At 33.1% G+C, this 71,447-nt stretch overlaps 7 protein-coding genes across 12 annotated transcripts in view; 2 read left to right on the top strand and 5 right to left on the bottom strand.

Annotated features, from left to right (window-relative positions):
- Positions 1-9,369: 9,369 nt before the first annotated feature.
- LOC102613462 (cell number regulator 8) lies at positions 9,370-12,008 on the bottom strand. Its single transcript, XM_006480580.3, has 3 exons — positions 11,570-12,008; positions 10,545-10,747; positions 9,370-9,854 (listed from the first exon to the last, which is right to left on the bottom strand). The coding sequence occupies exons 1-3, from the start codon at positions 11,886-11,888 to the stop codon at positions 9,615-9,617; spliced, it is 762 nt and encodes a 253-aa protein (XP_006480643.1). The 5' UTR covers positions 11,889-12,008; the 3' UTR covers positions 9,370-9,614.
- A 4,123-nt stretch (positions 12,009-16,131) lies between these two features.
- On the bottom strand, positions 16,132-17,190 carry LOC102613757 (uncharacterized). The gene is made up of 3 exons (XM_006480581.4): positions 16,874-17,190; positions 16,591-16,757; positions 16,132-16,447 (listed from the first exon to the last, which is right to left on the bottom strand). The coding sequence occupies exons 1-3, from the start codon at positions 16,944-16,946 to the stop codon at positions 16,427-16,429; spliced, it is 261 nt and encodes an 86-aa protein (XP_006480644.1). The 5' UTR covers positions 16,947-17,190; the 3' UTR covers positions 16,132-16,426.
- Positions 17,191-21,497: 4,307 nt separating this feature from the next.
- Positions 21,498-22,881, bottom strand: LOC107177366 (uncharacterized). Its single transcript, XM_015531077.3, has one exon. The coding sequence runs from the start codon at positions 22,605-22,607 to the stop codon at positions 21,609-21,611; it is 999 nt and encodes a 332-aa protein (XP_015386563.2). The 5' UTR covers positions 22,608-22,881; the 3' UTR covers positions 21,498-21,608.
- Positions 22,882-28,006: 5,125 nt separating this feature from the next.
- On the bottom strand, positions 28,007-33,428 carry LOC102614061 (protein POLAR-like 1). Of its 2 annotated transcripts, none has more exons than XM_006480582.4 (4): positions 32,883-33,428; positions 29,484-29,944; positions 28,432-28,687; positions 28,007-28,275 (listed from the first exon to the last, which is right to left on the bottom strand). In XM_006480582.4, exons 1-4 carry the CDS (start codon positions 33,283-33,285, stop codon positions 28,136-28,138), a joined length of 1,260 nt encoding a protein of 419 aa, XP_006480645.1. In that variant the 5' UTR covers positions 33,286-33,428; the 3' UTR covers positions 28,007-28,135. The 2 variants fall into 2 exon arrangements, with proteins under 2 accessions (XP_006480645.1, XP_006480646.1); XM_006480583.4 differs by having other exon boundaries at positions 28,432-28,681; positions 32,883-33,426.
- A 2,298-nt stretch (positions 33,429-35,726) lies between these two features.
- LOC102614555 (lipid phosphate phosphatase gamma) lies at positions 35,727-40,070 on the bottom strand. 2 transcript variants are annotated; one of them, XM_006480584.4, is made up of 2 exons: positions 39,239-40,070; positions 35,727-36,204 (listed from the first exon to the last, which is right to left on the bottom strand). In XM_006480584.4, exon 1 carries the CDS (start codon positions 39,930-39,932, stop codon positions 39,258-39,260), a length of 675 nt encoding a protein of 224 aa, XP_006480647.1. In that variant the 5' UTR covers positions 39,933-40,070; the 3' UTR covers positions 35,727-36,204; positions 39,239-39,257. The 2 variants fall into 2 exon arrangements, with proteins under 2 accessions (XP_006480647.1, XP_006480648.1); XM_006480585.4 differs by having other exon boundaries at positions 39,235-40,070.
- Positions 40,071-43,041: 2,971 nt separating this feature from the next.
- On the top strand, positions 43,042-53,488 carry LOC102615046 (importin subunit alpha-9). 2 transcript variants are annotated; one of them, XM_025100142.2, is made up of 11 exons: positions 43,042-43,274; positions 43,485-43,798; positions 44,689-44,842; positions 46,143-46,245; positions 46,542-46,726; positions 46,959-47,038; positions 48,733-48,883; positions 52,049-52,130; positions 52,222-52,280; positions 52,359-52,664; positions 53,024-53,488. In XM_025100142.2, exons 2-11 carry the CDS (start codon positions 43,491-43,493, stop codon positions 53,186-53,188), a joined length of 1,593 nt encoding a protein of 530 aa, XP_024955910.1. In that variant the 5' UTR covers positions 43,042-43,274; positions 43,485-43,490; the 3' UTR covers positions 53,189-53,488. The 2 variants fall into 2 exon arrangements, with proteins under 2 accessions (XP_024955910.1, XP_006480649.1); XM_006480586.4 differs by having other exon boundaries at positions 43,045-43,274; positions 43,579-43,798.
- Positions 53,489-67,271: 13,783 nt separating this feature from the next.
- The window catches only part of LOC102615333 (DEAD-box ATP-dependent RNA helicase 57), a 5,831-nt gene continuing 1,655 nt past the window's right edge, over positions 67,272-71,447 (top strand). The window contains exons 1-10 of one of the 3 annotated variants that reach the window (XM_006480587.4): positions 67,272-67,430; positions 67,641-67,727; positions 67,828-67,948; positions 68,121-68,245; positions 68,356-68,447; positions 69,083-69,179; positions 69,420-69,500; positions 69,580-69,812; positions 70,425-70,622; positions 70,700-70,790. In XM_006480587.4, the coding sequence (XP_006480650.1) occupies positions 67,647-67,727; positions 67,828-67,948; positions 68,121-68,245; positions 68,356-68,447; positions 69,083-69,179; positions 69,420-69,500; positions 69,580-69,812; positions 70,425-70,622; positions 70,700-70,790 (1,119 nt within the window). In that variant the 5' untranslated portion in view covers positions 67,272-67,430; positions 67,641-67,646. The remainder of the gene's footprint in view (positions 67,431-67,640; positions 67,728-67,827; positions 67,949-68,120; positions 68,246-68,355; positions 68,448-69,082; positions 69,180-69,419; positions 69,501-69,579; positions 69,813-70,424; positions 70,623-70,699; positions 70,791-71,447) is intronic. The other 2 variants (XM_006480588.4, XM_006480590.4) reach the window with 2 other exon arrangements.

Raw genomic sequence — 71,447 nt, forward strand, 5'->3', positions numbered from 1 at the left:
GCACTGGTGGAGTTTTTTTTTTTCAAAAAGGAGCTTCACTTGAGTTTCGAGGTACTCCATTTTTTTCAGGAACTCGCGGGGTACCCCAGGTGCACCTGAGGATGCTGCAATTGTTTGGGAAGCTCTTTTGGCGTTCAACTTGTGCCGCAGATCTTCATGGGCTTTTTGTTTACGTTTGGTACCCTGGCTACTACGAGAATAACAAGAAGCAGTGAAGCATTCTTCCCGAGAGCCTCCGGTTTGAAACTTTGAACAGGTGCCCGATGGCCCATGCTTTGGTCTACTTCCCTCTGGTATTTCAGATCTTGGTATGATCTGCTTCTCTCTGCCTCGAGGCATAACATCTTGAGTTACCGGGGAAGTGGCTGCTTCGGGTACCCGAGATCCTACTGCTCTAAGAATTGCGTGAGCTAAATCTTCAAAGTGTTTATGAGTAACGGGCTCCTCGTCGGGTTGAATACCAGTTGATTCCTTAACAAATTTGCCTTTCTCTAGGTCGGATGCCCTTCTTATCGAGTCACCCCTCTCATCACTGTCGTGGTCCTCCGCTCCATCATGACCTAGCATTAGGTTATCAGCGGGTACGTCGAGTGCCATGGTGGCGCAAGCACACGTACTGATAAGCTTAGCACCGTGTGGAGACTTTTTGCGCGTTCCCCACAGATGGCGCCAATTGTTTGCGGCTGATTTTAGGTCAATGAAAGAAAACCACAAAACCAAACCAAGACCAATAAATTTATTTTTGTCGGGGAGCGGGGTGCCTCACTTGTTCGGCGCGTACGAGCTATTTAAGCTTTTTGTGGAGTGTTGGAGGATTGAGATGGCGATGGATATGGCAGGGGTCTGACTTCAGGTACGGAGGGCTGGCAAAAATCATCTTAAACTTGTGAAACAACCAAAAAAGAGGTCAGAGGTGGAGCCAGGGGTGGCCGGTGACCACACTTCGACGCTGAAGTCAGAGTTGGGTTATTGAGGTTAGAGAGCTTGCAAGCTCTCGATAATTGAGGTCTTGAGGTTGAAGAAACCTTAGTTTTTCCTGGAGTGTGTATTAACTTACTTGATAAAAATTAAACCTAAGTATTTATATGGTATACTCCAGTCGCCGTGCCACCTGGCGTTATACTATTGGCGTTCCATGCTGTCATGTCAGGAATATTCTTATTTTCATGCGTATGGCGACTTAAGCGTTTTAAAAATATTCATTGAGAGCAAGTTTGAGGCATATTCACGTGCTAGGCATAGTGCAGTGGTCCCGCGTACCTCTGCAATTCCGTTGTAATTTTGCAGGTGTGGCAAGAAAAACTGGTGGTCCCAACTGTCATAATATCAAACTTTTGGCTGATTCACTGGCGTGACAGGTGGCTGTCTCATCTTTTGTAGCACGAGATTTTCTCACCGATTCCTTATTTTTTGACACGTATTCAACCAATCTTTTTGAGATTCAGGGCCCACCTATCCCTTGACATTTTTATAAAGACTTTTTATACCCTTACATGGTGTACCCGAGGTACCCCTGGAATACCTAGGGTAGCCAGGGTACCCAAGGTTCTCAATGTAAGCCAATTTCTTAAATATCAACACATGGCGCTTCATCATTGGCCTCATGTTTCCTTCCTAAACAGTATTATTTCATGATCTCTCTCTGACTCACGCACTCGAACATTGGAAAGTGAATACTAAACTAATATTTGCTCCTTAAATATTGGCCGCAAATCAACCTCCCTAAATATTTGCTTTGCCTAAATTTTAAGATCCTAAAACACGATGAAAAGTGAATAGTAATTAGTGAACAGCTCTAATTGTCTGAAGCCAAAGAGTGAAGAATTATCTTTACTTACTATTTGTGTTTTCTATCATGTAATTGCTTGTTTTTTTAGGCCTTGGCTAGGATTCTAGATTGATTTTCTGGGTTTGAGAGGTTTGTTGGGTCTAAAGTTTCTGAGAGCTTTTACATGATGAATCCTGATTGCATTGGAGGTCCTGAACTTAGTGTGTATCTGCTTAGGGTTCAGCTTTCAAAGTTCGAGTTATAATGAAGAGAAAATGAAAAAAACAAAGAAATGGATAACGGGTTAGTTGAGATCTTATCCCCATGTATTTTGCAGCTTTAGGTTTTGGGTAATGGAAACGCAAAAGCATGATAAGATTATAGGATAAATATGGGCAATGAGTATATGAATGTATATGTATTAATTCTCTTTTTCGAAGTGGTAACAAGAGCAAATGTGTTTCTATTTAAGAAACTTTTCTGATCTCTCTGTCATTTTTCTTTTCTTGTGGTTGCTATTATTCATATAAACTCGCTGGTTAAATTGGTTTTATGGCTTCACATTATTCGTGACGTGAGCTTATGTATTGTATTCAATATGATAGCACATAAACAGTCATTGGTACATTTGCTTAAATGTATGTAATGGAGCTTGTCGAGGAAGGTAACTTGTTAGATGGCACATTAATTTTTCTATAAAAGGAGTGATTAGGCAACTATATGATATATGGTGACTGTTTTACCTGGAATCCTTTAAATTTTTTTTTTTTGGTTTTGACCACAAGGTATCCTGGGGAGGGCTTCAACTGTGGGAGGCACCTTTAAGCCCGTACCACAACCCAGACTAGAAGTCCCCCTCGAACTGAGAGGCACAGGTTCTCCTGACAAAGGCGACTTCCCTGCGACTCGAACTGGGGAGCAAACCCAGTCAAGCCACTTAAGGGGACTCCATTGCCAGTGGAGTCAACACTTTATTGGTGGAATCCTTGTAATTTAAATTGTAGAATTCAAACTATTAGGCAAATGCACATGAATTTACCGCAACTCTTTATTAAAGAGCATCTGGAAAAAAAATTTACTGTATTAACTGGGAAAAATACTGATCAATTTGGAGATATAGTAACCTTTAATACTTTTGCTTTAACTTTGCCATGATGCCATTACAAGAAACAGCTTTTAATAAATTGAGAAAACCAGTAGATGCTAAAGCACTAGGATTGTTTGAATGCATTCATTTGCAATTACATCAGGAATATTAGATTTCATTACACTAAGATAATGATTTTTATAGGGATTATATTTATTTTATTCATTTGATTTTGCATCTGTCCTTGAAAAGATGCTTGGAACAGTGCATATCTATGTGGTCCTTAGTCTAAAATATTCTCTATGGGCAGCAAGAAGAACACGTAGAAAGTAGAAACCTCTCCGTTTCAATGTAGATATCCATTGGCAAATAAATTATTTCATTTTTTTGCCGTCAGCCTTTCTATAGGATTTTTTTTCTGGATTTTGATTAAAAAATAAAGTGAAAATTGTTTTGTTTGAGTTGTTTCAGAGTGCTTTGTGTTCTGATGTTTTTTTTTTTTTTTATAGTTTAAGTAGTCTATTAATGACAATATCATCTAGCACAAATAAAAATGAAAACTCATTGTAAATATATAACAAATGTAGTGATCAAATGAAGTTGTTAATGTCACATACAATAAAGAATCCAAATCACAAATTTTAAAAAGGTAGAGGATGTAAGAACTTTCAATGGGCAAATGACTCTAAACCAGCAAAGAAAAAATTTACTTGTTAGTGGAGGAAGTTAGGAAGTTGGCATTGGAAATTGAGTGTTTGTCTGTTAAATTTCAATTGTTTCATAAAGAATTTGAGCATATGCAAGAATATGAAGTGCATATGTGATTGTTTGACGATAAATTTCGAAGGAGGCAAACACCATGATTTGATTTTATTAGAATACTTATGATTGTTGTACTGTACTTTATATTTAAGTGTTATTTCTAAGTTGTTTCAATTTATACTATGTATTGAAAAAAGACTTGTAAACATATATGATAACATTTTCCTTCGAAATATAAGTTTGTGAGTTGTTTCACTTTATTAAGTTTTGAAATTAGATTCATATTCTTGTTTTAATACTAGAAGAACTCAGGGATGACAAAAGGCGGGCTTGGAAAAAGCCCAAGCCCACTTTAAGGGCCTGACTTGGGCCGGGCTCGAACTTTATTTATTTTTTAATTTTTTTTATTATTATAAATTTAAAATAAATTAATTATCAACAAGTTTTTATAATCATAAATAAATTAAAGAAAATGAACATTTCAAAGTAAAATAATAAATAAAGTAAATAAAAACTTATAAATTTAATTTTCTTTAATACTAGATTCTTTAATTCAAACACCCTCTTAATTTATTAACGCATGAGAGAGAGTTTAGTATCATAATTTTAACTTTTTTGAATTATCATTGATTTATAATTTAAGAATTTAAGTTTTCTTTTTTCATTTTTAAGTTACTTTTCAATTTTAATTATTTAAATTCTAATTTATAAATTTATTTTTTAAAAAAAAAAAGTGGGTTTGGGCCTGGCCAGACTTATTTTCTTGAATACTTGTCCAGGCCCTCATTTGTGAGGGTTAGGCCGAAGCCCGCGAGCCTAGGCCGAGCCAGCCCGAGCATTTTTCCCACCCTAAAAGAACTAAAACAATCTTTGTTTTAAATCTTTGTCGGATGTCGAAATAGCATACAACGAGTACAAGCAAATTCAAATTGCAATGATTTATGTCATAAAAATTTATCAAAAAACCACTAGACTAATAAAAGTTACTAGAGAAAACAACAAGCAGTTATTGATGTCAACAGAAACATAATATTCATAGATCAATAATTCATCAGTACAATTCATCTTTTTAAGCCAAATCTAACCGAAATGATAAAGGAAAAAAAATCTGAATAAAATACAAGTCAAACATCAATCATGGTGATCATTATCTTCATTATATTGTTGATGTAGTAATTATTGAAAATTTCCATTTCTAGATCCTTCATAGGTTATCGAAGGAGAAAAATAATGTGACTACAAAGCATACGATGGGACTGATTGTTATTATACAAAAAAAAAATCATATTACGTTTTAGAAATTTGAAAATATAAGTATACATTAAGAAATTGTGATTTTAAGATGACGACTTATTGTGTGCTAATTATAAAAAAATAATTGATAAATATTATTTCCACCAACTTAGGATGGGTAAATAGGTACCTAAGCAAATAAAAAAATATATGTAAAAATCATATTAAAAGTTTTAAAATAAAATTTCCTCATGAATTTAATCCTTACATTATAGTAGCATGAAGCTCCATATTGGTTGACATTTGCATTAAAAGTATTTCCTTCTTGTGATGTCTACATATACTCAACAATATACTTGGTTAAATATTTTCAAAATACAAGAAAATTTTAAAATAAAAATTCATAAACTTACTATGGCCATATTGCTCTGCTGTGTTGAGATCTCATAAGGCGATGTAACATTTTCTTGTAAATCCGGTGAAATTTGGCGAATAATTAAACGAAGACCAACTAAAATTAGAAAACATATATATGTATTTGAACAGACCTTTTTTTTGTGCAGTCTTGTTCTTTTGTACAAGTTTCTTATGAATTAAAGATTATTGATTACATATTCAACATTGTTGTTGTCACAACTTACTTCACCAATAACAGTTTTTTCCATACTTCCACAATAAATTTGGTTAGAGAGATCTTTCATTACTTTGTCGATCTAATCCAATATAAATTTGTAACTATTTTCATCATCAGCAGCTATGTCTACAACCTCAGTGAAAACAGTACACATTTTTTCATATCTCTCCCACTTAATGGATGAATTCTGCATATCATAATTGACTTCTACCATACTATAGCATCTCCTCATTCAACATTGTTACGTATCAACACTGCAAGGACATATCTACAAAGAATCCCCTAAACTGAAACTTTGAACATATACAACTAACTTCACACTCAACTTCTTCAAAAACAGCCCGAAAGCTTCGTTTCTTACCTTGCCCATATGATTCCATAGAATTCAATATATCATAAAACATCAGCACAATTAATTCTTGTGAGAATTCTTTAAACTTAAAAATAGTATACACCTCTTCAACTTACTTCTCCATCACATATCTTGTCACACATTGAGTCTTTTTGCTGAAACACTTGGCATCTGCTTGCCATTGGTACGTACATGCACACGTTAACTAATCATTCTTTTTTTTTTCCAAAAATAGCACCTTTTTTTTTCAATATAAATTAGCCGGCCACTACAATGTACCAATTCATCTTTTCTTCTCAATGTATTTTCATATTGCTTCACAAACTACTCTAAATTTATTTTTGAGGGAACAAACCCATCAAAAAATGCATTCATACTTTTATTTTATTGAGTTGTTGACATTCCTACCCAAAACTTATCTTTCAAATAGCATGGAATCTCACGATGCCTCTCATCAAATAAATCATTTAACTAATCATTGTCCCATAAATCATATATTGTAATCATGTCATGCCAAGCTCCTTCGAACATAGCAAGGCTCATTGAATCATTAACAACAAAAAGCAAAAAAGAAATAATATCTTCACATTCTTTAAAAGCCTCTAACTTCTAAGGCACATTCTTCATTATATGCCATAAACACCATCGATGCCTAGTCGTAGGAAAAACATTCTCAGTTGCCTTTTGCATTACTTTGTCTTGGTCCATTATGACACCAATAAGAGGAGAACCAGACATGCATGATAGCCACACCTCAAATAACCTCATAAATGTCTTCGTATCATCGTGTGAAATCAATCTGCATCTTAATCAAATAGACTGACTACGATGATTAATTTCAACAAAAGGAGCAAATGGAATATCATACTTGTTGGTAAAATATGTGGTGTCAAATGTGATGATGTCTTTAAAATATTTGTAAGCTGCATACTCCTCAAATTTGCACAAAATGGATTCTTTTATCGATTATGCTCATTCAAATTAATGCTAAAAAAAAAATTGCATTCCGCTTGCTTTTCTAAAAGTACTTTAAAATTGACATAGCATTTCCTTTTCCAAGTTATAATCGTCTTACTTTGTCAACATGATTTCCACAATTTTTTTCTAAACACGAGACAATTTCATGCCTGCCAGTTTCAACAACGATACAATTAAAATTCTAAGCAATGTTAATTCTCATACAATCATTCATTTCAATATTTTCTTGCACTTGCACTAATTCTACGATTACAAGGGAAGTACCTAGCTCAATTCATGATTGTGTTGAAGGTTTAAAATTTGAAGAACCCATTTTCCATCTTCATTTAAACAACCTCCAATTTTAGTATCACAACCAACACAATATGTTTAGCTTCGACAGATCAATAGATTTACTTTTCGACTTGTCACTACGGCCAATTGCAAATATCGCGTATTTTAAAATCTCATCACTCCTTTTCTTACTAGTTAGCTTTCTCATAGGAAATGCTTCTTATTTATCATAGGCTTTGTAAAACGCAAACATTTCCTCATACTATCAAATACCTAAGAGTTAGCTCATATTTGTCCGATTGCACATCTTCAATTGCGCGTTCAATTTCTAAATTTTTTATTTCTACAAAATAGTTAACATTTGTATTAAGAATAAGTTATTATAAATTTCTACAAAATTTTTGTCCAACAAAAATTTAGTCCATTAAGTTTCTAGCAATTTAAATTTTAAAAAAAATTCTAAATCAGGTGAAACATAAATCAACCAAAATCAAAGTATTACTCACTAAAAAGGCAACCTCAGGTGCAGAAATAATATGCTGGAAGAATCATATTATTGTTTCAGCATATAATATTAATTTTTCCAAATTAAGTTATCACACAAAGACTTATCATAAATCACAAAATTTAAAATTTTGTACAGAATTATCATTAACATTTATAATAAAAAAAAAGACCCTTACAGAATTCAAATAAAAAAAATTTATATTATTTTGCAAATTTTGATTATGTATCTATGGGTTTTCCCAGAAAATTAATCCAGAATTCCAGCAAAGAATCGAGCCGAAGGTTATTAGTTTAGTAGTCACTCAGCACAAATGGAAAAAATCAAGGCGGAAGCAAGAGTTGTAGAAGGCCAAAGAATTTCTGGAGACTTTCAAATCTTGAAAAACAAGCAATTCCATGATGGAAAATACAAATAGTAAGTAATGATAATTCTTCGCTCTTTGGCTTTAGACAATTAGAGCTCTTCACTAATTGCTATTCACTTTTCATCATGCTTTAGGATCTTAAAATTTAGGCAGAGCAAATATTTAAGGAGTAAATATTAGTTTATTGTTCATTTTCCTATGTACAAGTGCGTGAGCGAGAGAGAGAGATACCGTGAAATAATACCTATGGTCGTCACCGACGGTCGTGTTGTCGTCGACAACTGTCCTGTACGAGAGAGCCGTTCGAGAGAGGGAAAATGTTTGCGAAGATGGAGTGAAGATAAGTTGATAAGGGATTCTCCTTCGTTTTCCTCTTAATTCATTATTTTTTATTAAGTTTTTAATTTTTTAAATTATAAAAAGGGCGAGAGAAATGACAGCACGTAGAGGTGGCAAAAATACCCGTCCGGTCCGGACCCGGACCGTACCTGGGTGTTGCGGATCGGGTAATACCCGGCCCGGGTATGAAGCCGGGTCGGTCTTGGGCATCACTTGATAAACCCAGAACCCGGATTTTATTTAAAAAAATTATAAAATATATATTATTTTAAATATTTTATATTTATTTGACTTATTTATTATACATATATAAAGTTTTAAACACTTAAAGTTTATATTTTCATGTCAAATTTTATTGAAATAAATTTAAAACTTATAAAATTACCAAAAAATAAAAAATATATACACATAAAATATTAAAAAATATAAAATCCGGGTACTCGGATTAAAACCCGGCCCGGACCCGGACCCGGACCCGGACCGGTTGCATCCGGGCAGGGTCCGGTCATGGCAATACCCGAACCCGACTCGGGGTTTTGCCATCTCAGCATGTACTGTCGTATCTCTTTTCTTTCTCTCGTCATTCTAAATTTTTGTATTTAAAATATTCCATTGAAGAAAGAAATGAATTCATCCTTTTGCTTTTGTTTTTGTTTTTTTCAAATACATCCTTTTGTTTTGCAAGGAAAGATAGAATAACTAATTTCAGCTCACCTTTTCTTCCTCAGGACGAGTCAGATTGTTAAAGGTCGTTTTATTTTATCAACTTTATGTTATCCTTAAAATAGCTACAATTTATTTTTAAAAATTTTAAAAAAATAAACATATATAATTTGGGGAAAAAATTTAATAAAAAAAGTGTAAAAGATGGCTCACAGTCCGAAATCTGTCCGAAATATTGTTGCAGAGCAGAGGCTTACTGCTACATTGAAAGAAAACCTTAAAAGAATAGACTAGAAAATTTATGTTCAAACCACATTGAAATAAGATCATCAAGCATCTAGAAACCATCTAATTGATGAGATCTGTAATTATAATGCATCATTTGTATTAGCACTACGCCTTTATAAATTCTAGTTGACGAGTATATCCGTGTATATATCGCATTAACGAACACAAAAACAACAAAGTCTACATATCCATTACATTTTATTTATACTTGGTTGGGTAAACCAAGTCGATATAATAGGTATTGCAATTTCGAGAATGAAAATAAGGTGTAACATGATCCCACAGTATTTCATCCAACAAACAAAATATACACAAGATAAAATCTCTCTTCAGGTTCAGGCATAATTCCAAGGAAGCATATGGCCTTAGGCTCCACGGCCCATTGTCTGCTCACCAGGAGGGAGCATGACCAAGACAGGTTGAGCATTGAACCCAGGGTGGGGCATCCTTCTTCGGAGCTCACGACCTTCTTGGCAAAGAGCACAAAGGTGGCAGAACACATGGGTGGCAAAATCGCATGACGACTCACACTGCTCACGTTGCAACTCATCTTCCACGCAACTTCCACAACATCCACATGACCTATTAAGTGCCTCAAAGCTTCCCTGTTTGGAACAGAAAATTGGAAACAATCAACACTTCCTTCCACCTGTTTCTTTGGTTACACACACCCTTATAATTTTCCATCATAAGAAACAACACATTGAAGGGAGGAAGTCCCTATTACACCAATATGCAAAATAAAGACATTTCAGAACAAAAAGCGATTTTGGAATTTCAAAATCAACCAAACTGCAAAAATGATCTAGAATACAGTTATAGCTTACTGATGGAAAAACAGTATCATAAGCTTAAGTTTTCCCAAAAACAAGCCCTATAACGAGCTAGAAATACAGAATGCTTCAGCATACCATGTTCATAAAACAAGAGCAAGTTAAAAAATCATCTATAAGAGTCCAAAAAATTGGTGTATTGATGGAAGATAACCTTAGCAAAGCTCTACCACAATAATTAAGGCCAAATCTTTTAATGAACATAAAATGATCCCATTACCATCAATTAGCAAGTTTAGAAGAAAGATACAGTCTGAAGACCTCCGAAGACAAGAAAAATGATCCTTAATCAGAGATAAGGTACCAAAAGAAAATTAAATATTAGCATAGTTATTATTAATGCAGATATTTGGACAAGTATTGTAGACAAAACGACAATGAAAATATTAGACAAACTCAGGAATACATTTGAGTTGATAAAAACTTAAGATGACAGGGAAGCAAAGTGCAAGAATAACTTGCCTCCAGATTAAACTTTCGGCGGATAGCAGTACGGCTAGGATATGAAAACCATGGTGCAAGGCAATTCCAACCAAAAAAGGCATTACCAATCAGGTACAGACCAGAGTAAGGCAGGCAGTGATTTGCAAAGGTTCCTGGAGCAGATGCAAGCCTCTCAACATTGCTTCCATACAGAACACATGGTGCCATGCCTCCAAGAAGACCTAACCAGTTGGCATGATTAATGGTTAGTATAAAAAGAAAAGGATAAGGACAAGGAATTCGAATTTGAAAAACTAAAAGAAGAAAGTATAAATTCTACTCTAAACATCATATAGCAAACACAAACCAAAAGACAACATGCAATAAGATTTCATCAAAACAGAAAAAGAAGAAAGTGTAAATTCTACTCTTATTGATTCACCAGAAACAAACATTGCATAATGCACAAAGAAACAAAGCCATCTTGAGACTAAAGCTACAAAAGTTATAGCTAAAACTTATTTAAGTGAGATGCAAATATATTGGGATCACAATTCATCACCATTTTAATATATACCTTGACAGCTGCAAAAGAATGCAAAAACCCAATAACGACCTATTGGAATCAACAAAAATGAAATTAAAAAATGCCAGTTTTTTCCCTTACACCTGTATGATCAACAAGCTACATACATTTTAAAGCTACAAAAGAATACAAAAACTCAGAAACGTCCAATTGGAATAAACAAAAATCAATTTACATAGAACAATGACCAATTTTCGGCTTAGCCCCTGTATGATCAACAAGCTATATACATTTTAAAGCTATTTATTGTTCTTTAATTTTCCCTTTTACGAGAAATGATAATCTTTAAATTCCTATTGATGATAATTGAATCTACAAAAACAACAATAATTAGATCTAAATCTACGCATAATTTTTCCCTAAAATGATAAATCAAAACCCTAAGATCTCACATTTCAAAATAAAAAGAAAAAATTCAAATTCTCAATATCATAAAATGGATCTAGATGAAATTAAAAATTAATAATAAAAGACTCACAAACTTCAAGATCGCTGCTGCAAAACTCATCATTGCGACCGAGGCAAGCGAAGAGACTCGAGTCCCACAGGCTCCGTCCCATCGGCTCGCCCATCACACTCCCGTGACCCAACGGCAGCCCATTCGCCGTCCAATCGTACCCAGCCGACGCCGGCGCCTCGGATTTCCCACCTGGCGGAACCTTAACGCCGTTGGTCTTGCCGTCAATATTTGACTTCTTCTCGTCCTCGGCATCTGCTGCCACGTGGTGATTGGTCAACAGAGGGCTCGATTCAGAATCGTTGCCGCTGCCGGTATCATTGTTGTGATTGTTCGCCATTTTTGGGTTTGTTGGATTGATTTTTGAAGAATCAATTCTTTTTTCTTTTTTCTTTTTTCTTTTTTTCAGAATCCGAAGATATGCAAAATTGGTGAGAGGAAAATTATAATATAAGATTCAAGCCGTGTTCACCGCGTTTTGTTTGTTAAGCGTTCTGCTGCGTAGACACCTGGTCTTCGGTCAAGGGGGATTTATACGCTGTGAATGTGAGTATGTTACCACAGGTCCTGATGGAATGATTTCCTCAATTGTGGACACGTGGAAGTTTCAACTCTGATGTCTGATATCATTGTATGTGGTTCTTTTTTTTATTGAAATTACTCAAATTAACTTTGTAATTTCCATAAGAATCAATATCTATTTGGAAGGTGAGATGGACTTTTCACTCGTACTATATGCCGTGCCGAAAAGATTTTTGTCGGCACTAACGAGCTCCTCGTGATTTCAGTATGGGTATATATTTGGGGTAATTTTTAAATCGAGTCCTTATCATTTGTAGAAAAAAATTTAAAGACCAGATTTTTATAAAATAAATCAATTAAATCCTTTTAAAATTTAAAATTCAAATACAAATTTATGTCACTCAAATTCTTAACCTAATTCTTCCATTAAAAAGGTTAGTGAAAATGTTAATTTAAAAAATTAAAAGACAACTATACCCCTTTATATTATATTAGTGATTTAAAGTATAATTTTGCCCCTGGGAATTAATTTTTTTTTTATTTGACTACCTATTTACCATTTTAAATAAAAGGAAACAAAAACTCTGCACCAAATTAAACAAAAACTTTAGTCAATTTTTATAAATTAATTCAAATATAAAGAGCACCACTTAAAAAAAGAAAAAAAAACTATCATAACTCTTGGAACTAGAAATGAAATTTGCTATCCATATAATTCCATCACATCTATAAAAATATGGTGATTGTTAAACTAAATAATATATGTGTTGAATATAATATTAGAAAAACCACACTAACATTAGGTCTAATAATAAAATTAAAAGTATGAAAGTCAATTAAATTCAAACTAACGAACACCTTTACAATATTGAGGTAAACTAAAATTCAAACACAAGAAATGGCTAATTGTCAACATTCTATAATGGAGAATTAAATGCTGGCCTAAGGTGAAGTTATATTATTCTACTCCTTGTTGACAATGATAGACTCTTCATTTTAAGGTTAAGGTATAGTCCACAAAACTTGTGTATGCAGTCCCACTGGTCGAGCGACATTGATTAAAGCATGATTGGCTTGTTCAGAACTATTGCCAATTGTTTGTTCATTGACATCTATATTTTGCGATTGTAGGCTAGTTCCATGCTATCCAAAAAAGAAAAAAAAGACCTTAATTTCATTTAAATGAAAAAAAAATGAATCAATCTATCTTATATAATTTCATAATCAGATCAAACATATACAATTAGTGATATCCTATTGGTTGGCCACACACCACCAAGACATTAATCCATTTGATAACATAACAAAAAAAAAGATAAATAAAAAGAAATCTATTTTCATCAGTAACAATATCAGACCTCTCACATGGAGAATGCTATAGTTTTTGTAACATTAACTTAGTTTTTTTTTTTTAAAGAACATTAACTTAGGTTACTTGAGTTTACTTTAAACTGTAGTCACCTATCAAAAATAAAGAATAAGGAGGTGCTCAATTGATTTTTACTAAAATGTCCTCAATACTGTTAACAATTTTAAGGATGGCAAAATCCGGATCCGGATTCAGATGTAGGTGCATTCGGATCTAGATCTGCATTTATATTTTTATATCCGGATCCACATTTGGATCCGTAAAAAAAATGTGGATCTAGACGCGGTTAATATCCTTAATGGATGCGGGTGGATATTCCGAATATCAATAAAAATCAATTGGAATCAACAAAAATCAATGTTGTTAACTTAACATTTTTAATGGAGGAATTAAGTTAAGGACTTGAATGACATAAATTTGTACTTGAAAGTATTTAATTGATTCATTTTATAAACTTATGGTCTAAAATTTTTTTAACAAATAATAAGGACTCAATTAAATATTATCCGCATTTTTATTGAAGGGTGAATTTCTTTGGACTCCTTGACTTTTATTGAAATATCAGACATGTAATGAAAATTAAAAACAATTTAATTGCCTTCTTTTACCATTCTCAATTGTTACAAAAACTCATGCTTTAATTATTTTGAAGGTAAAATAGTTACACTTTTTTTTAAAATTATTTTTATATTATTAAATTAATATAAATTAACCCATATAAATTGCAATAGATATTAGTTGCAATAAGCAAAGGATTTTACACATTTACAAACTTATGTTTTAACTTAATATATTTATTTCACATTTGTAACTTGTAAGTGACTTCTAATAATTATAAAATAATTTTCAATTATAGAAATTTTACATATATTACTAGTAACACCAAATGCAAATAGGTACACCCAAAAAGAGATTAGGTATGAGTACTGCTACCCTGATAATCTCTCACCGGCTAAATACTTTATTAAATATTGCTTTAATTTTCTTGACTCAATACTAATAACTTTAGAGAGTGATTCACAATTGAAATAATTCCATTATTAATTATTTATTTTTTTAAGAAATATTTTTGAGATACAATATTATGAACTTTTCTCCAATATAAATCTGTCGGAGAAACCATATTTATATCATGTTAAAAAATTTTACTTTTGTTATTAACAAATCTACAACCATACTTATCATAATCAAATTTAAACCGAACAAAAAATGTAACAAATTTCATGTTTAACAAAATATATGATTATTCATATAGTGCTGGTTAACGTTATTAATAAAATTTCTCAAAGTAATTCAAAAGATTAGAGGTTTGAAACTCGTAGCATAATCAATTTTAAACCTTACCCAGTTTTTATCTTCTTTTTTTTTTACAAATTTTATATTTAACAAAATATACAATTATTGATGGTGGTAACAACTTTAGAGACTCAAACTAAACTCACAGTTTCACTTTTAATGTAGAAGCCACAAGCATTTGCCTTGTTCGATTAGTTCATTCCTAATTGGAAAAAAATTGATTGGATGGACAATTCATCTTAAGATTGTAAATGAGAATCTCACGAAAAATTTTGCCAAGCTATTTTCTCTGGCAACCACACAAATCTTTTTCATTTTTCTAATTTTGTGACAAATTCAGAGGCAGATATCTGTAAGGACGAGGACCATCCCGGTCGGGGCAAGGCCTTTGGATCTCGGGTTGTAGTTTCTCTTTGAAAAATATATATTCAATTTTAGTTTGGATACATGTTACTTTCGTGCATAAATTTGACCAAACCCTAATGCCACATTACATGTGAGACATCACATGCACAGGACCATGCCTGAAATCCTTATTGATGTCAGAAAGATACAAAATACAAAATAAATAACGTATATGTTCTAATACAAATTAGATGTGTACACTATCTCGTGTTGTGTCGATTCAATAAAAAAAAATTAAGTTTAGGGTGCATTTGAGATTGAGGTTGGACAGCTGTAGGTTAAAAGATACAGCACTAAAGTATTTGGTAAACACTAACTGTTGTAGTTTGGAAACTATATTAATATGATTTTTTACTTGTATGATGAAAAATATATTATATCTTTAATAATTTTATTAAAATTTTTATTTATTACATATTATTAATTTTTATTTCATAATTACAATTTTTTTTCCATAGCAGTTGTAACTTAAAATTTACAGCACCTCAATTCCAAATACACTCTTAATCATATTTCGTTTCAGAATCGTATTATATTCTCTTAAGAAGTGGATCTAACATGAGATTGTCAACTTAATATTAAAGTACCTCTCTTTTTATTAAGTGAAAAAAAAAACAAGAGTACCATAACAGCATAGCATTTTTATAAGATCCATTAACCAACAACATTAAATTGAGCATTGTATTTAAAACATTAAGACAGCTCAAAATAAACAGTCCTTAATTCTAAATTAGATGCAGGTGATAAACATCCAACTCTTACCATAATTTGAATTTGTTATATTGAGATCGGATGAGCAAGCTCTCATTCATTCTGCAATTGATTTGAGCTTCAGGTAGTGTTTCCAATGGAAACCATTTATACAAAGCACAAATTATTATCAAGTTTCATTCAAAGGATCAGCCCCTACAACTACAATTTTTGCTCTCTTGTACAAATTAAAATGTTAGCTAGAATTCCCATTTCAGATAAATGTTAATGTTGCAATTAATTAAAAATAAGCACAACTTCTAATTAAAAACTCCATTGTTATCACAGAAGAGCTATATCACCACGGTTCACAAGAGACCAGCACTAAAGGCTTAAGCTATTTAATCATACGATCACACAACTCACATTTACATATCCATATTTTTGTAGATAAAAGTGAAAAAAGTGACTCAAGACTGACAAATTTTCTACACGTATTCTTAATATACCTATTGCAAAAAGGAACTTTACTACTATATAATAATAACTTGAATCAAAATTAAGTACTTCAAATTGGCTTCCAAATTAAAACTTCTCTATCCATGAACTTTCTTTCCCTGCAAAACAAGAATCACCCACATAGAAAAGTTTAAACACAAAAAACACTACAAAACAAAGTAACACTAGCAAGCAATCATCAAAGATTAAGTGAATATCAGTACCCCCCCAAAAAAAAAAAAAAAGCATAATGGAGGCTTACATTTTTTCTTCCGGTGGCCTTTGATTCTGGAGGCAACACGGCACTTTCATGGCGGATCACAGGCTTCCCACGGCCATGAGAATGATCCGGCGGAGGAATTGAAGAGTGTGTCTCCGGACCTCTGTAATCAATCTCGTAAACCTCTGAATCCAGCTCCGGCAACCCACCTTCATCATAAGACAAGGCAATCGATTAAGGCCTTTAATATTAGATTACTTGTCACACAAGGTAAACAATTTTTTAATCTTTTATTTTTCAAGAATCTTGAAAAGGAGCAACGTACCTAATGAACAAAATGGTGTGGCGAAGAGAAGGAACAGAAGAAAGAAAGTGGTGATGCTGGACTTGAGCTCCATGAGCTTGCTGCTGAGGCCAAAAGCCAAAAGCCAAAAGCCGTAATCCAGAAGTAGTTGAGTGTGAGAATCAAAGCTTAAAGCTTGAGAATGTGGTGCTGGTGGATTTATAATGAAAAGGTGGAAGTGCACACGGGAGAAGCACGGTAGAAGAAAAGCAGTTGGTTGAGCTTATTGGGGCAATTGAATTTTTTGAAACCGTCACCATCGACACAGCAATAAGTTGCGAGGAAACGATGTAGATGTGTTGCGTTGGAAACATTTATGAAGCGTGACCATGCCCTGCACCTAAAACCCTTCAAGTTATGTTTAATTTCATTCAATATGATAACGTTTAATTATTTATTTTTCTTTTTATTATATTGTTTTTTGGTGACAAGTCCATGTGTGTATTATTGAGGTGTGCTATTGAGGGACACCCCATTTAGCTCTTCTGTCACGTACTCTCTTTTCTATATTCTATGTTTCGTTTTCTATTATTAAACACAAAATGCCCAGAATCATTAATTGAAATCTTTTAATTTTTGGATGAAATTATAGAAACTTAGAGAAACTGATGGAGATGTGAACCATATATATATATAACACAAACTAGGTTGATGAAACTTGAAAAAGAGGCAATGTGATTGCAGAATTTTTAGGAATAAGATTTAAGTCCTGAATCTTATAAATCTTAAAACAGCCTCACATTTGAGTTTTGGTCTTGAGAGTATCATAAGAGTGTGTTACATTATTTATTCAATCATTCAATAAAATTTTGTTACGTACACATATTTTGGTATTTGACTAATTATGACAGTAAACACGATGAATTTTGAAAAAGAAAATTAAGGACATAACATGGTTTTATTAGCACCGGATCTGCATCCATATTTAATTAAAGTCTTGTACTGGTAAGCAGCTGAATTACACAAATAATAACTTTATTAATTATTTTTTTTTTTGGAATTAATAGGCAACAATATTACTAAATAAACTAGATTTATCTTGTGTAACGTTGAATAAGTCAATTTCAAAGGAATTATTGGTGGGCCTAACATGTTGATATGTTTATTGAATGGATATCCTCAAAGGATACAGTTCTTAAGCATGCAAGGAAAGTATATGTGTCTCACCATTGGTGAAGTTGTGTGGTGCCTTCAGAATCGTTAATTTTTTGTGGCCATCTTAATCCTAGCTTGACCAAACTCCAAAGCAACACAGTTCTTTCTCACTCACGATGCTCAACTCAATTGTTAAAGATAATTATAAGATTATTCATTCCCCAAAATTATATATTTCAAAATTTGGATTTAGACTAGATGACAACAACTAAGAGTGTGATAATTAGCTATAAGTAATTATCATGGTCCGGTCAGCTCAAATTTACATCTTAAAATGTATGGATTTTTGCGTGAATTTTCATTTATTATAACCCGAAAAGTAGATTCTAAATAATCATAATCTAGTATGATTGTCAATTTTGTGGTGGCAAATTCCTCAATTTGAAACAATTCAATAAGAAAGAGCTCAAAAATGCATGGGTTTTGCCTAATCATTGAGAAAGTGTAATAGCACACCAAGACAAATACTAAATGATCATTGAGGTCTATTTTAAACATGATTTTATTTGATTGATTGTATACCCCATTTGTTGACTAAAGAGTGTAAGGTATAGATGTAAAATTCCTATTGGAAAAATGGAATCAAATAAAAATCTAAAACCCGAACTGCCATTGTACTCATTATTTATGTCATATTTACGTCTTGGATTCGGATTCTGGAGTGGGGCGTCCTTGAAATCAATTGTTTATTTTCTTTTAAAGTGGATAAAGTGGGAGTCTCACACCGTGTTTTCCACTCATTTTTATAGTGGGGAGTGGGCTCTAGGCTCCCATTCTCTTTAATTTTGAAAATACCGTTAACAAATTTAAAAATTACAATTTTATCATATATAAAATGGGACAAAAATATTTAGTCTAGATTATAAAAATAAAATTTATAAATTTTTTTAATTTACATCATTAAAAATATTATTAATTATTATTTTATATAATTAAAATTAAAAATAAATAGGTTATTGTACAAATATATTTTCTTATTCATTTTATAATTAAACGTACGTATTCTTTACATAAGAGTAAAACCATAATTTTTAATAATTCACTTTCAATTCAAGATAAAATAAACACAATTGATATTCTCATTAGTAATCCACACTCTCATTCTATTGTAAGTAAACACGTCACTTCTATTCCCACTCACAATCCTAAGACTCTCACTTCAATCCGAGAAGTAAACACAATATTAGTGCATAGAAGAAGAAGCATAATTTCATATACTTCAAGTTTTATGGATTTGAAGCTATAATATGAAGAGTTGTTGGGGACCCAACTTGTGATAGTTGAGCTTATGAATGTTAAATGCCCATATTGTGCTTTGAATTTGTGTCAAGTTAGGTCCAACATCAGTAGCCTGGATCAAGGCTGGATCGGAATGGGTATTTTGCCTGGCGCATTTTCATTAGCTGTTTCCTGTTTGCTTAAAAGCTGTTGACTCGTGTCAAAATTGGTGAAACAAACTTTCAACTTCTCATCTCAATTCGGTCGCAGGAAGTATACTGAGTGCCAATTAATGAGACAACTTATCTTCGAATTTGAGTACCAACTTACAAGAAAAATTATCTATAACTGCCGAATTAGAATGCGACAGTTAATTAGAAGATAAATTGCCACGTTTTATTGCGACTCAAATATCGTCTCTAGTATAACATAATAAATTAAAGCTAGTTTTTCTTCCAAATCCAGGGAATTTTCAAAGTAAAATAGTAATGCACAGCTATCTGAAAGATCAGTAAGTGGCCTTGATATGCAACTATGATTCCAGTTTTCTATACTCTAATTATCTTATTATTGCTTTATGACCATTATCTGTCATGGCGGGCCACTGGTTTACTGTTGGTTGCGTGTCACTCTGAATGACAACATAGGATTGCAGCAGAACGAAGCTTCATCTTTTTTGTGAGCCCTGCAAAAAGCTGTTCAGTGATTATTTTAAAAAAAAAAAATTCCCCCTATTCGGTGGCCCTTGTGCCTGTTTATTTTGATGCCTCAATAGCCAAGCCAAACCAAAATCAAACATTCAAATCTAAATGGTTGCATTTTTCTGATTCTGAGAACTCTGCTCTGCAGAGACGTGTAATCAATCACTCAGCTTTGAGCTTTTCCAATTTAGTGGCAGACAACAGGTACACCATTAGTCAATTACCAAAAGCAATCTCTGCTCAGGATATAGCTACAGAATTGGTAACTGGATTATTACCTCTGTGTGTTGTGTAAGACTGCAGCTGCTCTCCTTTCTCTTCCGAGAAATAAGAACATAAATAATTGCAAAGGGAAAAACGAATAAGACAAACTTCAATAATTTATTTTCCTACCCATCACAGATATTTATTCTTTTCACTATGATCTAATAGTTCCTTCATATGAACTCTTCATAACTACAGAATGAAAGCGCAAGTGCATAACCACAAAGTATCAGAAGGCATAGGTCCCAAAGGGTGATGACCATAATTGATACCCCACAATCCCCATTTAAAAAACTTTTATCACATCTAAAAGACAATTATTCAACTAAACAGGAGCCGAAAATCATGGCCTGAGCTCAATGAAGGGGGGCTAGTGATACAGCCAACAATAGTAGAAATCTATTACGTAATAGATGTATAAATGGTGAACACATTTCAATTTTTGAAGATTCCGTTACTGTACTAGAAATAGGTCCAAACTCAATAAGATATCTTAAACCAGTACCTTTTTAAATAAAAACAACCAATATTGTCCAAAACTAAAATCTTGGTCATCCCATGTTCCTTATCCAGAATGAATGAAATGCGTATGACAGATTATGTTTCTTAATTGATATGAATCCTTTTTTTTCTTTTTTCTTTTTTTCCAAAGTTTAGCTACATTAAAATACATGATATGCACATGATTGTAGATCCCTTTGACTCTCTTTAACAATAGATCTTGATAGCTTAACTAATGTAAGGTAAGCTACCAATTGCAACTAAAAACAAAGTTCAGTGTCTAGTAGTATTATTTATTCTGTTACTTCAAAATGTGGGTCACCTGAAGAAGATTTGTATAAACTTTCTACCTTAGTATAAAAGTTAGTCAGAGTATCCAAAGATGCATAAATAAGTAAAAAGTTTCTTAGCCCCCAAAAGCCCCACAAAGCCCAAAAAAAAGAGGGGTATGAAACAATGAAAATGATAAAGAAAATGAAAATAAAAGCAGAAATTTATATATCTGTAATAATAAATACAAGTGCCCATGAGCTGCTGTTGACTGTCGAGCAGTGGCGCTGGCAGCAGCAGAGAAGCTTAACATCAACAACATTACAACAACAACAAAACACAAATACACAATTTTCCCTGTTGTTTATATTTCAGTGTACGAATCAACTTTACTTTACTTTATAGCCCTTCTTTAATCTTTAGATTATAGCATAGAGAGCCATAGAGATTCTCTCGTACAGCTCCACATGTGAAAATAAAAATAATACAAAGAGAAATTCAAAATAAAAACAAAGATTATATTCAGTTAAGTTGCCAAAAGAAACCCAAAAAAGAACAAACTAAAAAATATATATCTATAATTGATTTAATTAATTAAATTGATTAATTCATGTGAAACCCAACCTTCTCTGCTTCCAGAAACTCAACTGAGGATCAAGCTTCTCTCCAGTTCTCGCCGGTTCAGATTTACACCTAGTGAGTATCAAAGGCCGCATAGTTGTTACCAACTCCTCCTCCTCCTCCCCCTCTGATTCAATATTTGCAGATTTCACAAATTTTTCTCTAATTTTATCAATTGGGCCCTCAAATTCTTTGAAAAAACTCAATTTTTCCTCAGTTTCTGGATCCATTCTCGGTTGTTGATCCGAATCTCTGCAAATGGACTCTCTTCCCGATGTGGGATTCTCTTCTCCTCCGCTTTCTGGCTCTGTCTTTGCCTCTGCTTGCTCTTTTTCTTCTTCTTCTTCTTCACCCCAAAACCTACTTGCTAATGAAGATGATCTGTATGGTGCAGATCTACACCTTGTTAATAAAAAAGCATTTTTTGGTGGTGTTGATGCAGGAGAAACAAAAACTTTAGCAGCTTCCTCTCCTTTTTCTTCGTCTTCGTTTTCAGTTTCTCGAACAAAAGATTCACTTTTGTCGCCAAATTTTGAATCTTTCTCTAAAGAATCTCCTCTAATTTTGCTTTTTCTTCGAAAGCTACCACGAAAGAACAACACCCATTTGCACCAAACGGGTTTTAAAGACCTAGGCTTGAGTCCTTTCCCCTTAAAACGGCGGCAAAAGCAGCCGTTTTTATCATTTTCACCCATCCACTTGCACCGCCGTTTATTCGGGGCTCCGGTTCTTTTTCCGGGTTGTTGTTGTTGTTGTTTCGACGACCGTTTGACCCGTACTTGGCCCATGCATGTGACTTTCGGCGAAGTGGGTTCCTGTGTTTCAATGGCGGCACTCTTCTTTCTTAGCACAAACATTGGACTTGAACGTGACCTGCCTCTGCTTCTGCTCCCAACATTGCTCCTCAAGAACCGCATCAGTGGCGGCGGATACTTCTCCGCCCGACCCGGACTCGACATGGGCTTAGTAGTAACCTTCATCTTCATCGGAGAAGATTTGCTTTATTGATTTATTTTTTCTTTTATTGTGAGAAGTGAAGACTGAAGAAGAAGAAGCAGAAGATATGATATGGTGGTGACTACAGTTGTAGTTCGTTGGTTCTTGCTTTATGTGTTTTTGTTTTTGTGTTGCCTTTTGATTTTTATTTTATCTTCGCACGGATGGGTGAATAGATTGTATAGATTTTTCTATCTGGGAGATTGTAAGGTTCTGTTTGGCTTCGCTTGGACGGTTCTCCTAGAACAGGTTTCTTTTTCTTTTTTCTTTTTTTAATATAAATTAAAGTAAAGTCTAACAAATAATAATTGATAGGATTTCTGTAGATGTAGTATATGTTTTTATAGTATTATTTGATAAGGGGCTACTGTAGACCCTTAGATTTAAGTAACTTCATTATCTTTTTAATCTTTAAAAAAAATTATTCCTTTAATTATGTTTATTTTTTTTTAAGTTCATTGAAAAAAATATATTAGTATGGTGAATATAACTTTATAAGTTGAAAAATAATATGGTTTTGACTTAATTTTTTTTTCAAATTTTACTTGTATGTTTATTTTTAAACGTCAACTATATGAACATAATAGATTTTATTTATAGATATTGTAATGTAAAAACTAAATACCAAATTAATCATGAGTGATGTATCAAGGAATTTAAAATAATCTTTTAATATATTTAGAACAAAATTATGAATGAATTGACATATGCGAATGAATTTATGGCTCTAATTTCTACTGCAACTATAATATTGCAACATTTTTTTTAATTCTATTATACACAGATTGTCACCGTCATACGTTGACACACTAAAGTACTTGTCCAGATACTTTAAATCCTCTCTAATGAGATTACAATTAATATTTATAATTATATTATACAATTGGGACCACCGCCATACATTGACATACTAAAGCACTTGTCCAGATATTTTAAACCCTCTCTAATGAGATTAGAATTAATATTTACAATTATATTATATAATTGGGACCACCGCTATACATTGACACAATAAAGCACATACCCATATACTTTAAATCTTCTCTAATATTCGAAAATCCTTGCACTCACCATTGTAAATGTAAGACTTCTCCTATTAGATCAAAGACTCATTGGTCAATATTGCAGAATTTTATTATAACTTATTTCGTTTATATTTGAATGTTTATATTTGAATAGAGAAAATTAAAGGAGCTGTGGTTTGTTAGAATACCATCACATAAATAAAAAAAAAATGGGCTCTCTAGCTTATTTAATAAGTAAAATATCTCAATTTAATCTTCATTAACTGGTGAAATTATTTATGTCCAATAAATTTTGATATTTTACTTAATTTTAATTAATTATTATGAACCGTTGGATATTATCCAATGACTTTTTTTTATCTTATTATTGATACTGAAGTTTCAATCTAATACCATGGCATTATAGAGGGACCCTAATTGATATTTGTTTTGATGTATTAAAATTGAAGTATAATTAGTACCTATCGAAATCTATCTTGACATATTAAAACTTAAATGTAACAAAATTAAAATCTAGTCAGTACCCACCAAAATTTTTCTTAATGAATCAAAAATAAAAGTGTAATGATATAACCACAAACTCTTATATAAATTTATTTTGTACAAAATAATGTGACATTAATTTATTAATTGATTAAATATCTTTTCGCCCACATAATTTATTTCTATTTTTTTATATTTTCATTCAACTAATGAGTTAATGACACATTAATTTATATAAAATAAATTTATATAAGAGTTTGTTATTGTATCATCACTCAAATTAAAATCCAATCAACACATGGTGGGTTCAGCCTCAATGTATTAAATTTGAAATCTAAAGAATGGTTACATAAGCTGGCACAAGTAACAAAGTTTCAAGTCCTGATAATTTGAAAATAATAATAATAATAATAATAATAATAATAATAATAAATAACTAAGAGCATCTCCAAAAGGCTCCATAAATTTTACTCTTTAAATATTCATTTGCTTACCTATGTGGTAAATAGATGAGTGAAAAAAAATATTGTTCTCCAAAAGACTTTTCAAATATAAATGAATGAATATTATTTTAATTAAATAATTATTTTTTTAAAAGAAAAAGTTAATAGTAATTAAAGTATATTTTTTTTTCAATAAAAAATAATAAAATATAAATTAAAGGGTGAGAAAGTAACTTTTCAAATTTGAAGAAAAAGAATCATTTCGAATCTTAATTAGAGTATCTTTTAGATCCTTAAATATTGATATAATTCTTAAAATAAATAATAAAATTTTATTTAAAGAGTTTTTTTCTGAGTTATTTGGCATTTATTGGCGTTCTTTTGTAATAATATATAAATAAAATAATAAATGTGCATGGTAACAGTGATGTAAATTTTTGCAGTGCAGTGATAACAGTTTGATGATCTTTGGTGCCGATGTTAAAGCCACTTTAGTGTTACTGGGGAGTGGGGCATACGTTGTGATTTGCCCACGTAGCTAACCAGGAGATCATGATTGGTTTAGTGATTGATTCATCTTTTTTAACTGAGGCAGTCATCATTTGCAGAAGGAGCTGTAATGAAGTAACTTTCATTTCATTTATTTAGTCAAGGTTCATTATTAGAAATGAGCCCACCTTTGTCTCAATGTCAAAGAGCTTTGATCAAAGGGGAGATTGTAAAATTTTATCCCTATTAAAAGCATTAAATGTCATTCAACCTTTATTATTTTTATAATAATTAATAATTCCCAATAGCGTAATTTATTATAAATTAAATAAACAAAAAAATATAAAATATAAATACTAAAAAAATAAAAAATATATGTTTTGATAGAAATAATAAAATATTTTTTATACTTTTTATTATTTTATATATTTAGATAAAAATGTTTATAAAATAACAAAAAAAAGGAAAATATGTTATTATTAATTTTTTATTTCTATCAAAACATATATTTCTTATTTTTTAATAATTAAACTTTTAATTTTAATTTTTATATATATGATTTATTTTATTTATAATAAATATAAATAAAAATATATTTTAAAATAAAGATAATACTATAAAATTATACTGATAGAGATACTTTAGCTATTATAAAAATAATAGAGAGATCAAAACAATCTGAGTTTAGTGGTGGACATCTATTGGCTTCATTATTTAAATTGAGAGTTCAAATTTCTCCGCAAGATCGAAACAATCTGAGTTTAATTTTTCTCTTCATTTTTAAGCAACATAAGTTGGTTACCACCATTAGCAAGGCTACGCAAATATAATTGCTTCTCCGAAAAAATCACCCTTGTGTAACATTGCAACTACATTAGTTTGTTAACAATCTTGGTTTGAATTTGTTTATCGAAATAAATAATTTCCTGCAAAGCATGGTTCGGTTAACTGGCTATTGTTATGTTGAGACGGTAATCCTCTCTTCATTTATTTGAGCAAAAATATAATAATGTGAATTATTCATAATTTAAAAAATATTTTGAACATTCTTTTACTCTTCGCACTCATTTAATAAATTTTAAAATTATTTTTTTATTATGTACAGTTATTCACCTTTTAAATATACTCATAAACTCTCTATTTATTATATTGTTGTTTCCACTAAACACTTAAAAAAGTTATTGCTCAACCCTTTTTATAATATAACAATAGAAATATAGTCTATGATCATTGAAATAGTAAAATCAAACAAAATAGGGTCAACGTTGAATAAAACTTATTTAAAAAATCGTAGTAAAAAATTAGTCTTGTCAAATAATTGTTGAATTAGATTTGATGTCGAGGGGAATGTTTAGTGTTTAAATTGTTCGTGAAGTAGTAAAAAATTAGTCTTGCCAACTAATTGTTGAATTAGATTTGATGTCTGAGGGAAATGTTTAGGGTTTAAATTGTTAGTGAAGTGCTGGACCTTTTAAATTGGAGTTGTTATGGAGTAAATGTCATAATAGTTATGAAATAGAAATTGATTGTGTTTAGTAAACTTTAATAGCTATTGAGTGAATATTAGTAATAATTAATACACAATGGGGAGAAAAAAGCTACTAAGCTGTTAAAATTCAGCTAGAAGGTGTAATAAAAAACTTATTGGCTTGACTTTAGTAACTCAGTTGCCCCCAGCACACTAAGTACTAGATGGGTGTCTAAAATTTTTTAAAAGAAAAGTTATATGTTAGACTATATTAATGATGTGTTTATTTTTCGAATTAGAAAATCAGAATTATTGATCGGGTGTACTTCGCAAAATAAAAGCCAGAATCAGAATCAGAATCAAGATTGTGAGCCCACCACAATTTAAGAGTGAGTAATGAGAGATTGGTTCCTAATGGGGGTTTGGGAATGAGTCTCCAATTCCTTAACTTCCAACTTTACCCTCATTTACATTTCAATAATCCAAAATAGCCTCTTTAGTAATAGTAATAGTAGTAGTAATAATAATATTATTTTAATATATAATAATAATCATAGTAATAGTAGTAGTAATTATTATTATTATTATTACTACTACTATTAGTACTATTATTATAATTATTTTTTAGCAATTTGTAACAATCTAATTCATTCCTGACTTTAATTTTAAGACAAATAAATATATTAATGGCAATCCAAGTCATTCTGATTCTAATTCTTATAGTTCAAGTAAATAATTTATTTTGATTTCAATTCTCTATTCCTATTCTAACATTTTTTTATTCTTACCTATTCCGACTTCAATTCATTTCAATTTAATAAACGCTCCATGAAATTGTCTAACGTTACGCCATAAAATTGTCTAATGTTCCTCCTCGGGGACTAGATCAAAGTCATTCGTTCATCATCAGATCACATGGACATATTGCGCAGTGTAGACCATAGGCCTAAATGTTATATAGGCTTATTCCGTGACAAAAGAAAAGGAAAAAAAAAATAATTAAAAGCCTTTTTTTTTCCCTTCCTTTGCCACATCAAATCATGGGGCAAAATTTTTACAGCAAATAGTATATAAAAGGGCCATCCACAAGTTTAATAGACTTAACATTTTTCCACAACCCATCATGGCTCCACCAACTTAACATCTTTCAACGCAACAAGCAAAGCAAGGCAACCACCGCACTGAACCGTCTTGAGCTTTTGCCACTTTCCAACATTATCCTCTGCATTCAATCAGCATCCCTCGCGAGTTCCCTGTCTATTTGGTAGTTTCCCTGGATATAAAGGGGCAAACTAGTAAACATGGTTTTCCCAACAAAGGAACAGAAAAGTCAACAAAGGTATCAGTCTCCCAGTTTCCTTGCCTGCCGGCAATCCAAAGAAAAAGTGCTTCACCATGAAGCAAAGCTGGCTAGATGGCTAAGAAGTCAATTAGAAATCAGAATCACTTTGTGTAGAGTGTTCAGCTGCAGACACTAGGAATAAAAATAAAAAGATGTCCTAAATTAAAAAAATGTACAGAGACAGTGTTCACTTAAGGTCAGCTATAATATTTACTGTTACATTCTATGATTGCACACTAAATTGCTTTATCATCCTAAAGAAATAATGTCAATTTACATAATAATTGCAATACTCTGTGCCAACAGGTCTTTTCATCCCAACCAGGGACCTTGATTGCAACTCTACTTCATTACTGCAATCCCATTTGCTGGCACAATCTTGCTCCTCCCGTGCCTGGATTTCATCACCTGAGAAACAGAATCAGCATTCAGCATTAGAAACTATACCAGCTTTTGAAGAGAAGCGAATTTTGTGGTAACCAAATGTCATGTCAAAGACTACAACAGGTGCAGAAGCAGGAAAAATAATTAAAATGAATGGCGTCAGAAGGTTGAAACTCCTGCCTGGGATACTTGACAGAGAGAATTCAGTCAGGCGTTTAACGCAGTCCTTCAGGGCTTGGAGTTCGTTTTCCTTCTCGCCAAGTTTGGATTGAGCCGAATGCAATTCAGATTCCAGGTCCATGATTTGGTTTTCCTGCTGTTTAATTAGCAGATGGGACAATTTCTGATCCAATTCAGATGGTGACACTCCATGACTTTGGTAAAAATCAGAACTCTGCCCCTCTGCTTCATGGAACTCCATTGTTGAAACCTTGGTCTGCACAACATTTCTCCGATCAATGACAATTGGTAATAATAAAATGCATAATTGTTAGAACTGAATAAAGCAAACCCAATACAGGGCAACCCAAGGTTACTGTGTGCTGATGTATATAAGACATACTTAGCATGCCAAGCTGATTTATGATGTATGTGACCAGAAGCATTGTGTAGCTTATGATGAAGTCACTATTATTCAATTTGTTCACGTTTAAAATTGACATAATGTTATACATGCCTTCTTTACCTATGGCAAGGGCAGTATCTGCAACCTTACTGTTGTACTGAAAATCAATGAAACCAACCATTCTCTTGATAATAGGTAACAACCAGTAAGCATTAGCATAAAGCCTGGAAGCTTGAAGATAATTAAAGCCTCTTCATAAAAATTGAGTAATAAGACCCCAATATTTCAATTAAAACCTCCATGTGTACATTTATGTTCCCAAATGCAATATAAAGGCTGAAGTCTAAGCAAAAAGTAAATTTTAAAAACTATTCTTTTCTAGCCAAAAATAAATTTATTCAACTTCCTACCATTGATGAAAAGGGAGAAAAAAAAACAACTTATGGATTTTTATTCTTTGATGATTATAAAAAAAAACTACCTTATGTGTTAAGATGTAACACATGCAACCTAATTAAGGAGAAGCATATTCATTTGTTTAAAAAAGTTCTATAATTGTATCTGCACATAACTCAGATCTTCGTGATATAGGTACAGATAATGCATCAGTATGTGGGACAAACATTTAAGCGTTAGGTAAATCAACAGTTTGCCTACTGGGACTTACCTCATGCAAATTTAATTTCATATCTTCATGGTAAGAAGATTCTGTACTGTACCAAGGCAGTTTTTGCAGTTCAGACTCCAGTTCTGCTTCCAGTTTATCCATTTCCAGGACCTCTGCATCTCGCTCTTCAGTAAGAACACTACTTGTACATTCACTATCATCAATTAGAGGCAAACCTAACACTTTTTGGTCACTAAGGTCTCGGTTCCCACTTCTTGACTTGAAAAGCACCTGCTGAGTTTTGTTGCTGGTAATTTTCTCCAAGTTTTCAGTTTCTTCATTAGCAGAAGTATGAACTAGCACACTGCATGATGATTTTCTTCTATGTAGCTCAGATTTTAGTTCCTGAACAACTTTGGCAGTTTCATCCATGGTTGTGTTTAGCTTACTGATCTCAGCTTTACTGGCTGATATCATGTACATCATTCCAACACCAAGTCCCCAATTGAACAAAGAGCTATCTAAAGAGTATAATACAACATATAAGATGTTAGACTCAAAACATCGCAAAAACATTAAAGCATATTGAACTGCATTCCAGAGAATAAAACCCACCACACTTGTTAATGTAAACCAACAAAACTAACATGGGTACAAGTCCACTGTAAACATAGTCAAGTATTTCTTATGAAAAAAGAACATGGTAACAGCTATTGGTTTTTTTAATGTATTTTAGAACTCATAGGACTCGCAAGCAAACATAAGTTCATGAAAACTTGCTCTATGTAGAGTTTTGAGTGTTTTGCTTTCATTGGTACTTCTCGTCCTTGGTTTTGTGGATTTGTAATCCCATCTTTCGTTGTAGATCTCTCTTATAGTTTAATATATCATCTTTGTTTCTTAGCAAAAAATAAAATAAAATATTTTCTGGCTTCCCTGAACCATGTGGAAACAATTGAAAATTATGGTTTTTCAACTCCATTGAACTTCAAGACCAATGATTAGAAACAACAACGGTAGAAAATTTATCATTAATCAAAGTGTGTGTCCTTTTCACGAGTAGCATTTTTATTATGAAAGGTTCTTTGTACAGAATTTAACATGTAGCAATGATAGGATTTATGGCATGAATAAGATCAATGAAAGCATTAAGGTAAAAATTGTTAGAATCTTCTTGATTTGTACTTCCTGGCAATCAAACAAAATGATTTACAAGAACAAACATGAGCTTGAGCACATTGTCACACCAAAAAAACAAAAAAAACAAAAAAATATTTTTCCCCTTAGTTGACAGATCAATTGAGCATAATGTAAGGATGATGGAAATAACAAACATATGCATGATTTGAGATTAAATTATTTCAGCTTTTTATTATTCTAAATGAGTCAATGCATTTAACAAAGTGAAGGACTAAGACACCAACCTATTGACTTTTGCCAGAGGACAAACCTCCATGTATTATCTAAGACACATAGAGAACTTCTAGCTTAGGCACCAAATCCGTTGGTTGATTCTCCTGCTGCTTAACTTCAACTTTGGCAGCACTTTGTCAACTGCGTTAGCCTATTCTCTTATTAGTGAAGAACGCTCTTCTTTTAGTGAGACTCCAGCTATTTGCTTAGCTAGAGTTTTTTCAGTGGCCAAAATATTCTCTTATTCAATGAGTCTTAGTTCCTTAAGACCGTTTTAGAGAACTTTTAAGAAAAAAGATTGTCGTATAAAAAATTGCTCAATTCAGAAAGTTTTCTTACTAGCAGCAAATTTCCATCTACTAAAGTATCCTAAAAGCTTGTGATTTCATCCATAATCTAATAATAAAAGAATATTCGTGACCCAGTAACCGCAGTTATGAAATCAACATAAGCAAGTATGAATAGAGTCTATAGCTCCACTTGTGGGTGGAAGTCAAGTGAGTGAGTGAAGTAGTGAAGAATGTGAGAATCAATGCAAATTAGCAATAAGCATGGAAATGAAAAACATTAATGTGAATGACAGTGTGTCGCATGAAGCATAAGTGAATGAATCCACTCAATTGGGAAAGAATTGAGTGATATAAGAGCCAAAGTGCTAAATAAATAAATATTGTAAATGCTTTTTCTTGTGTGCCAGTGTTAATGCTATTGTGTCGGTGATTAATGAAAGGGTGTACTTAATGAAACTAGCATACTAATATTGATTCAAGGCATTGAACAATATACATGTACAAGTGCACACAAAGAAAAACCATACCGATCGTATAAAATAATACAGTACCTAGTTCACAATAAATGTTTCTCTTTACACATCTAAAGCTAATTTGCACACAATCTCACTTCTTTTTCTCACTAATATTACATACCTACAAGCAACTCACTAGCTATTCAGACTTCTCTTACCTCACACTTGCATAAAATGGAGTCATAAGCTCCTATTTATACTTGTTTATGTCGATTTCATAGCCAACGTTATTGGCTCATGAATATTCTTTCATGTTCAAATGATCAAATAAAACCTAAAGCTTCTACAATAATTCAAATGGCTGTGACTGATAATTGTGGCCGGTTAGAGAAATTTTTAACAAGGAGAGCAGTCTCTACTCAGATATTTTTTGTGAAAGTAAAGTCACTTTTACTGCATGGCCATCAAATTATGGCCAAAGTACATGCTTAAGCAAGCATGCAACTTCGACAATAGTGAAGGCATCAGTTTAAATGCATGGTAAGCAAAAGTTCAACAAACAAAATACACTATATAAGGTCTGAATGTAGTAAATTTGCAAGTCAAATTTGTAGACTACAGGGACCTTGGATAACTATAAAAGCAGAGTGCCATTTGTTTTTCGAACACATTAAGCTTTGGCCATTCATAAGAAAACCTTCTAATTTTATAATTTATTGGGTATTTCTCCCATTTGTGTCTTTCCTCAAACTGAGAGAGAGGCCACTATTTAATCTTTCCCGTAGACATTTCCCTCACATGGAGGGTTTTAATGCATAAATCTTTTGTCCATTATATTTCTCCATTTATTTTCTTTGAGCTGTATATTTATTTTCTCAATTTTCAATTTACGCTGCATGATATGTCCTCAGCTTCCTAGCAGTCGTATCAGGGCTAGGCATTGTGATGTCAGTAGGGTACTCATATGATTTTGTACATGTATAAGAAAGTTTTGACACAAAAGCCATAAAAATTTGCCTAAAAGTCTTAGTTTTAAGTGGGACCATTCCTCCAGCCTTTTCTAGGGAAACTTGAGATTTGAGAAACAGAAATTTCAAGCTTTTACATATTCAGCATGGCATTCGACCCAGGTGGTAAAAAAAAAGTAATTTTTTCAATCCCTATCTAGCAAACGAAATGCAAGATGATAAAAAACTAAATTAATCTCAAGACATCATTACATCATCACATCATCACATTTTCACAGCAACAAAACAGATCATGAAAAGATTAATAATAATAATAATAATAATAATAATAACCTTTAGAAGAAGACGCTCCACGCTCAGCAGCACCATTCTTGCTTGTCCTCCTCTTCTTCAAGCAAACAGCAACAGCTCTCCTTTTATTCAATTCAACACCTCCACCAGCAGATCTTTTCTCACTCTTCACCTTCTTCTTCTCCTTCCTCAAAATTTTGGACCCACTATTGCCACCAGACGACTCAGGGCTCGAAAACCTAAAGATCCCCTCTTGTTTCTCGCAATTACTAACACACCCAGATGCATTCAAACCCTTTTGAACAACATGAGAGTGATATTTCACATCAACATCAAATGGGTTCCTTTCTTTCTCATTTTGATCACCTTGGCTGCCGAACAGGTACTTGGCCACCAGGCTTGTGGATCCCGCTGCCGCTGCAGCAGCCAATAGAAGTTGCCACATTTTGATTTTAATTTTCAGATCAAGAAAGAGCAAAGATCAGGAGAAAGAGAGCAGAGTCCAGAGAGTGAATGTGATGGAGGGATAGGACATTTAATAAAAGAGTTAGGTGCGGTGGAAGAGTATCTCTGTCACCTTTCCAATTTTCAAAATGATTAATTTGATTACGTTTTTGAGTTTTGTCAAGATTGACATATAAGTTAAGTACAGTCAGATACTCAGATGTTTCCCGCTTTGGCTTCAAGCTTTCTAATTTACAAAAATTTACTATTTTTTTTTATTGAATTGCTCTCTCTCTCTCGTTGTGGACTCTTGGCATCACGTCACGTGTGCTTGCTTGTCAATCCAACGGCTCGATATTTCCATTTTTTGTTTTTCTAGTTTCTTCAATTACAAAGATGGCTAACGGGCGGATGGCACGTGGCACTATATAAACACATACATTATGGTGTGGTATCAATACGTTTTGGTAGAACATACGGCACGGCACACTATATTTTAGACACGCAGACTTTAAAAGTACGGTAAAATTATAGATGAGTTAAACATGACATGACATGTGAAAAAATCCCAATAAACATATTTCATATAAAAATAAATTTAAAATTTTATAATTTTATAAATAATTTGAAATTGAATCTTTTAATATATTTTATTAAAATAAGTTTTTTAAATTCATTTAATTTATAGTTTAAAAAAATATTATAATTGATTTATATTATAATTTATTAAATGAATAATTGATATTATGATTTTAATAAATACAATTACAAATATCATGATTTTATAATATATTTATTAATATTATATGAACTATGATCAATGACTCTTTGTAAGTCCTAATTAATAATTAAGTTAACTCTTAAAAAAATTTATTCTTATTATTGTTGTTAAATATTAAAAAAGAATTCTATTACCATAGAGTCAAACTTAATAATTAATATTACATTGTTTTACCATTGTTACTTTATTATTATTGAATATGGACTTAAGTTTTGAATTTTTTATTCTATTAAATTTGAATAAAAAACATGTGGACGGCAAAAAAATACATAAGCTTGAAAAAAATAAGGCAACAACTTAGCATTCATTCTTTAAAAAATAAAATAAAATAAAAAGTTCAGTGGGCTTGTTTTTTAGGCATGGTACGTATGGGCATGGCACAATTGGTGCCCCCCCCCCCCAAAGTACAGTACGAAGCACATAGTGGACACGACACGAGCACGAGCACATATTATCTTCCTTTGATGGCGGGTAGGGCTAGCACGACACGGCCCGTTAGCCATCTCTATTCAATTATTGCAAGTTCATTATTTGTTCGTACCAATCCTACAAATGATTTAGGTCTTATTTGATATTGAAGTGTTATGAATGACTTAAGTCTTATATGGTATTATAGTGTTGCAGCATTTAAATTACAGTTGTTGTAAAAACAAAATTTTAATTATGAAATAAATATAGATAATATATGATGAATATGATTTTTAAACAATAATTTAAAAAATAATAAATATATTATAATTTTTTGTCATAAAATGTGAAATTAAATCAACTTAATTTTTAAGTCACAATAGGTAGTGTTTATTAGATATTTTGATACTTTAAATTAAAAATTACAGCTATCCAATCTTAATATCATAGAGACCATTAAGATGAGAATGTTGATCAGCTTTCTTAGAATGAATTATGAACCATTTATTATTATTTATTTTTGCTTTCTTTTTTCCTTTTTTGGAAAGAAATTAGACAAATGGCGAGTAAATCTTCCCGTTCGTCATTGTTGATAAACAAAGTATGGTAACAAGGGAATTTAAAGAATTTGTATAATGTACAGATAAATGACTGTGAAATTAATATATAAATAAAGATATAAAATTAGCTTCGGATGCAAGTCAATAAAATCTTGGCTAATAGAGTTGATTCTCTTTTCATGTGAAATCTGGACTCATTTGATTCAAGTGAAAATAAAACACTAATACTACGGATATTTCATCGAGATACATAGTTTACAAGTGATGTATTCCCAATTATTTTAAACCTAAATTAATTTTGTCTACCTCCCAAAATTCAAAACTAATACTTGGAAAGCAATTAATTAATCCCTTGAGAGCCTCCTAATCCATACATTTATTGAGCCAGAAACATGTGAAAGATACAGGCGACACATCTTTAGAACTCATAAGAGATCATAATCATGCCAGAAGAAAATCTTTATTTGTACATAAATAGATTAAAAAAAATCGAATTTGGTTGGCCATTTTATATAATTTATCAATTTTTAATATGGTTCGGACTTCAGGTTGGCCTATAACCGACCCAACATTCACATTCACAGTGAGGACATGAAAAGGACTCACAACTAGAATAGCACATGATATCAAACAGCATTAACGATGCCATTAATTCATGAAAGCAATTTCAAGTAAAAAGTTAAGCAATGAAAGTTATGTGAAACTAGAACATTTTAGATTGGAAATGAATATTATTCATAAGAAAGAAAAATTTACCCTTGCAAGCATCAGATCTTAAAATTAAGATGAATTCTGAACAAGTTCAGCATCTTTCAAAAAATAAGAAACTTAGAATAATCTATAAACTCCCCAGCTGATGCCTAAATATTGCATTATATTATAGTTTGTAAATGTGATAAATCTAGAGAGTATGGTTTTCTTGTAAAGTGATAAATCTAGAGAGCATGGTTTTCTGTACCAGTTTTTTCATCGCACAGAAACTGCTGCAAAAATTATTATATGCCTATTTAGACGGTCTAAACCCCAGAGCTAGTCCCTCCAGCTAGGTTTTTGTGTGTTTTTCAAAATGAAGTGATAAAAAAGAAAGAAAGGCACGTATGCTTAATCAGCTTGTCCGGCTTGTCCATGCAAGCTATACCAGAATCTACAACACAAATTTGGATCTACTAACCTGCCAACAAAATCAAGAGTGATTATCAACATCAAAGGGTCTCCCCAAAACATACAATTTTACAAGGGCACATGCATAGTAGGAAGAAATGAAGTGTGGCAAGAAAAGTTCTGAGCAACATTTGTAAAAATCAGCAATGCAAATATGCTTATACAATTTACAGACAATGATGAACAATGATGAACAACGATGAAACTAAGCAATATTCTGTATAATAGTAATAGCAACGTCAGCACACATCAAATTATAACCATGACTTTCACTAAATAAAGAAATTGATGTTTACTGAAACCAACATTCAATATATATGTTATAAGCGCCATTCCTAGTACAAAAAAGGAACAACTCCAACCTCACCCATGAAATTCTATGCGATACTTGTCAACTAAAGGAAACATCACATAAACATGCAAGTCATCCTCACCATTTGGACCCACCTACATAAATGATTTTCTGCACAGAATTACCCTTCCCTGTGTTCATTAAAAGACTCGAACACAGAAATGCTAGTTTCTGATTATAGTCACCTTGCTCTCACAACATATTTTCAAAGATGCATACTGACTTATGGAAAATTCTCTCTATAAAAGTAAGGCACGGTTTATTATCATATAAGTCCCGCAAAACATTTCTACCACATGTCCATCCTATTCTAGTTCTATCACATTGACTTAAGGAAATTTCTCATTCTAAATTTTAAGGCACATTTAATTATCATTTAAGACCCTAAAAAGCAGCTCTTCCACACATCACCACTATAGTTCTATCATGCTGTTAGGTAACATTTAAATTGAGGAGAAGACAAAGGGATGACAGGAAGAAGGAAAGGGACAAAGTTCCTTCAACTCATTTGGTTTAAATTAAACCACAAAAGGGAAAGCTTTTCAAGGGATTAGCTTCCTTCCAAGTCCACCAAATCTTGCAATGAAAATGAAAATGGTAACAAATTTTGTTCTCCCAACAAATTCTCCTGTCATTCCTCTAAACCAACAGATAGATGGAAATAAGTTTTCCATTCTCTTTTACCACATTTTCCTTCCTCCCACTCTTCCTTTCTTGCATTCTTTTCCCCTGCAAATCTACCTGACAAAATCTATAATAGTATAATTCCATGTTCTTCGATGATAAATCCAAGGCATTCAAATTGCACACAAATAAGAATAAGAACCCTCTCTGATCTCCTGAGGCTTTTATCAACATTGAGTCACATGTGCATTTGTACATGGATTAGTTTTTTATTGTTTTACCTTCCATTAACAATCAATCAATAACGTGTATTTATAGAAGTAAGAACATAGATCAGGAGAGAATGTTGATCCCACATTTAAAACTTGTCCATCAATCCTCTCATCATGTGACTTTCCAAAAAAAAAATTCTCCATAAAAATATTTCAAGTACTTATAAAATTCAACAGAGTCAATCAGAACTCGGAAGGCCATGCTAAAAAAATAAAAAGACTCAATTTCCATAGAAGACCCACACTATTGCCTTAACATAAATTTCAGATTAGAATTCTACAGGAAGATTAAATTGTCTTTCCAAAACTTCATCATTTTTCATTTTGGTTAAAGCATAACTCAAAAGCAGCAGTAAGATATGAGGATTGCTAAGTAAAACGAAAAAGTAAGCTTGCACTACATGAACCATATCAAAAGGCACTGTAACCTTATAATCAAGCAAATTCATTTTCCATATTGAGAAACAAAAGCAATGAAAAATTAATGTAATAAACGAGGATCTTTGCATAAAACCCTGTAACAAATAAAATGGATAATGGATTTTACACCCTGCCAGATGATGAGGAGAAATACAATTTGATGATCAAAGCAATGTAAGTTCAACTTTTTAGGTTGCAGCATCAAGTCATTTCTGTGACTGGTATTCAATCCAAAACCTCATGCATTCTTCAACTCATTTAAGAGATCCATCAAAAACCAAGATCTTTTGTACCACCAGACAGCACTAAGCATAGCCACCGTGAGGTTTCACAAACTTGAAAACAAACTTACAGCCACGAACACTCAAAATAGTTTTATCTTACACAATCTATAAATAATTTCCTTCTAGAAAAAGCATACAATGTGGAAATAAGGTTGCAGAAATTTTGACAAGGGCCTTTATGTATAATTAAGCTATTCATTGCTTTATTTATTTATTTATAAGTTTAACTACTGCTGATGTCAATGTGATAATCAGAAACCGAGTCTATTAACCATGACAACATTGAGGCATAACCAGGTTGAGTCAAGCATTATGCATCTCTCCCACATCTTACATGACAGAAGATGCAATCAACCTTGGACAAGGAGGCCAGCAGTGTCATATTTCACCAGCATAGGCAGGTTTGGCCTGATCCCACTGAACTTTATTACCACTTACTTGGGCCTTACATAATTTCATATTTAAGTGAAATTCACTGTAGCTAACAATGCTTTTCTCAATAGTCATCAGTAATACAATGGTTTCCATAGGCTTGATTATCCCAAAAGTAACCACCAAATGCATAAAACTCATAGAAAAGACCCACCGTTGCCATAATTTTCTAACATAAATGTACCTTAAGCACAGGTTTGATAGCTACGTTTAAACAATCATACATCAAATACCATCCACTTTCTGTTCCGACTACAAAGCTTACTTTGACAGAGGCATTAAAAGAAGTTTTAACACAAAAGCCATGCAACAATGAAATTCCAGAGATCCTAATCCTTCTTTCTGGCCTGTCATTAAAAACTTACCAATCTATGATATTCACAACTCACACAACGCCTCACATGATAGTAAACAATATATGCAAAAATGATATAATTCTGGAACAGTGTTTCAATTAACATCGCCTTAACATAAAAATCACATCCATTCATTACTATCCTAACCTTCTAGATCAAATTTAACCGCTACTTTAGTGCTATACATACACGATCATTTAAACAATTCACAACCGAATTCAAATCAGAGCAAAACATTCAATCAACGAACTCAAAAGAAAACACAACAGCGACAAAGAAAGAAACATAAAAAGTACTCACATACCCAGATGAGATTTCATCAGTCAATTGCTTTTAGAAACCTTGTTAGCACTACTTCTAGCAGCCCTGGCATTGTTGTACTCGAACTTCAACGGATTAGGAATATGAGAAGTATCCTTGACATAAAAATATCTCCCAAAAGCACTCTCCTCGATAGCCGGAAAATACGGAAACAACACCGAATTGACAAACCAAAACCACCCAGCTCCGATCAAAATCCCCAAAATAGCCCCGGAAAAGACCTGAGCGACTGTATGGTAACCCAAATAAACCCTCGAGTACATAGTCAACACAGCCAAAGTCCAATGCAGAACGTTTGAGAACCACCTGTTTTTAATCCCCCAAAGCCCGATCCCTTTGCAAGTCAAGAGCGTAAAGTAAACGGCGAAAAAGAACATGTACTGGGAGTGACTGGAGGGCCAGCCGTGGGAATCGCACGTTTCCAAGAGCACGCACATCTCGGGGCGGGCCTGCTGGACCGTCGTTTTGATGAACTCGTTGATGAATTGGGAGACTAAGAGGCCGAGAGCGAAGAACATGCCTTGAATCTCGCGGCGAAAGATGAAATGGGAAACGAACCCGCCGAGGCTTATGAAGACGGGGACGAGCGAGACCCACGCTAAGAAGTGGCCCAGCTGATCGCCCTTTCGGTACCGCACGTGGGTCAGTGTCACGGCCTTCAGCGGCGGCGTGGCCATGGCGGAGTGGGATGGAAAGATCTGAGTAAACGTGAACGAATGAATGAATAGTTTGGTAGTAAGGAAATTCGAAACTGAGTGAGAGATGGTGTTTTTTTTTTTTCCCTCTTTGGAGAGACCGTTAGGTGGAAATTAAAGTGTGCTATGAAAAGGAAGAAGAAGGCGACGCGTGGATGTCAATTCAGAGAAGGTGTGCTGTTACTGGTTGTCAGTTTCACATGTTCCCCATTTATGTTATTTTCTGTTATTTTTTGTCTTTGAATTATTGGATAAATTGAATTGATATTTATAACTTCCTCTGGTTATATTTGCAGAAAAAGAGACAAAGCGGTTTTTCTCAAGTCCAATGGCTGGCTAAATTTATATACCAGATGACTTATTTTGCACAAGTTCAATGGATTCTGGAAGATTCAGCAAACAAAGCCCCAACTAGAGGATATTCGGTTGAATTAATCTTACCACACGAATCATATCTTGATTTGAATATTATCGCTTACTTATCACTTTTGGGAACTTGAACTTTTTAATTTATATTGGATCAGTGTTTCTTCAGAAAAATTTGTTTACTATCAAATAGGGAATGAAAAAAAAAAAGGAATTGGGCTTAATTTTGGTGGGTTTGAAGAGAAACAAGATGGATTATGATTATATGAAGTTGTAATGTAGGGTTGATTTGGGATATTGAGTGGTTTAGGGAACAAAACTTTAAAATTTAAATTATAGTAGGGAGGGGGTGTATGAAGAAAATGGGTGTCAAAATGAATCATGTTGAGTTCAAAAGTCCAATAACCAAATCTATAATAATAACACAGTTTAAAATACATCCACTTAGTGCCAGATTTATCCCTGGAATAACAATTTTCTTCATTGTTTGTATCTTCTTTCTTTATAGAATATGAATAAGTATTGTGGTATTTTCTTTTTACATGCGCGGTTAAAATTCAAATTAACAGCTTACACTCTTTTTTTTATTTACAATTCTTTTATAAGTATTAAAGTATTTTTTTTTTGTTTAAATCCATTACACATTAATATGTATGAGCAGCTCTATTACAAGAAGTATCTAAATATTTTATTTTTCTATACTCTTATTTTATCCTTTTATTTAGATTAACATCTCTTACAAGTATACTATGTGGTTGCTATTGAATTATATGTTCCACGTAAAGAAATAATATCAGTCTTGATATTATTTATATTATATCTTTAATTACTTTTTAATTTTTTAATGCTAAGCTTCAAGAAATACATAGAAATTAAAGATTACATCTTCAATATTAGCAACATAAAAATTATAAATTTATCCGTAACATTAACCCAAAAAAAAAGATATACTAAAATTTTGTTTTTGTTTTCAAATTTTGTCCTTCTTGTTCACGTCTCTGCTCTTTAACATTTATTCCTATTCTCTTTTAACAATTTTTATTGTTTAAGTGAATCAAAAGTTTTAGGATTAAGCATTGCAAATTATTAACAAAGTAGTGAAAAAGTGAGAAACTTTATGTGAATCGGACACCCTTTATCAGTATAGCCTGACGTTTGGATCCATGAAATGGCACATAAGTTTTTCACAAAAATATGGTAAACATTTGTTTTTTTTATGGACAATTACCAATAGCTTTAAGAAGGCTGAGCTTTGAACTATGATGAATCGTCAATTGAATTTGATTCTATTGAAATTAAACACATTTTTTTTATTTAAAAAATACATATTTTATTCCTTAAAAAACAAATTTTATTTGTACTTAATATTAAAAAATTGAAAATCAAATCACTCAACTGCTCTATGCAAAATTTTGATTCCAACTTTAACATCACATAGATTACAGGGTTGATTGGCAAATTTTATTTTCAATTTGAATTCATTCATTCTTCTATATTGTATTTAAAAATTTTAGTGCAAAAATTATCTTTGTTAAAAAAGCGTATTTTAAAAAAAAATTGTTAAAGTAGTATGAATAAAATAAGCTCTTGCTCAAAAATTCTCTTTTGGTGGATGTGGATATGATAGTGTTGATAATTGCATAAGAAAGAAGAAAAGAAAATAAAAATAGGAAAAGAACAAGTGCTAGATGAAATTTAATAAAGTTTTGGACAGAAGATTATTTAATATTTATAAAAAAATTGTAAATAAAAGTGAGTATAAAGTGTTCAATGACGATTAATATTTGTCAAGCATAAAAGGCAAAAGTGGGGGTCTGGTCTTGAAAATTGTAGAAACTATTACGAAATGCACTAAAAAATCAAACAAACTAACATTGTTTGTATTTTCAGCTCTCTAAATTTCTAGGCTCGATTAACCTATTTCAAATTTACAATTTTTATTATAACAATCTTTATCAAGTATTTTTACCACATAAATTGCTACGAAACATTAGTTCATACCTAATCTCAAGATTCAAATGAAAATGAAAATGAAGTATTCACATCAAACATAATAAAAATTATTTTATAACTTTAATTCTTTTATTAATTTGTGTGTCTTTCAATCAATTGTGACAAATTTCATTAACATACACAAATAAGTTAACGAAGAAGAAAGAGCAATAATATATGAAGGAAATTAAACCTTCACAACGCATTATAAGAGCTTGAAGTCTTGAACACATGACTTCACAATTGTAAGATTTGGGTTCTAATCACTTATTGCGACTTTCACTTAATGGTGATATAATTTGATTAATTTTTTTTAATTACATAAGACTATTACTCAGATTACAACTCATATTACATGAGAGTATAACTGATATTTACAAATCAGACTATTATTGGGACTAACTTACATCAATACTAATGGAGCTCTGCCCAATTTTTAACTCTTACAAATATTCGAGGAATGTCCACTCACTTATGAATAAAGAAGAGGACTGCATTCACTCAATTTTAATTGAGAAAAAAAATACCCACACACTATTTTTATGAGGGTTCGAACTACTGCCCTCCAAGTTGGAGGGCCCTCACCACTCGGTCAAAGGCCGAGTGGCTGATATAATTTGATTAATTGACTATTATTATTAAGGATACTTTGGTAACTTCATCGTATCCCACGCATATTCATGAAATTACTTTTGGGCGAGCAAGGCGCCCGGGGGGGTACCATCGTAAAACTAGAAAATGCTAGGGGCTTTCTCAAAAAATATCAAGAATCAAAGGCGGAAGAATTTTGGCGCTTGGGCGCGTGAAAAAGCGATCGATCGTTGCATTCTGGGGGCGCTTTCGAGTTTACATTCAAAAAATTTTCACTTCAACTTTCTTCGCGTGAAGATACAGCCTCGTAGGTTCCTCTTTTAATGGCTGACGATAGCTTGAATCATCACAAAAGGGACCCTATCAAGTCTTCAGGTAAGTGCCCTGGCCCAAAACCTTGGTACTAGGTTTTCTTATTTGTCGATTTCTTTTTTATTTTTTCTGTTTGTTGCCGCGAAAATTACAAAAAAGAAAAATTAGAGTCTGGCTTTTGACATTGTCTGAGGTTTGATAGATTGTGGAGAACTCACTACGAGTTGCGCAAGTAGTTAAAGTAGGTAATGACAGTAATCAATGTGACTACAGTAATTGATGGGGCTATCAAACGACATGTCGTTCAATAACGGAAAAAGAAAAATGAAAATTATTATGAAGATGTGTTCTGTTATTTGGTTTCTAGTTGGGAATGTTGCGGCACAACGGCGGAGGCAAAATGCTGTTACTGTGGGGAAGGAAAGAAGGGAATCGTTGGTTCGTGCGAAGCGCTTGTGTAGAGTTGGGACTAGTGCTGATGGTGAAGTTTCCTCTGACAGTGATATGATGGTTGATGAAGAGCAATCAATTTTGGAGATGCAGACCTCATCAGCTGTGGAGGAGTTGAAGTCCGCTGTTGCATATCAGTATGTCAACAATATATTTACAAATTATAAGCTGAGACATATAGTTGATTTTAAAGGATAATGTAGTGCTTAATCTTGGTTTCCCATATCTAGCGTTACTGTAGTTGACTGAGACTGAGTATGTGTGGTGTGGATTTAATATATATTGCAGGATATGGCTGGGCAAATAGTTCTTCCTGCTTATTTTTTTTTTCCTAACTGTATGTCTATCGTTTTACCTGTTGCTTGTTTGTGTATTAATGAAACAAGTTCTTGTTTGTGTATTGTTTGAGAAGTTCAAGCTTTGTGCTGGATCCAACTTATTTGCTTTATGATCTGTCTTTATATGTCATATTTAGTTCTATTGCCCAAAAAAGAAAAAAAGTAGTTTGGCTTGGTCAGAGGACATCGTGGAAGTTACGACCTTAGGAGTTCAGAGGGAATCTCCTGAAACATTTTAGTGGAATATGAATAAAACTATGGGAAACATAATAGGAGGTAACTGTTCGGACATTGTTGGGAAGCCGCAAGTGCATGAACGATACTATATATTAAGGACTGGTATAGCGTATGATAAACCTCATGGGAAATAACTTTTCCGCTGATATTATTGAATGGTTTAGAAGAATTTTATGAGCAAATATTTTGCTGTCATGTACTTCTGGGAAACGAGCTCCTTTGAAAGTGCAATGTGTTTTCTCAAATTATTGCAAGCAATTATTCTAGAAAGTAGTTTGCCTGTTGAAGGAAAGCTGATTGTGGCTATGAGAAATTTTATCTGCATATATAATCACTTGTCACATAGCTTACTTTTGTAGTGTATCATCATGATGATCTTTCATCCATACGGCTTGGTTCCTAATTCTGTTGTTGAAAGTTTTACCAACTCTATCTTCACTCTTCAACTCTAGTGGGAAAGGGGCAATGCAGAAAAGGGTGAATGCCCTTCGTGAACTGAGGCGTTTATTGTCAAGATTTGAATTCCCACCCATAGAAACTGCTCTTAAAGCAGGAGCTATACCCGTCCTTGTGCAGTGTCTTGCATTTGGCTCTCCAGATGAACAGGTCTGAACACTTTGTCCTGTTTGGTGGTTTCTTTGCCATATTTTATGAATACATTTAATTCGAGTCATTCTGAGCACCAAATAATGATAGATTTTTATAATGACAGATTTTTATGTTTATTATATCTCTTTTTTATTATTTTCTTTGGGTATTGTAAAATGGGGAAAATGGGGACAACTGTGAACGTGTATGTATCACTAACTGATAGGTTCCAAGTATCATTTAGTTGGAATACTGAGCTATCCTAAAGCAGTACTGAGTGATTATTTATTATTTTATCGTACTCAGCCATAGACCTCATAGTTAGACATTATGCATCTAATTCTCCTTTTGTTTCACTAATTGTGGTTCTCGCTGGAAAAAGATTTAAGTGAGATGTACAACTTTTGCACAATGTTTTACTGTTGTGTATGAGAAACTGGCAAATAGTAACCGGGGATTAAGTGAAGAAAAGATAGTTGTTTGGCAATAAAGATAAGCATCAGTGATGCATGGTGATGGTCACTGTCAGTGATGAATTATGACCTATCGAGCATCAATAGTTGTCGGTGATAGATTGATAAAATTGACAGTTTTCAAAGACTGATGATGATCTCCAAATACAGTCTTTAATACACAATGGTCATTGTCGATGATAGTCAGCATTGCTACCTATATAGCATCAATAGTTGTCGGTGATAGATTGATAAAATTGACAGTTTTCAAAGACTGATGATGATCTCCAAATACAGTCTTTAACACACAATGGTCATTGTCGATGATAGTCAGCATTGCTACCTGTATAGCATCAATAGTTGTTGGTGATAGATTGATGAAATTGACAGTTTTCAAAGACTGATGATGATCTCCAAATACAGTCTTTAACACACAATGGTCATTGTCGATGATAGTCAGCATTGCTACCTGTATAGCATCAATAGTTGTGGGTGATAGATTGATAAAATTGACAGTTTTCAAAGACTGATGATGATCTCCAAATACAGTCTTTAACACACAATGGTCATTGTCGATGATAGTCAGTATTGCTGCCATTGAAGTTTTTGTCTTAACAAGCTTGGTTGGTATACAATGGTCATTGACGAGGCACTCATTTGGTAACAGTGGAAGTTTTCCACAAATTTTAGGAAATGAATTACAGCTCTAAAGCTACTAATTGATTTATGGAGTGTAATTACATATCTTCTATTAACTTTCTCTTTTTCCCAATGCCGTACCAAACTTCAATTTACTTTTTCATGAAACTAAAGAATCCAACATATGCATGTTTATTCTGATTATGCTGTTTTTGTTTTCTATGCAGCTCCTTGAAGCAGCTTGGTGCCTTACAAACATTGCAGCTGGAAAACAAGAAGAAACAAAAGCTTTGTTGCCTGCACTACCATTGCTTATTGCTCACCTGGGAGGTACAAGTTGACTGGTGCATTTTTCTCCTTTTGATATTGAGGAAGAATTTTATGTCTACTTCTTCCAATTTGTACTGCTTCAATGTTTTACTGTTTTAGCTCATATTTAGGGAGGACGTGATGAAATCAAATTAATTCTGACCACTTTTTTCATTGTAAAACCTGCATAATCTTTCCTATATACTTGTTATTGTTACTTAATTGTTCTCTTATAATCTATTAGGTACCAGACATATTTAGTTTCTCAGTTTCTTTAAATTGGATGGCAAAAGATCACTTGCATTGCTTTTGTGCAGAAAAGAGTTCCTCGCCTGTTGCTGAGCAGTGTGCATGGGCATTAGGAAATGTTGCTGGTGAGGGAGAGGAGTTCAGAAATGTTTTGCTATCCCAAGGGGCCTTACCACCTTTGGCAAGAATGATGTTGCCAAATAAGGGTTCAACTGTGCGTACAGCTGCTTGGGCATTGTCAAATCTGATCAAGGTTTTCATCTCTTTCTTAATAAAAATAATTGTACATATGAATGTGTATTGTTGAAGTTTGAATCATGGGTCAACACCCATGGTTGTGTTTCTATGTATATTACCAGTCTTTTTCAACTTCCGTTTACAACATATTGGTGGATTAGGTTCTTTTTGTGTATGTGCATCCCTGTTAGAGTATTTGGCTTCCGCAAACTCAATATACAACCTAACTGCAGCATGTCTGGATGTAGGGACCAGATCCTAAACCTGCAACAGAACTCATCAAAGTTGATGGACTTCTGGATGCAATTCTCCGTCACTTGAAGAGAGCGTAAGTGGGAAATTATCTCTTTGGATTCATAAAAGTAATTACATTGAGTTCTGGCTTCAGGTCAGTGCTGTATACATAATTTAGACACACGTCCCCAATTCCTTTTTGGCAGTTCTGATTTTTATCCATACATCCACATTGTCCATCTGAGATATACTTAGCTTATGCTATTTTTGTCAACCCTATCCTAGTTTATGATATCCATACAGTATTCCAATCTTATGAACAAAATAATTTGATAGTTGAATTTTTTGTATCCCAGACTAAATTGCTGAGGAAGCTAAAACTTATTGTCTTTTTGGGAAAGGGCTAGTGAATTGAAAATAGTGGGTTGATGGAGTTGTCCTCTTTATACTGTGGATGTCTGGCCAACAAGTTTTGTCTACACTATGTATTCTCTCAGTGTCTTAGATGATGTAATTGTAGTTTAATGCTGTTGCAAGGGGTTATTTTCACTTGAAATGGAAATAGAACTTCTGACCAAAAAACATGATGCTGAAACATGAAACTTGAATACAATCCGGAGTATTGATACAAAACTTATTGATCTTCCCTACTAATTTCATATATTAACTTTAATGTTGATAAATCTTAATATAGATGTTCTAAATTTACTTGTATCTCCTATTTCCCTTATCATTTGAGTACAAGTATGTCTGACATTTTGGTTGTGGAGTCCCTTTTCTTAATGTGTGATGTGTCAGTTGTGTACTGTTGTACTAAGTCCAAAAAAATTAATCAATTTGAGATCAAACTTATCGAAACAAGTTGCAGATCAGTAAAGCAATATCTGAGAACAAGATTAGAGCAAGAACTAATTAGTTGAACGCATACACCAGCAAAGAAAAGAGACAGTTTACGCGGTTCAGTGTACAAAGTACCTACATCTGCGGCCAGAAAAAAGCAGCATTTGCCTGAGTTTTATTAGTTATGAAAGTTACAGAGTCTTCTACTATTACAAGAGAACAAATCTTTTCTGTAGAACTTTCCCTGAAACCCCTTAGATTCCCCAGAAAACTCACGTCTTGTACTTCTGTTGATCAGCCCCTTCAATATGCCCAGAAAACTACAATCCTAAGGCAAATCCAAAGTTAGTCCTTACTAACTTTACATAACTGTTTCTAGGCTTATAACATCCGACCTAATATGCCACAAAGGCATAACAATTAACATCCTAACAGAATTCAACCATCCTAGGTTTAGATGTACCATGTCAGGTTAGTTTCAGGGATCTGTTCTCCATGGCTGCCATCTTGCCTGTGGGTGTTTTGTGCTTTTTGGTCCATTTTATTTGACGATTGCTCATCTTTGACTTTCTTTGTTCTGTGTGCACAATTTCTAGTTTGTGATGCTTTGACCTTCAAATGCCTAGGCCTCCGGGCTGGTGCTATTTTATGCTCTTTAAACAGTTCATAAGGATATTATATTTAAAGGATTTTTGCAGTTCTTATAGAATTTATGCATGGGAAGACTTCTATGAGAAAATAATTAGCTTAGAGCTCCTTTCGTCTTGCCAGAATTATCTTCACTTGACTTTTATTAAGAAATATCCATCATATTTCTTCCATTTTCTGATAGAAAGAGTCAGTTTGTTGCTCCAATTATTTCTTTCTTATGAAAAAGTTTTAGTCTTGTAACTTTTATGTTGAAGTAGACTGAAGTTTGTGTTTAATCAAATGAACTGTTAATTTCAGGGATGAGGAATTAACAACGGAGGTAGCATGGGTAGTTGTGTATCTCTCTGCCCTTTCAAATGTAGCTACCAGCTTGCTGGTGAAGAGTGGTGTCCTACAATTACTTGTAGAAAGATTGGCAACATCAAATAGTTTGCAGTTGCTGATTCCGGTAATATGCAAAATGAGTAATCACTTCCTTTGTGAATAATGAAACTATATATTTTTCCTGATTAATAAGTGCATTTCTTTTATTTTTATTTTTATTTTTCTTTGAGGATATATATACATGTTTAGCATATAAAGTTTAAGATGACAAATCTTCTGCTCCTTCACTTAACATGCAATGGTTGCCTATAATATTTTTGAGGCTGTTGTTTACTTCTATGCATGGCATTACAAATATACTAATTCATAATGACCGTTTATGTTGTGTGGTAGCTGCTGATAATGTTTGCTTTACATGCCATTTGCTTACAAACTTCTTGTGTTCTAATTGTGGTGCTTGATTTTTCAATTTAGTTGTTGAAAATCAAACTAAGGTTCTGAAAACTACATCCCACATCACTAGCGACAGAGTTCTTGGACTAGTTTATAAGCCTTGGGCTTGATTTTTCCATTTAGTTGTTGAAAATCAAACTGAGGTTCTGAAAACTACATCCCACATCACTAGCGACAGAGTTCTTGGACTAGTTTATAAGCCTTGGGCTCTCCTAATTGAGTAGATGCATTTTGGGTTGTAAAGCGAAACAACAAAACCATGACGGGATGTGTGCCCAAAGCAAATAATATCTACTTGGTTGTTGGGCTTGGGCTATTATAGTTAGTATTAGAGATGACTCGTGACCTGATGCATGGATGGATATGTTAATGATATGATTTCATTCTGTTTTGTTTCCGATGACCCTCACAATGACGCGATGTCTTTAAGGGGGGAAGTATGTAACATCCCACATCGCCAGTGAGAGAGTTTTTGGACTAGTATATAAGCCTTGGGCTCTTCTAACTAAGTAGATGCGTTTTGGGTTGTAAAGCCCAAATAACAAAACTGCGACGGATTGTGTGCCCAAAGCGAACAATATCTACTTGGTTGTTGGGCTTGGGTATTACAAACAGTAGAAGAGAATTCCCACCTAGAAATGTACGGACCTCGCATCGCTTGGGAAGAAAGTAAGGAAGAATAGAATTAGGTTTATGCCAAACCTTTAGGCTTTGTGATTTTGTTGCTAAGAAATATATAATTGAAGTATTCAAGTAACGCACAGGTCACAAGTTTGAGGTTTAGATTCTTTTGAACATAACTAAAAGTGAATTTTGGGGATGAAATTCTTTTAAGGGGGTAAGATTGTAATACTTTAATTCTCTTAAGGGTATTTATTATTTTTATTTATTGGTGATCTTTGTAACTTAGTATAAAAAGAATAAGATGTTTTGCCTTTTCCAATAATGAAAGAGAGAGTGTAATCAGCTAACAGAAAGAAAGAAAGAAAGAAAGAAGAAGAGAGAAAAGAGAATAAACATAATTCTTTTTATAAAAAGACTTATAAGAACATCGCATGTTCATGCTTATGCCAATGAACTTCCACACACAATTATGCCCATGTACATAATCACGTTTAACACATAACAACACATCACACAAACACATGGGCAAAATCATATAAATTTATATTCGTACATATCAAAAATATGCTTTTCAAACATGTTAAACATATACATATTGTTGATTGTGATTCATTTATAAGTCTAGTTTCCTTACCTCTTGGCATCCACATGTAATAAATGCGTATTGATATCATCGGCCTAAAAATCATTAATAAAACTCTCAAAAGATATAACCAAGTCCTAATCATAAATTCCACTGTCCTCAAATTTCTCATTTTAAACATCTCCTAAACTCAATATTAAATACTCTGAATACTCGATCTCCAAAATAAAACAGCCCATGTTCTCTGATTTTTAATAAATTGTTACCTTATTGGGAAAATCTCGAATTTTACAGAGCATATGCTGGCATATTGGAAATTCATTGGTAGAAAGTTCGTGGCTAAATTCCTTCAAAAACTATTGAAAATAATTTACGTTTCAGACATCATTAATTCTGTCAAACAGTTTTCTGTTTTGAACATACTTGTTTTAAAGATATAAAACAATTTACTGTTTTACCATAAGATCATGAAAATTTCCAGAATCACACTAGACATATGTAAAATTTATTGGTCCAAATTTTATAATTTTTGAAGAAGTCTAACAATGGTTAAATAATTTCGTAATTCATGTTCTTCACTGAAATAAGAAATTTTCAGGTTTTTATACTTGAGTCAAAAAAAAAAAAGAACATAATAAATTTTGAATTCTTAACCGCTAAGCTTGAAACAAGTTTTAAAACATTCTTGAAGATGTCTAGTTTAACATATCCAAAATCGAGAATCAAATCAATTTGTACAAATTATTATGATTTTCAAAATAGCTCACTGTCGGCATATTTTCTGCAAATTCTTAAGTTCTACTTCTACTACAATTATCCAATCATGCTTCTCTGTAACAATTAACATGGATAAAGGATTGAAATTTACCTCCAATCTTCTCTAAGCGCGATATCCATTTCCAATAACACAACTTGATCTCATGTGTTGCTCATGGACGAACTAAGAAGAAGACTTTCTTTTTTTCTCTTTTTCTTTTATTTTCTCTTTTTTCTTTGTCCGTCTTCTTTTTCTTTCTTCTTTTTTTCTCTCTCTCAACTGATCACACTCTCTCTCTTTCGTTAATGGAAAAGGCAAGGCATCGTATTCTTTTTATACTATGGTACAAAGATCACTAACAAATGAAAAAGACCAAAATTCCCTTGGGAGAATTGGAGTATTACGATCTTACTCCTTGAAAGAATTTCGTCCTTGAAATTTACTCATTCGCCAAATACCATGTCTCTATAGAGAATAACATCTTCTGGTTACCGTTTATTACGTCATCTTTCCAGCAGTATGTTGATGTTATGTAATTGAACAGTACTGCAGCTAATATCATTATGACTTGTTGTAACGCTAATATTTTGATAACTTTTGATTTTCCATAATTTGGATTGATGAGCCTAGGAGAAGAGGATAATATAGTTTCATGATTGAACTCACGTAAATGCATTCTGTAATTTACTATTTTCCAAGGATCATTATCACCATCTTCAAGTCATGGTTGCATTTGTTATGTGTTATCTCTTTGAGCAGTATTTTAATCTGTTGTATCATTGCATAGTTTTGCAGCTAATATTGGTATGAGCTGTTTTAAAGATAAGTTATTGATTGATCTCGGGTTTACCGACAAATAATTTTCTTCCTAGGTGCTGCGAAGCTTAGGAAATCTTGTGGCTGGCGATTCAAGCACAATTTCTGATGTTCTTGTTCCAGGACATGGAATCACAGGCTAGTTAACTACTTGATGGTTGCTAATGAGAATTTTGTATTGTTCAGTACATGTTACATATGAAACTTAACGTAGATGGAACATTTACAGATCAAGTTATTGCAGTTCTAGTGAAATGTTTGAAGAGTGAGCACAGAGTCTTGAAGAAGGTAAATTATTACTATTATTTTGGGTAACTAAATTAGCTTTCATCTCCAGATCTCTCAGCAGCTTTATTATCTCGGCAGGAAGCAGCTTGGGTGCTATCTAATATTGCTGCTGGTTCTGTAGAACACAAGCAATTGATACATTCTAGTGAGGCTCTGGCATTGCTACTGCATCTTCTTTCAACATCACCATTTGACATAAAGAAGGAAGTAGCGTACGTTTTGGGCAACCTCTGTGTCTCACCAACAGAAGGTGAAGGAAAGCCGAAATTGATTCAAGAACACTTGGTTTCCCTTGTTGGTAGAGGGTGCCTTTCTGGTTTCATTGATTTGGTTAGGTCTGCCGACATAGAAGCTGCCAGACTAGGCTTACAATTCATGGAGCTGGTAAGGGAATATACTAGTTTGTTTAACAATTTATGGACTCACTTTTGTTCCCATTGCCTTTGGCTTGTTTATTTTGTCACTGCTATATGGTCTAGGCATATTTTAAATGGCATACTAACATTTTACTGAGAGTGAGGCAAGTTTACTCATGCATCATGCTGCATTATCCAAGTCAATTAGGGAAAAATTGTAAAATTCTGGTGATGGATATCATTCTGCTAATGCCATGTAATGGTGAAAAATGCTTCAACAAGGATGGTAGGTTGGTTCATGTCAGTCTCAACATTTTTATTTAATTACTGAAAGTCCTTCGGCATTCAACATTCAGCTCTGGTCCTTCATATTATTTTGGCCTGTAGGTTTTGAGAGGGATGCCAAATCATGAGGGCACAAAGCTTGTTGAGCGGGAGGATGGAATTGATGCCATGGAAAGATTTCAGTTTCATGAAAATGAAGACCTGAGAAACATGGCAAATGGTCTGGTTGATAAATACTTTGGAGAAGACTATGGGCTAGATGAATAGGTTGAACGATACAAGGATTAGCTATGCTCCCCAGTATACTGCTTCTTCTCTGACTAATGTTTACGTAACTTTTTTTCATGCATTGTAAATCAATGGATGGATGTTGAGGATTCATTCATAACGACATCATTTTAACCAGATGTGATAATTGATGTTTGTAATGTTCATGCTCTAGTCTTTAGACGCTATTGTGTAATATGTTCTGACAGGACAAGTAAAATTTTTAACTCTCCCTTAGATGTGTGAGATGTATTGGAAAAGCTTTTGACCTTTCAATGTTTACTAAAATTACATCTCTTAGTTTATGCGTTCTTCATGCTTTGCTTCACGGTTTTTATGCTCTAATAAAGAATCAAACAGATTTTTGTTATATTAATTATAATGTCAACTGCTTCTATAGTTGTGGGCATGTGTTCTCATAGTTGCCCAATTTTGATATGGAAGAAACTCTTCCACTGCTTAATAGCTGTTACTGGATCAAAAGCTATAAATAGCAGCCAATTGCTTGTAAATGAAATGATAATATTGAGATAGATAATTGAGTACAAAGAGTTTTATAGTTATTCCCTTGTTGGATTGATTATTATCATTCTACTCCTTTGACTTTCAATTCTTTATATATTTTGCATGTATAATCTTGATACTTCCCAATTAAATTCACAATACATTATCAGCATCGCTGCGCTCTAGTGCAAGAAGTATACTATTCCTTATACTCTTTATTTTATCTATTTATATAATAGAATTATCATTATAAGTATGCTCTGTGGTTATTATTAAATTAGATCTTATACATCAGAAAATAAGGATGATAATAATATTTCCTTGTTTATTTTCTCGGGTAATTTTCGGATACCTATCCTGAGGTTTACCCCTATTACGCTTAGAGAGAAAGTATGAATATATTGACATATAGCACCCCTGAAAGTATATAAGCGTTAGGGAGCTGTTTGGTTTGACAATAAAAATGCAATAATGCCCTTCATTCTACAGTGCAAGAACTGGCAATTGGTCTTACCTTACAGAGTTGTCAAATCATCCCTTACTTCTTGGCGCCAAGTGCATAAGAACAAAGACAAGGCTGATATTATACTCTTATAATAACTTAATTTGACAATAAACAAATGATATAATGAAACAAAATTCATGTGATTGCTGGAAATGCTAAGATCCCCTTAAAAAAAATGTATTGACAGTTGAATTTAAAAGCAACAAAGCAACAACTCAATTGAAAAGCAACAAAGCAAGGCTGATATTACCGTTAGAACAACCCAACGATAATATCGGCCTTCTTGAGCTGTATTTAAGAGCAAATAACAGTCCTTTTTTGCCAAGATTCACCACTATCTAATGTTTGTTATGGATTCAGCAAGCTCACAACAAACAACAAGATCCAGCAGCCGTGAATGCAGAGGATGGAGGGATGAGATTAATGGCAACCTCATTTGATTTGCAAATAAGATATGTAAGTGCAACATAAGAGCAAGTGTGAAGATTTTGGAATTGGATGACAACCCAAACAAGCTATATTATTGTTGTATGGACAGCAGACATGACTGCGGCTACTTCAAGTTCTGGATGGCATCCCCTAATGATTTCAACAAAGGTGAAATATTTGAAGGTATAGGAACATGTCAAGCAAATTATGAGTTGCTATTGAACATGCAAAAAGAGTGGACAGATTTGAAGTTGCTGATGCAAAACACACATAAAACAATGGGGAAATGCAGTGGTATGAAAATATGTTTCCTGAGCATGTTCTTTTTCATTTGTGCTATTATAGTTTTAATAATGTGTGTAATTTTAGCTGCAAAGTAGGCATTATGCAACATTGACAGCCGCTACCAGCCACCAAAAGGAAATTGAAAGGAAGAGATATTTTACAGCTTTCCAGGAAACAACATGACATGAGACATTTAGAACAGTACAAGCTTTAATCAGTTGCTCATTATCTCATTCAAGTTTATTCAACTCCAAGCTCACTTAACTCCATCTCAATATCATCATAACATTAAAACAACAAGCAACTGCAATAAATTTAAATCAAAGCATAATATATAATATGAAACCACAAAGCATGGCCATATGGATAATTGTCATTCTAGTAGAAACTCAGTTTGAACATTCATTCTTTGGCTACAACATACCGAGCCTTTACAAATGACAGAAGCACAGCATATAAATATATATAGTTATATCTCTCATCATAGTTTCATGTAACTAAGCCAAGACAATTATATATAACCTATCTTTGGCAGTATGAAAGTCTCTACGTTTCAGCAAAATATAAATCAAAAGAACTCAAACCTATATGTTAGGTGAGTAACAGATGATACACCATCTATTGATGCTCTGGAAATTCAAAGGTGTTGCATCATCTAATCCCCTCAAAAAAATCAAGTATAGGGTTATATATGTGCTCTGTCCTGTCACATACTTTTAGCTCTATGTTCTTGAATCTGCTGGATGCTTTAACTTTAGTAATCATTCTTGAGTCAAATGCCCTGCAAGCATATTGCATATTCAATATAAAAACCACAAAATTAAGAATATTAAGTAACTTGAAATGTTTCCAAAATCATTATTACCATTATCATGGGCAGATGACTGCATTTGGCTAGATGGATTGCCTAAATCCTGTGAGTTGGTCTTACTAATTGGTGCCTAGAAAATGAAAATTAGTGATTAGTTCATAAATCATGTGTTTGCAGCAGTTTTCATTAAGAATAATTTCAATACATTTGTTTTACCTTGCCTTTAACCATTTTCTTAGCCCTTTTCTTCTCATTATCACGAGTTGTCCTTGGGCAAGTCCTCTTGTTATGTCCCCACTGGTCATAATGAGAGCACCTCAAACTTGAACTTCGCTTAAATGTTGAAGATTCATCTGCTTTTTTCCTCCTTTTAGTTTGAGGTCTACCAGCTGATCTTATGGCTGTAGGTGGCTACAAATTGTCGTGAAGTTCAAGTGGCCACTTTTTTACATCTGGAACTGGTGTAAACTGATGTTTGTATGTTCCAATAAAAGCTGTTTTTTTCAAATATGGATGTATAAAGTCTTCTACAGGGTATCTCTTTGCATCTATGCAACAAATGACATGTTTGCAAGGAAGTCCAGGTATTCCCCATTCACCACAGTCACAATTCTTTTTCGCCAAATCAACAACAATAATCTTTGTTGCATCTTCAACTACCTCGAAAGTTTCATTATGCCCAAAAATAATAGACAATGATCTTGCTGCTACTCTTCCCTCAACTATCTTTCTTTTCACAACTAGTGGTAGCTCATCATTCCATCCAAAGGCTGCCTCATGCCTTTTGTGAATTAAGCGCATAATTTTCCTTCGTATCTCCTCAAACATCCTTACAATTGGCAAACCTCTGTAGTTGTTAATCCAATTATTAAAAGATTCAGTCATGTTATTAGTGACATGACTGCATTTTGTGTGTGGGGAGAACAAATGCTTTGCCCAACATGCAATGGGAATTTTCATTAGCCATTCATAACCATTGGGAGTTATATTTTTCAATTCTTCCATATGGGAATGAAAGTCAGTAGCACTAGAACTCCTACAAGCCCTCTAGAAAACTTTTTTCAACAACAACCCAGGAAACTTGTTCTTGAAGTTTGCATAGATATGTCTACAACAAGACCTTTTGAATGACAGAGGAAATACTCTTTCTAATGCATTGAGGATACCTTTTTGCCTATCACTCATGAAGCATAAACCTTCACCACCATTACAGCCGACTTGATCATATAATTTTTCTAAAAAATACAGCCAAGACTCATTATTCTCAGTGTCAACCATGCACATAGCCAAAGGATAAATTCCATAGTTTGCATCAATGCTGACAGCGGTTAGGAGTACACCTTTATATGGCCCTTTTAAATGACAGCCATTAACCCCAATGAATGGCCTGCACCCTTCAAAAAATCCCCTTCTACTACTGTCAATACAGAAGAACAACCTCTTGAATGTGGGAAATTCAGCACCACCAGTCCAATCCATTTCAATAGAGACAGTGGAACCAGGATTGGAATTTAACAAAGCATGCTTGTACCTAAATAATTTACTATAACTGGTCTTATGGTCTTCACCAAGTAACTCAAGTGCTTTCCTTTTGGCCCTGTACAACCTTTGATTATTGCATTCAATTCTATATCTTTGCATCAAAGCAGCAGCAATAACAGAAATCTTGATTTCAGGATTGGCCTTGAACAAATGTAGATATGTGGCTGCTATCCAATCTGAAGTTGCCTCATAATTGTCATCAACTCTAGGACAAGTGTGCTCAGGGCAGTAAGTTTTAATCTGAAATGATCTCCTGTTCCAATTAGGGCTTGCGTGGATTCTCCAAGTGCAATTTGGTGCAGCACACACACGTCACCCTTGTTTTTTCATTCTTCAACCTTTTCAATCTGAATCCATTTCTAATTGCAAATACCTTCAACACTTTTCTGAGCTCCCACACATTGACAAATAGCTGTCCAAGCTTTAACAATATCTCATCACCAACAGAATTAAATTGAAAGCCACCTGCATTTTTTTCATATTTAATGCAAGTTTGTTCTTGGACAACATCATCATCTGACTCACCTCCACTGTCATCCCCAGATTCATAGTCATCAAGATCATTACCAGGTGGATCAGTCTCATAATCCTCTTCATAATCATCTGGATTAGAACCAACCAGATCAGAACCATGTGGATCAGTCTCATAATCATCTTCAAATTCATCTACAGATGCGTCATAACAATTATACAACTCTTCATTTCCACTTTCCACATCATTATTCAATTCCTGAGTGCACTTATCTGCTGAACTTTCAACCCTATTCATATCTTGAAGAACTTTCTTAGGAGTCACTGCAAACCTAGCCCAATTGTACCCCTTTACTCTAAGCTGTTCAAATGCCTCTAATAAGTCTTTGTCAGTCAAAATTGCTTGCTGCTCAGTCTGCCAAGGAAATATTACTTGAACCTTTATCCCATTTGCATTCCTAATAGGATGACCCCAACAAGCATCCCTGATATCAACCCATAGTTTGTGCAAGTTATACTGCTCTGGAATAGCTAAACCAACAGAAAAAACTTCACCATCTATCACTGCCTCAATGTCAAAGTATAGCCAGCTGCATAAACAATGACAAAAATAACTAGCCTTTACAAAAGTATATGGATAATAGTAGTTCACAGAATGCTAAGCTCTGATATTACATGACTGATGAGTGAATTAATGTTATTATTATTAGTATTTGGGCATATTGGCCATCTACAAATGTGTAAATCTCAGTAACTTTGCTTATGATACAGTGTTAAATTCCTAAAATCAAACAAGAATATAAAAAATGCAATAAGCAATCCTTTCAATTTTGCCAATTGCAGCAAGTTCCTGAAACTGGCATATGAACCACAGACCTTGGGTAGTCGCAAGTATTACATTCTAGCCTTGTGAAGCTCTTTGTACCAGCCATATGAACCACATATTCTAATTGTGTACTCATAAAAACTGAAAGAAAACCTCCCAACATTGTACCCAAAATATCTACTCTATGCTTGCCGAAAGAAATGATGGAATAATATCTCTGAGTTCCAGCCCAGGCCTTGCCATTTTTAATTTTACCTTCTCTCATGACAAAGCCTAAACCTCTTATACAAGTTCTAAGCAATTACGGGATCTTCAACATTAGCACATGCACCATCTAAATAAGAACTGAACTCGTAAGAGAAAAGCTCACTAGTCAACTAAACTAGCAACCTATTGAACAGAATCCCAGAATAAATTAAACCAAAATTAAGCTTAAGGATTTTATAGAAATACACACCTGGTGCGTTCTTCATTGATTGACTGCTCAGATGCCGGTTGTGGCTGAAATTTAGCTTTTGACATGCTTAATCTTAGAGAATTTTTCTCACTGTATCTTTTAAGTTTATCTAAGTTGAAACCAGTGGGTATTATATGGGAATGAAAGTCAACCCATGAAAAGAAGTAGAGATGGGGCGCCTCAACCCATGAGAAGAAGTAGAGATGGGTCGCCATCCCCTTGGTTTTCATTGTGTTCCATGCTTTGTCACTGTGCATTTTGTATGTACAATGCTTTCGTTCAGCAGCCATTGTGCAGGATGCAAGTGTTTAGTTTAATCAGTTTACTGTTTCTTAACCATTTAAAAATTGTAAAATTTTACAATTACGTTATCACCCTTTCAAACCAAACGGCTCCCTAACGCTTATATACGTCAGGGGTGCTATATGTCAATATATTCATACTTTCTCTCTAAGTGTAGCAGGGGTAAACCTCAGGGGAGGTATCCAAAAATTACCCTTATTTTCTCATAACATTACCGGCAAAGTTTGAAGATGAAGGATTAGAGGATCAATCACTGAATCCAAAATGAAAGTATCCTTATCAATTAATAATCACCTATTCACTTTTTATTTATTTTATTTGTATCCTTTTTATCATGAAATTTAAAAAATGTTTGCTTTATTATAGATATACTAGCGATGGCAAGGGGAGGGGACCACCATTCTTGTACCTATCTTTGATATTCTGCATATATTCCCGTCCTTATCAGAATTGCTTGAGGGGAAGGGATATAAATCCTTGAGGGTTCTTGCTTCTTGAATAACTAATACGTTTTTAGTTTTGAACTTAATTTAATGATATTAAAATAAAAGTAAAATTTGACAATATATCTTAAATTAACATTAATCAATTACAAAAGTTACACTACAAAATACAAATCATCAGAATAATTATCTTTATAATCCTATAACAAAAAGAAAAAGAAATTATTTTTATGTCAATAATAAAATAAATGAAATGTAATATTTTTAATAAAAACATTTACCTCTTGCGTCTCTTACTCCTCGTATGTGTGGATTGTGGGCTTGTGGGCTTTGAGCTATATTAAGTATAAATTACATTAACTAATATTTGTATTATTTGAATAAATGTTTGATATTTGTTACTTACACCAATATTTAATATTTTATAATTCAAATTTATTATTTATTCACTAATAATTCTAAAAATATAAAATAAAAATTAAAAACTAAAATAGGAAAATGGGGAGGGGATGAGGATTTCATTTCATCCATGTCTCTTCCTCGAATAAGAAATTGGGTAAAAAATTATTTTCGTCCCTTTCCTAAATAAAAAATTAAGTATAAAATCATCTTCGTACTCTTCATGAATGAGGAAAATCCCTAAGGACCCTTGTCTCCCTGGAGATTTTTGCCATCCCTTAGATATATAGACTTTAAGCATAAATTATACATGTTATGAACAAAAACAATAGGGATTTATGAGAGTTTTAACTCATAATATATTTTGAACCTAAGATTGATTTTTTATTTACTGCATTTATTGTTGGATTGATTTTCCTTTGCTAGGAGTGAGAAACCCTTGATATGTGATTTGTTTACTGCATTTTATTTCAGGATTGATTTTCCTTAACTCAAAGGGAGAAATCCTTGACAGGGATTTGTTTACTATAATTCTTGCAGGATTGTGATTTTCCTCCATCAAGGATGAGAAAAGCTTGACAAGTGATTTGTTATATTGCAATTCTTGTGGGATTGATATTAGCCATGAGCTTTCATGGCGATTTTATGATCCCATAAGTGTATTATACTATGAGTTTTGTTGTTTATAAGGTGAATTCAAACACCTCTCTTGCAAAACGGCAGCGTTTCAACCTTTAAAATAGATTAATGAATGGATGTGAGGCAAAAGATCACTTAAGCACTAAACGACATTAATTGGAGTCATTTCAAGCTTGACTTAATTGAAGTTGTCAAGCAAGTAAGCACTCATTATTTAAGTGAAGCCCAGTTCGTTATAACTGCCTTGTGTATACGTGTCAAACACTTGTACATTTTGGGTTGTTAAAGCTATTATGAAGCTAGTTTGTAAGTTGAGTTTTTCAAGGTAATTTTGAGACTAGAGATGGCCAATGGGTAAGGCCGACACTAAATCAATGTCCATGCGTGCTTGTGTCTGTGCCGTGTTGCGCTCATTATGTGTTTTGTGACGTGTTGTGCTTAAGAAAAAAAATTCAATAATTTTTTTTATTTTTTAAGAGCGCATGTTAAGTTGTTGGCATATTTTTTTCAAGTTTATATACTTTTCTTAGTTTTATACCTTTATTCAAATTTAATAGAATCAACAACAACAATAATGATAATAATAATAAAAAAAATTTCTTAAGGGTTAACTTAATTGTTAACTTGGACTCACATATAGTTATAAATCATAGTTCACAATAATATTAATGCATATTTATAAAATCATGATATTTATAATTTTATTCATTAAAATCATGGTATCAATTATTTATTTAATAAATTATAAATATAAATCAATTATCGTATTTTTTAAACTAAGAATTAAATGAATTAAAAAATTTCAACTTCAAGTTATTTGTAAAATCATAAAATTTTAAGTTTACTTTCATTAAAAAATAAAACGTGTTTATTGCGGGCTTTTTTATCGTGCCGTGCTTTTAAAGTCCGCGTGCCTAAAATTCTAAGCCCAGCCCACGTCCGTGTCATGCCGCGTGCCCTACTGAAACGTGCTCGTGTCGTGCCGTGTTGTATGAACACGTGCTATGCCTTGTGTCGTCCGGCCCATTGGCCATTTTTATTCGAGATGATTCAAGAGTAATACAGAGAGAGATTAGAGACAGAGAAAGTGTAATCTTATTCTCAAGAGTCTTGTTCATACAGCTCTGCATCTCATTCCTTGAATCATCAATGAAAGCTTGCCTGATGGATTCATAAGTAGATATAGGTCTTACAAAAGACTAAATCACGTATCTTTATGTGTGCTTTGTGTTTTGATTGCTTTCAGCTCTAAGTTTTGTTTTTGATTCATTTATAAGTGTTTTGTTTAATTTATTTGTGATATTGGATTAATCTGATTAGCTTACTTGAGTGTTTGTGTTGAGCAAATTTTATTGTACTCGTAAAGAATGAATGTATTGTAGTATAGATTTATGGTAACGAGTGTCGATCTCATGAGGAGGTAGATTTAATTATGTGTAAGGTTAATTTCTTAAGTGTGTATGTGAATTGGTTAAAGATGATATTTGAGCAGTGCTAAGATTTAAAATAAAAAAATGCGAGAATAAATTAAGAATGAAAATAATTCAAATAAAAGACTTAAACTTTTGTATTCACACTCAACACTTCACCATGAGCTTAATATCCTTTTTAGTTCCAATTAATTTACGAGGGGGTGCTTTCACTCTTCGTAAGCTTTACTCTAGTAAATACGATGTCAAGCGCTCAGTGTGCCAAATGATCTTCTCTAAGTGTAGTGTTAGGTATATATTGTGCCAGACGATAATAATCATTTTGTCGAAAAATGTGGCAAGACTGTCCACTAAATAACTTTAATGCACTTCTGTCAACACTAAGTCAAGATGACCCATAAATACTATAGGGGAGTCTCTTTCTAATAAATATGATGATCATTGTGCTTGACAATAATGATCTTTCACTAGGAAGCCGGTATATCGTGCAAAATCTAGATAAGATATATTGTCTATCAATAATAAGTCAAAACAATCACAGAAATTAGAGAAGAAAAGAAAATAAACTTATCAAATTAAACACATAGATCATGTTGAGGCTTTACCTTCAACCCAAGCTTGAAGATTAGCCACTCATAATTGAACTAGGGGTAAAATGATAATTTTATTAAAATACATAGAAAATACAAGATGGAGTGAGAATTACATGAAATAAATCTCAAATTTGGATTTATAGTTGTCAAATTGGGAGGGGAGAGCCCTTTATTTATTAATACAATGAGTAAATCATGGCCATTGAATGAAAACAATGTGGAAACTTAGGATTGTGCCATGTACCAAGATCTAATTGGTTGGAATACATCATCAAGTCCAATAATATGTTGCAATATCATTGGTCAACACCACATTAATATTTTTTGGTCGAATAAGATACTACCACATCATCGATTAATGCCATATTAGTATTTTTTGGTCTAATAATATGCCGCCATGTCATCAGTCATTACCAAATCATTTATCAATGCTACGTCAGTTGCTCAATGCCACATCAGTTTGTCAACGCCACATCAATTGGGCGCACCAAAATCTTAAAATTATAATTTTACCCTTTATGCCCTTCCTAAAGTTTTTAGCTATTTCGAGCTAAAAAATGCTTCTCTTTTGCTGTTTGATTTCTCGTTAATTGTGAAATGGCCACAATACCCATGACATACATAAAATACTCAAATTATAACAAAATAAACACAATCAAAATAAATACATAGAATGCTCGGTTTTTTTGTCTCAAGATAAATACATACAATGGGTATTAGAGGCCTTGGATATAAAAGATTTAAAACTTTTTCAAGTTCCATTGGTAGCTCATTTCAGACTTTGTAAACTTTACTGTCTTACGACATGGGATGATAGGCTTGAGATGCTGCACATTCCATATGCAATGCTATAGGTTGTTTAATATATGCCATGATACTAAAAAGGCTTGATATCTCACATGTTGTGAGTGTTATTAGTAGATACATGGCATCACTAGGCAAAGAACAATGGAAGGGAGTTAAGTGGAAACTTAGGTATCTTAAGGGGCCTCTGAAACTTAAATTGCTATATGGAAGGAAATATAGAGCTGAAAACGACTAATGGGGTTATGTAGATTCTATTATGCAAGGGATTTGGACAGAAATGGGTCTCTTATAGGCTATATATTCATGTTTAATGGCTGCCTAATCAATTGGAAAGCTAGTTTACAACATGTTGTTGCACTCTTTACAACTGAAGCAGAGTTTACAGTAGCCACTAAATCAGTTAAGGAAGTTATTTGGCCTAAAGGTTTAATAGTTGAGCTTGGTTACAAGCACGAGAGTGTATCACTCTTCTATGACAATTCCAATGCATTGCATTTTTGTAAGAATCCTGCTCACTATGAGAAGACAAACTATATTGATATTAAGCTTCAATTTATCAGAAATAAGGTTCCAAAGGGATGATCAGGATGATTAAGATGCATATTGATGATAGTCCAGCTGACATGCTCATAAAAGTTGTTCCTGTAGGTAAGTTCAAGAAATGCTTGGACTTAGCTGGTGTATGCGGTTCCTCATATGCTTGATTTGGTGAATGAATTAGTTGCATGATGTTTGATTCAAAGTGGAGAATTATTGTTTATAAGATGAATTCAAACACCTTTGTTGCAAAACAACAGCGTTTCAACCTTTTTAATGGATTCATGAAGACATGTAAAAGGCATAAGATCACTTAAGCACTAAACAACATTAATTGGAGCCGTGTTGAGCTTGACCAAATTGAAGCTATCACGCAAGCAAGCACGTAATTACTTAAGCGAAACTGAGTTTGTGTATAATGGCCTGGTGTATAAGCGTCAAACACCTGTACATTTTGGATTGTTAAAGCTGTTATGAAATTAGTTTATAAGCTGAGTTTTTCAAGGTAATTTTGAAATGATTTGAGAATATTAGAGAGAGAAAGAGGGGGGGGGAGAGAGAGAGAGAGAGAGAGAGAATGTTATCTTGTCCTTCGGAGTCTTATTCGTAAAGCTCTTTATCTTATTCCTTGAATCATTAATGAAAGCTTGCCTAATAGATTCACCTGTGGATGTAGTTCTTGCAAAAGACTGAACCACATATTTTTGTGTGTGCTTTGTATTTTAATTGCTTTCAACTTTTAGTTTTGTTCTTGATTTATTTACAAGTGTTTTATTTAATCTATCCGTGATATTGGATTAATCTGAATAGCTTATTCAAGTGTGTGCAACTTAAAATTGATCTTGCAAAGATCTTTACACAAAGTATTGATCTTATTGTGTTACAAGAACATATCAATCTCTATAAGTTTCAGAGGAATATTTGTTTAGAGCTTTCTCTACATCAACATAGGAGGAAATTATATATGATATTGACTTTCATCGACTTGAAAAACTATCAAGTTGATATATCTTATCATTAAAGGGGAACTAATCAAAAGGAGCACTCATCAGAGGGACCACCCATTAAAGGGATCATAATATTTCTCGTGAAGAACTTCTATGAATAATTTGAACACATGTGCACTGTATTCTTTTTTCCTTGATCAGGTTTTATCCACTGGATTATACTAATAAAAGTTTTTAATGATGTAATTTTAAAGCAAGTCTAACACCTGAACGCCACTTTATAATTCATTAAATTATGTCTCTTTTGCTTAAGGTTTTACCTGATAAATATTTTTTTGAGTGAAGGTTAAATACAAGTATCATCAAGTTGTTGATATTTAAGAGGGAGTGAGAGATTGTAGGGATAAAATCATAGAAAAAAGACCTGACCCGGACGTTCACTCGATTGACCTGACCTTAATTTTTAGGGTTTTGGCTCTAATTTAAAGAGTTAATGGTCAGAGTAAAGCTCAAGGAATTAGGGTCTAATTATTTTCTTGTTAGGGTTAGGGCATTATCAAAAAGCCTAGACCCAATCGTTGACCCTTAAATTAGTTTTTAAAATAAAAAAAATAGAACACTTAAAATTTATTAAAACACTCACACCACGTAAGTGCTCACAACTGCACCTTAAATATATTTGTCTCTATTTCTTATTAATTTAGTTATTTTGATTTGAATTATTTACTTATTGTTAGTTTGGTTAATCTGTTAATTTGGTTAGACTATTATATGTTGTGTTATTGTTAAAGCTAAATGAAAAAAAAAAATTTATTAAATTCCTTACAAACAAATTCAACATAAAAATAGAACAATAATAATACAATACTATTAATAAAAGATGAATAAAAGATGTCGTATTCTAAAAAATACAAAAAAAAAAAAGTTGTGCTCCGAGCCGGACCCTTAGTTTGAAAGGTTGGGCATTTTAAGGATTATGACCTTTCATTTTAGTTATAAGGCCAGGTTAGGGCATGACATGGCCTGAGTCTGATCCAACCTATTACCAGTTTATGGGATTATGTTTATCCACCACTTGATTTTTGTGTAGTGTAGCATATATACATCAAATTAAGGTTTATTACAGACAACACCTTGAGTTTCAAAATAAGCCTTTGTTATTGTGTTGTGTGTTTCATACAATTGAATTTTGAAAGTGTGGTGCATGTGACAAAATCTTCCACATGCAGCTATTGCAAACCATCGAGAGCAAGCAACCATTGGAGTTCTTGAACACGCTCAAGTAGCTGAAGGAACCCACCTAACAGCAGCTATCGAGGCTATAAGCAAGAAAGAAAAGCAAGCAGGAAATGTAGCATCATATCGGTTAGTTGAGCTTATCTAATAGCTGCTTGAACAAAATCTATAAATAGCAGCCAATTGTTTGCAAAAGAAATGAGAATACTAAGACAAATAATTTTTTTTTGATACGCTGATATATTACAATTAGATTTTACTAATATTTATAATCAGAAATCTATCAAAATTTTATTAACATTTACAATTAAAAATCTATCAAGATAATTTTTGATACTTTTAATACTGTACAGTCTAAATTTCTATTCTTATATAATACCAAAGGAATATTTATGTTCTCCTATTATTATGAAGATAATTTAACCCTTATCCAATTTAATTAAGAGGAGAATTGAGCCTCAACAATGCCGACGTAAAACCATTCACTTAAGTTAGATTAAGTGGTTGAGTGGATTAATTGTGTTAATGGGCCAAGAGCCCATTGACCACTCACACAAATAATTGAGAGTAATAATACAACCACAAATTCTTGTACAAATTTATTTTGTACAAACTGATGTGGCATGATAAAATTGGTTGAATTAAATATCACTTGGCCCACATGATTTGTTTTTATTAATTTATATTTTCATTCAACCAATAAATTAATACCACGTCAGTTTGTACAAAATAAATTTATACAAGAGTTTATAGTTGTATCATTACTCAATAATTGAATACGAAGAGCTTTGCTAAGTGTTCTCTTATTTTCCTCACAACCACTCTGGGCCTGCCTTATCACACAAAATTTGCAAAACCCTAACGGGTGCTAACGTAATTTCGAATAAGATGGAGGGGCTATATACAATATAGTTTCTTAAACCTTAATGAGGGTTTTAAATTTTCAAAAACAAATGCAAAATCGAACGAGTTCATTACAACGACTCCTGCAACTGCAATCTCATAATCCTGCTAGCAGCAATTAATGAATATTTAACTTCATCTTTTAAACAATTTTGCAACTTTTTTACGTTAAGAGGTAAGCTCCTTGTGATATTTTACTAGACGTGATTTTGTCGATTGATTTTACAATTTTTTTTTCGGTAGTTTATATCTCATTTTCCATTACTTTTCGTTTCATTTATTAAACTGTTGCAATAGGTACAATAGAACATTAAATTTTTTCAATTTTTAGTGACTGATTTTCATTTTCCCATTTTTGTGCTTTGTTTTAAATTGTTTTCCAAAGACTACGATGGAGAAAGGTGCCTCTTTCTTGTTTGCTGGAGTCAGTTTCGATAAGAAAAAATTTGTTACTGATTTCGCCAGGTTTAAGGTAATAATTTCTTCCATATGCTGTACATTGGTTTTCGAGAAAAATAATTAGAATTGTGATTTAATTGTTCTTGTTGATATTATGATTATATACAACTTAGGAAAAGAAAGAAAGTGAAAATTTAGCGGATGATTTTAGCTTGGTCGAGGGTGGAAAAACTGATCCAGAGGAAGCAATGGTGTCGTCTGTCAAGAAGAGGAAGCGGAAGTCAATTGCTGGTGGTATATTCTCTTATATACTCTATATATATATACAGTACCTCTGTTATTTCTTTGACATTGTTCTTACGGGAGAGAGAGAGAGAAGCTTTGACATTGTTCTTAAGTTTTTTTAATGTTAAATTTTTCCATATGTTGATTTTTTTTTATTTTACTCCGTTTGTGTTGGAAAAAGAAACAGTGGAAGGATTCAATGTCTTTAAGAGTTCAAAGCAATTAGTGCCTGCAGTAGATAAAGAGAAAGAGAAAGTGGAAGATGGGCCTTCAAAAGCGAAAAAAGAATTAAATAAACAAATAGAGGTTCTATTTCTTCCTTCGCTTTGCTTTGCTTTTCACACAGTCGTTGCCATTCTTATGCTTGTCTATACTTGTTAGACTTATTATTGTAATTAAATATTTTATGAGGTCAGAGGGATGCAGTTTTTAGGAAGAAGTATAACATTCATGTGTCCGGGGCTAATGTCCCTTCCCCGCTTAGGACTTTTGTCAAGCTCAGCTCAAGGTATGTACCTCTGTTATTTCTTTCCCCTTTATATATCTCTAACTGACTATAAGTTACTTGTAGTATGGCTTTCTGTAACATGTTTTGTTTAGTTTGAAAGGGTATTCGACAACTAAAGTCTTCATGGTTCCTTCAATGTTCATATAAACTAACTGAAACAAAGCTTCAATTTTATTTGACAGTGCTGTTGTCTTCACCCTTCTTCTTCCTTTAGAAATGATTGTGAATAAATCAATGTAGCTACTATTCTCGTAATTGTCAATATATATTTATATTTGTAACAATAACTATTTTTAAGTGTTGTTTCTAACATGTTGGTTCAGATTTTGTAAGATTTATCTGTGTTTGTATAATTACTTCAGCTAAAGAATTTGCAGTGTGGCTTACTATTGAAATCTTATGATCATAGATGCTTTTATTTGTGGGATACTAATTCTGGTACTCCTTTTATTCTATGTCGTAGCAGTGCCATCATCTACTTATTTGTAGGTGTATTATTCTTGTTGTGGATGGCAATTTCTTTCCATGTTCTGATCTTTACAAATTTCATAATTGCTGCAGCCTTGTCTGTCCATCTTGCTTCTTACTATATGCTTCCTTGCAATAGAATGGATATTTACTTGGCTTTCCTGCAGATTTGGATGTGAGTCGTATTTGTTACGCAATTTGGCTGAACTTGGCTATAAAGAGCCAACCCCAATCCAAAGGCAGGCTATTCCAGTGCTTCTATCTGTATGATCTTCTAATTCAGTCTATCTTCACCTGTCAACGATTTTTATTTAATGTTTCCTTCTTTTTCAACTTCTCTTTCCCTTCTATCTTTCCTTGTTTGTTTGCTAAACAATGAAGATCAGAAGTTGCTTTATTTGCTTTTTAACTTCATTGATCTTTGAAAAGTGTTGAGTTGGGATTAAATGCTCTTAGCATTTTGCTAGCTTTTGATGATAGCTGATTGGTCATCATTTGTTTCAGGATCGAGAATGCTTTGCTTGTGCACCAACTGGATCTGGCAAAACCTTGGCCTTTCTGTGTCCGATGCTTATGAAACTTAAGGTATTGTTCATTCCTTTTGACTACTTTTGTAAACTTTAATTTTTAGAGTTTGTCTGACAATGTTTCTCTTAATGATCAGTGTACATCCAAAGATGGAATTAGAGCTGTTATCTTGTGTCCTACACGAGAATTAGCAACTCAGACAACAAGGGAATGTAAAAAACTGGCTAAAGGAAATAAATTTCAAATCAAGTTAATGAAGAAAGAACTTGTAAGAAGTACTGATTTGTCAAAATTTTCCTGCGATATACTTATATCTACACCATTGCGATTACGATTGGCTATCCGAAGAAAGAAGATTGATTTAAGCAGGTTTGTGCTGGTGGAATACATTTTACTAATAGCTATTAAATTAAATGTATTTGAGAAATATTATAGTACTAGACTATTGTCGGCACTTGTCTAACAAATTATTTACGATTGATTTGCCCCTGCTTCTTGATAATAGATTTTTGGTTTTGAATCTAGAGCATGCGTTCATTTTTTTCCAACCTACTTTGAAAAATTATTTTCAGTAATTGATAACAAAGTTTTGTGGAACAGTATTTATCACCAATCAGTTGAATCCCACGGTACCTGCATGTGTGCATATATCTATCAAAATAATGAGTGTTTGCTACTTGCATTTTTTTCCCCCTCTTTGGTATGGCTGCATGCCATACTATTGTTTTAACCCTCGTCTAGGTAACTTAATGATTTACTTCAGATGGTGTTAAATATTCCTGTGAAATTGAAACTGAGAGGGGAGTAAGTCAAACTTGATTGGGTATAAGATGAATACTATAATGATGACTAAGATTACTATAACGAGTAGCTGAATATTTGTATCAGCTGAACATCGCAGAGTTATGTTGTTAAGTTTTATTTGTTCGATACTTCTCATTATTGAAGTTGAAATGCTTCTCACATGTGCTTTCTGTGTAGGGTTGAATATCTTGTCCTTGATGAAGCTGATAAACTATTCGAGGTGGGCAATTTGTTAAAGCATATCGATCCTGTGGTGAAAGCATGCTCTAATCCTTCGATAGTACGCTCATTGTTCAGTGCTACTTTACCTGATTTTGTTGAGGAGCTTGCAAGATCAATAATGCATGATGCTGTTAGAGTTATAGTTGGCAGGAAGTAAGAACGAGGATTTACTTCATTAAAATAGCAGTGTGTGTACATGGCGTCCATTATATTTCTGCAATTTTGAACAGGAATACAGCTTCTGAATCAATCAAGCAGAAATTGGTTTTTGCTGGAAGTGAAGAAGGGAAACTTCTTGCACTACGTCAAAGCTTTGCAGAGGTATGCTACAATTAAGCATGCGACAGAAAGCATATTTGTTGTGTTTCTGGAATTAGCTTTTAGCTAACATGGTGACCCTACTTCATCTGGAATTAGGAGGATTAGATTTGTTATTCTTGCCTGGGATTTTTCATGACTGAATTTGTTTGCATCAGTTTGTGCTAATTATGGGTTTCTTTTACTTTTGATATTATGGTCTAAGGAACTTCCAATTTGAAATTTGAAAATTTCTGCCCGAGCCATTTATAAAATCTTACATCATATTGTAATGGTTTATAGTTAGCTGGAATGCATTGGCGCTCTTTCAATATAAATGAAGTGCATTAGTAAACAGTGGTAACTTCCTGCCATAAGACATAATAACAGATGTAAATCGTTTGTCTGGCATGATTCTAACTGGCTTGATATGGTTATCTATTTCATAACTCTCTCTGTGCACTAATTATGAGTCACTACATGTCAGATAGCTACGATTATGTCTGTTTATTTGTTGCATGGAATAAAACTCCTATAGAAATGTTCCAAATATAATTCAACATGCATATTCTTTTTAGCAATTTTTTGTTGGAAAGTTGTTGAGTGATTTTGCAACCTATCTCTCTGGTTTGGTTCTCACTGTTTTCAACCGCAGTACTTTTTCCATCTTTTTAGAAATTT

Source organism: Citrus sinensis, chromosome 6, assembly GCF_022201045.2.
Source record: "Citrus sinensis cultivar Valencia sweet orange chromosome 6, DVS_A1.0, whole genome shotgun sequence".
In the NCBI taxonomy this organism is placed as follows: Eukaryota; Viridiplantae; Streptophyta; class Magnoliopsida; order Sapindales; family Rutaceae; genus Citrus; species Citrus sinensis.

Coding starts and splice junctions, on each gene's coding strand:
- LOC102615046 (XM_025100142.2), top strand. CDS start 43,491: ATGGGGCTATCAAACGACATGTCGTTCAATAACGGAAAAAGAAAAATG. Junction 46,246..46,541: donor GCTTATTGCTCACCTGGGAG/GTACAAGTTGAC, acceptor GCTTTTGTGCAG/AAAAGAGTTCCTCGCCTGTT. Junction 47,039..48,732: donor CTCCGTCACTTGAAGAGAGC/GTAAGTGGGAAA, acceptor TGTTAATTTCAG/GGATGAGGAATTAACAACGG.
- LOC102614061 (XM_006480582.4), bottom strand. CDS start 33,285: ATGTGGCAACTTCTATTGGCTGCTGCAGCGGCAGCGGGATCCACAAGC. Junction 28,688..29,483: donor TGAAATTAAATTTGCATGAG/GTAAGTCCCAGT, acceptor AATGTTGTGCAG/ACCAAGGTTTCAACAATGGA. Junction 28,276..28,431: donor CTCTCTGTCAAGTATCCCAG/GCAGGAGTTTCA, acceptor TCTGTTTCTCAG/GTGATGAAATCCAGGCACGG.
- LOC102614555 (XM_006480584.4), bottom strand. CDS start 39,932: ATGGCCACGCCGCCGCTGAAGGCCGTGACACTGACCCACGTGCGGTAC.
- LOC102613462 (XM_006480580.3), bottom strand. CDS start 11,888: ATGGCGAACAATCACAACAATGATACCGGCAGCGGCAACGATTCTGAA. Junction 10,748..11,569: donor CAGCAGCGATCTTGAAGTTT/GTGAGTCTTTTA, acceptor CCAACTGGTTAG/GTCTTCTTGGAGGCATGGCA. Junction 9,855..10,544: donor GCCGAAAGTTTAATCTGGAG/GCAAGTTATTCT, acceptor TGTTCCAAACAG/GGAAGCTTTGAGGCACTTAA.
- LOC102613757 (XM_006480581.4), bottom strand. CDS start 16,946: ATGGAGCTCAAGTCCAGCATCACCACTTTCTTTCTTCTGTTCCTTCTC. Junction 16,758..16,873: donor CACACCATTTTGTTCATTAG/GTACGTTGCTCC, acceptor CTTATGATGAAG/GTGGGTTGCCGGAGCTGGAT. Junction 16,448..16,590: donor AGGCCACCGGAAGAAAAAAT/GTAAGCCTCCAT, acceptor CTTGTTTTGCAG/GGAAAGAAAGTTCATGGATA.
- LOC107177366 (XM_015531077.3), bottom strand. CDS start 22,607: ATGAAGATGAAGGTTACTACTAAGCCCATGTCGAGTCCGGGTCGGGCG.